This window comes from Diceros bicornis, chromosome 3 (assembly GCF_020826845.1).
Source record: "Diceros bicornis minor isolate mBicDic1 chromosome 3, mDicBic1.mat.cur, whole genome shotgun sequence".
NCBI classification, from domain to species: Eukaryota; Metazoa; Chordata; class Mammalia; order Perissodactyla; family Rhinocerotidae; genus Diceros; species Diceros bicornis.
Window position 1 is genome coordinate 46924426 of NC_080742.1, and position 72089 is coordinate 46996514.

At 38.6% G+C, this 72089-nt stretch overlaps 1 long non-coding RNA gene across 1 annotated transcript; it reads right to left on the reverse strand.

Moving 5' to 3' along the window:
* Positions 1-12777: 12777 nt before the first annotated feature.
* Positions 12778-51740, reverse strand: LOC131395164 (uncharacterized). Its single transcript, XR_009216282.1, has 4 exons — positions 51652-51740; positions 25845-25899; positions 24577-24655; positions 12778-12935 (listed from the first exon to the last, which is right to left on the reverse strand). It is a non-coding gene; the product is annotated as an uncharacterized LOC131395164 (long non-coding RNA).
* Between the last annotated feature and the right edge of the window lie 20349 nt (positions 51741-72089).

Here is a 72089-nt window from a genome sequence, read left to right on the forward strand (position 1 = left end):
GGTAGGTCCCTGAGGTGTCCTGGACCTCTCCTGACACTGGTACCGAGAAGGTTGCAGTTGCCTTGGGGCAGGAGGGTAAGGGCCTGGGCTAAGGTAGCAACAGTGTGGATGGGAGAAACTGGGGTCAAGGATGTCGGTGAGGTAGCATTCATAAGATCATCAGAGAGAGAAACAGAGAATTCAGGCACTGCTAGCTCAGGAGACTGGGTATTAGTGACGTTACAAACCAAGGTGGAGCATATAAGTCCACAGCAGGTTTTGGGAGAAAGTGATCGTTTCTGTCTGGAACATAGTTTGAGGTGCTCAAGGGAGAGATGAGCAATAGGAAGCGGAGGGCAGGATTTATGGAGAGGTTGTAGCGCTGGGACTCCTCAGCATGGTGAAGGCAGCAAGCACTTTAGATAACAAGGGAGAACGTGCAGAATGAGAAGAGAAGCGGCTCCAGAACAAAACTCATATAAGCAACTGGAAGAAAAGAAAAACAAAGTTTAAGGAGTTTATCCAAAGTTAAAATCCAAGTTAAGAAAGGAGTAATAAATGTGTGCTTAAAAAAAAATCAAAGGCATCTGGGAAGTTAGGGACTGAGAAGACCCAATAAATAGTGACCATTTTCATTCACTCATTTATTCCAGAAATATTTATTGAGCACTAAGTGCCAAGGGCTATTCAGGCCCTGGAAATAAAATAACGGGGGAAAAAGGAAAATACAAAAATCCCTGCCATCACAGAGCTTACATTACAGTGGGGAAAACAAATAATAAATAAAATAAAGAACTAAATTAAATGAGATTAGAGGGTAACATTTGAAGAAAAATAAGACAGAGGAGGAGAATGGCTTGAGCTAGAGGTGTTGGAGGGAAGTTTTCAGTTTTAGATAGGATGTTCCTCAACTACGAAGTCACCTCTGAAAAAAGATTTGAAGTAGGTGAGGGATTGAGTGATGCAATTATCTGGTCAGATCATTCTAGATAGCAAGGAAGTTCTCATTGCTGATGTTAGCTAGACCAACAAGAGAAGAACAGCCTTGCCTGATGCCTTTGAGTACTCAATATATATTCAGTAGGTACTCAATATATATTCAGTGACCTAATTAATACAATGGATATTCAAAGAAGTATCAAGTAATTGACTAGTTCTAGAAGCTCAATCAGTATATAGACATGACAATAGCCCGATTTGGAAAAAAAATAAAAAATATTTAGTAATACTTTCTTGATAAAATAAAATAAATATACTTTTACAGGTTGCAACTTAACAACTTAAAAAATCTCCTTTTGTTTCCTTTCTTTTTTCCGAGAGTAGGTATCACAGAAATAACTCTTGCAATACGTATTTGAAGGATTAGAATGGGGGTGCTTGGTTTGAATTTTTTGGGGGGGTTATTGGGGGGGTTGTTATCCCTTTGCTTCTGTCCATTGTTTCATCAAAAAAGAACTTCTTATGCGAACGTTATAGTCTTATTCTGATTAACAAACAGCGGCACACAATGATTTCTTATGTGTGAGGTCTCTAATATAAAACAGATCTGTATACACATATACACATACAATTTATAACAAGACTCTGTGTTAAAAGTTAAATATGTCTTGATTTTTGAGAACTGAAGTATTTGCTTTTCTGCCAGTGCCACAGAGAGTTCATAAATGATGGAAGTACTTGGGCTTTCAGAGTGATGCTATTTCTTTGCAATGCTACCTCTTTGGGGAACAAATATGAAAAATAAAACATGTCATTTTACATGATACACAGTCTTTTTATTGTCACCTTCCCGGCTTTAAAAGCAAATGGGACAAATCATGAAAAGACATATTGTATGTGCAGGTTCTGCCTTCAATTTAGATATTCTAATGGAGTGTACAATTCAGTGAGTCTTTTCTGTGTCACTTATTTCTCCCATTCCTTATCCATGGGCAGAGTGACCTGGTAATAAAGCACTGAACTGCGAATAGGATGATTTATTTTTGGCTGGCAGCCTTTCTCAGTTTATAGCTCTTGGAGATGATGATTTTCCTACCAACTTACTCCACAGGAATGTTGTTAAAATCTATCAGATTGAGCCCTGGGGATTTAATAGAAGTAGATATGTACACATATGGCTTTAAGGACTATTTTAAGGATCATCAGAGAGCACACTCATGATGATCAATTATATATATATATATATACATATATAGCATTGTATATATGTATATATTGTATATATATACATTGTAGCAGACTTAGAAACTGATACTTAAAAAATTAATGGAACCACACTGAGACTACTTCACATCCACTAGGATGGTATAATAAAAAAGACAAATAATAACAAGTGTTGGTGAGGATGTGGAGAAATTAGAGCCCTCGTACACTGCAGCTGAGAATGTAAAATGGTACACTGTGGAAAAGCCTGGCTGTTCCTCAAAAAGTTAAACATAGTGTTACCATATGACCCAGCAATCCCATGCCTACGTATATACCCAAAAGAATTGAGAACATATGTCCACAGAAAACTCATACACAAATGTTGATCAGCATTATTCATAATAGCCAAAAAGTAGAAACAACCCAAATGTCCATCAACTGACGAATGGATAAATAAAATGTGGTATATCCATACAATGGAATGATATCTAGCCACAAAAAGGAATGAAGTACTGATACATGCTGTAACATGGATGAGCCTTGAAAACATGCTGAGTGAAAGAAGCCAGACACAAAAGGCCAGATATTTCATGATTCCATTTATATGAAATGTCCAGAATAAGTAAATCCATAGAGACAAAAAAAAAAAAATAGATTAATGTTTGCCTAGGACTGGGGTTTTTATGGGAAAATGGAGAGTGACTGCTAATGGGTATGATATGTTTCTTTTAGGGGTAATGAAAATGTACTGAAATTAGATAGCGGTGATTAGGTAGGGCACAACTTTGCAAATATACTAAAAACATCATTGGATTGTACACATCAAAAGGATGAATTTTATGATACGTGAATTATATCTCAATAAAGTTATTTTAAAAATTTTAAATCAAAGAGTTGAAATTTGATTGAATATCAGATGATATAAAGGGATAATTGTTAATTTTTGGTATAAAAATATTGTGGTAATTTTTTAAAAGAAGTCTTATGGAGATGATCATTAAATACTTATGAATAAATTTTTTAAAAAATTAATTGCAAGCTCATACTGCTGAGATAATACCCATTGTTGGATTTCCAACACACGGACATGGTGGTTATGGACTCTGAATCTCAGATTAGTGCTGTGATCTTGAGAAAATGACTGAGCTGCTGCAAGACTTAGTTTCCTCTTCTATAAAACAGAGATTGTTATAAGGATTGAAAACTCTCAGAGCAGTTGTGAAAGCCAGTGGGCAATTGAGAAATAGCAGTTGTTGCTGATGCGGCAGGGGGTTGGAGGAGAGAGTGGTGAACTTTATTACATTGATTCTAACACACATTTTTTTCCATTTTAGCAACTCTGAAATTAGGATGCATCTACTAATCAATGGCGTATCATAACTTAACTGGAAATATTTTTCTTTCTTAGTGGTACATAAAATAAAGGAGCATCTTACACTCAATATCTACTTAGACTCCATGAAATAACGGTGTTGCTAGTACTATTACCACTACTCTTGATATTAAGACATAGGTGGTTTTCATTTTCTATTTTTTTTTAGCCAAATGCTCTTCCTGACACATTTGTCCTCAAAGAACATCAATTTATTTCTTTTGTCTTCTCCCCTTTCCTCATTTCTTGTCTCTTGTGGTCCCCATTTATTATTCCTTGATCTGACAATTACAGTCAGTGTGACCATAGGCCATCAATTTAAACTTCTTCAAAAAAGGTAAATATGTGAGGTTACGGATGTGGTAATTAACTCAATGGAGGGAATCCTTTTACAATGTATACATATACAAATCATCACGTTTTTCACTTTCCATATCTTACAATGTTATTTGTGAATTATGTCAATAAAGCTGAAAAAAACTTGCTTAAACCCACAGAAAATAAAGATAAATAAATAATTAAGTTAACTAAATGCCCCCCAAAAAGATGATTTTTTAGAAAAGAGGCTATAGCTTGAAAAATGATCTTGCTCAAAAATGACGTTTAGATAGGAAATTTTAAATGTGTAGGCTAGTCTTTATTCAAAGGGAAAAGAAATGACAATTATACATAATTCAAATAAAACCCCTTCCACTTAAAAAAAACAAAAAATGAACAGCAATGTCTTCCATCTCAGTTTCCTTAGTCACTAAAACGAGGATGATATAGCTCTATCAATCTTATATTCTAGGTAGCGTTCTAGGCACTGAGAATATAGCCATGAAGTGAGGAGATCGATATTTACTCATGGGGAGCTTACATTCTAGGGAGTGGGGAGAGACGGGCCAGAAATTAATAAACATTTACTCTGTCAAGTAGTTCTATGTGCTATAAAAATTACAAAGTTGAATGAAGGGGTTGGAATGTAATGAGTTGCTTTTTTATATGGAGTGTTCAGGGAAGCCTTCTCTGTTTAGGTGATATTTCAGTAAAAATAGGAAGATAATTAAAAAATCATTATGAGAATACTCTGTAAACTATAAAAGTGAGGAAGTATTTTCTCTCATTGTGCTATAAAATCTTTGTGTTCTGGGTTAGTCCCTAGAAAAAGACTCAGCCCAATCTCTCTGTCATGATGAAGTTCATGGGCTTGTCTGAGAGACAGACATGGAAGCAATAATCGCCATGCAGTATGATAACCACTAATACGGAAAAGTCTAACTGTTGTGGAAACGTGTGTGATACAAACCGTAATAGAAGACTTCACAGATGAGATACCATTTGAGTCGAATCTTTAAAAATATTTTTTTAATTAAAAATGTGTTCTTAAAGAAAAAATCTATTTTCTGTAACGTAGAAAAAAACACCAGAAACAAAATATCACCCCCATCATATAGTTTTGTTTTGTTTTGTCCTTTGACATGTAAAAATAAGAAATAAAAGTCTGTCCCTTCTTACCCCTAGAGTTGGCAAAATTTTTCTGTAAAGGGTTAGATAGTAATACTTTAGACATTGCAGGCCAGATGGTCCCTGTCACAGCCACTTAATAATGCCAAAAACAGCCACAAACAATACACAAATGAATGAGCATGGCTGTGGCCCACTAAATTTTTATTTACACAAACCGGCAGCCAGCTGGATTTAGCCATAGTTTGTCAAATCCTGCCTTACCCCAAACCCAAGAGATTTGTAATAAAATGTATGGTGCATGTCCAATGTTTTCTGTTTTAACTAAAACTTAAAGGATGTGTAAGAGTTTTTCAGGATACTAGACCAAAGGAGGAACAGCACAATCAAGACAGATTGAAAGTCGTATGCAAAGTTACAGTCATGAAAAAAGAAAAAAAGAAAAATTTCATGGACTGCTCAGAGAACTGAACTAACCATAGTTAATATGGTTAGACCCGGTATTTCATAAGCTAAGTCAAACTGTTCCTGTGTAATAATAAATTAATGACAATCTTCGGTTTTATAAGAGAAGGAGGGAGGGGGGTAATGAGAAGGAATGACTAGAGATATCTTAAATTTAACTTTTTCCTTCATTGTGCTTTTTGAGTCTAAGTTACCAATGGGAGGAGGAAGTGTTCATACTTCCAGGTACAGTCGTTTCCTAGTGTTCAAATGTGAATAAAATGGACACTCATAACGTTAACATCTTCATTTCCCCCTTGGCTCTAAGTACATTTCTAAGGATCTTCTCTGATCCTGCCATAAGTTTTTAATTCCCCCATAAGTTTACTCTCAAATCTTAACATCCATTAGCTTCTCTGACACTTGTTTTTTTAACACTTGAGCAAGATGATCTGGAACCTTCTGAGTGATTCCTGTAGCCCTGCATATCTCTGCTAAGACTTTCTTCCCAACCACACCTAAATTTCTCTTCTGCTACCAGTATGGCAAATTATGTAAACAAAACCAAGAAATGATATATATCACTTACCAAGAAAATCTCTCAATAGGAAAATGAAACCAAGAAGCTGAATGTTCAAAGGACATTCTAGAACTGCTCTGATGTCTTAGGGCAAAGGTGTGTACTATCTCTGGAAGATCTGCCCCTGATGAGATGATAGCAGTTCAGGCACCAGAGACAGATGTAGGTTTGAGTTCTAACTACTTATAACTATGGTAAATTGAGCAAATCACCTCACTTCTCTGCGCCTTGTTTATAAAATGGATATTTAATTACTTCCTAGGGTTGTGGTATCAAAAAACAAGTCAGGTGAAGGCTTAGACTGGTATCCAGCAGGTCACGGGTGCTTAAATCAGTACTAAGCTCCTTCATCTCCATTGATTAACATGTAGTCTGTTTACAAGTTTAAATATAGCTTCACAAATGAAAATATGGAAGATCAGGCTTCATCCACAAGTGTAGAATTATTTGATGCTGAAAGTAACCTAAATAGTCTGGGTTTTTAAAATTTAAAATAGCATTTAAATCATCTTAGAAAGAAAGAAGAAAAGGAAGAGGTGAAGGAGAAATTAAAATAACATTCCTACCCTAGCTTCTTTTGATTTAGTGTTTCATCTCAAGCCTTAACATGCTCATAATTTTTACTAATATATGATTTATTCCTAGCCCAACTTTGTCCTCGCTCTTGTTTTTCTCTCTTCCTTCACTCTGCCTTTAACTCATGTTCCTTGCTGTATTTTATGTTGATCTGTAAGCTCCCTGAAATCCATTTTGGAACACAGTGAGGTATAAATAAAATAAAATATTGTGTGTTAGAGATGGCAACTTCAGTAAGAGAACCCAAGAAAATCAATAATTCTTAACAATGCCTAAAACAGTATAGTCCCAGCCCTTAATCTGGGGCCTAATGGAACAAATCCAACAGTTTGCTTTTTTTAAAACCAGTTTTACTAATTTAAAAAATTAAAATAGCTAGCATTTATCAAGTAATTATTGTGTGCTGAATATTAGTCTAAGAACTTTTACCTGTGTTTATTCACTTAATTTTCCCAAAAATTCTAAGAGACAGTTACTTTTTATTATCCCCAATGTACAACTGAGGAAATAGGTGACAAAAAATTAAGTTTCTTAAGGTCCCCTACCCCTGTAAGTGGTAATCTAGGGTCCCACTGGAGGCAGCCCAACTCCAAACCCCTTGCCCTCAGCCACTACTTAGTGACTCTTAGATGATTTATACAGGACTTATAAAGGACTTAGATATCCTTTTACAATTCCTTTCTTTCTTTTTTTTTTTTTTTGTGAGGAAGATTGGCCCTGAGCTAACATCTGTGCCAATCTTCCTCTAATTTTTTTGTATGTGGGACGCCGCCACAGCATGGCTTGATGAGTAGTAGTAGGTCCATGCCCAGGATCCAAACCCATGAACCTGGGCTGCCAAAGTGGAGTGCACTGAACTTAACCACTATGCCACTGGGCCAGCCCCTATAATTCCTTCCGTTATTCAGTTGTAGTCTCATAGATATTTATAAATCATATAAAAGACCATTCTCTTGTAAATCAATTTTCTACTCTTAAAGTTGTTATTTCTTGGTCCTTTCTTCAAAATATTTTTCAAAAATATCAATACAGATTTTTCATGGCTAGGAAAAAGAGAGAACAAGTGAAAATAGCCTGCACTTTCAAACGGTCAAATCAAGTCAAAAAAATATTCATAGAAACATCAGGTATATCAGACAGAGGGCTAGATCCTGAGGGTTCACCGAGTTGGGTTCTTTGGCTTCATGGTGTCTACACCAGTGGGGAATCCAAATATGAAACAAGAAGTGATAATACTGTGACGAAAGATAGGATGGTAGTAACTCGTGGTGCTCTGAGAGCATGGGGGGTGGGTACCATATCCAGATGGGTCATTTAGGGGAGGCTTCCTACAGAAAAATTGCCTCCAATGAGGTCTTTGGAAAGAAGAGATGAGAGGAGAAGTGGTGGTGTTCAGAGTATGGTGTATCAGTCTGCTTGGGTTGCCATAATAAAATACCATAGACTGAGTGGCTTAAGCAACAGAAATCTATTTCTCACAGTTCTGGAGGCTAGAAGTTCAAGAACAAGGTGCCAGCCAAATTGGTTTCTAGTGAGAGCTTTCTTCCCGGCTGGCTTCTCACTGTGTCCTCACATGGGAGGCTGGGGAGGTGGAGGGAGAGAGAGAGTGAGTGAGCGTGAGCACTCTAGTGTCTCTTCTTATAAGGACACTAATCCTATCTGCTAAAAGCCCCATTTTTATGACCTCATTTAACCTTAATTACCCTCCCTAAAAGCCCTATCTCTAAATTGAGGCACGTTGGGGTTTGAGGCTTCAACATATGGATTTCGGGGAGGCACAAACATTCAGCCCATAATATATAAGTAGGGGGAGGGAGGAGAATAGGGTTTGAGCATGGAGAGTGTTTCAGTAAGACAGCACAGAACCGAGAGCTTGTTGCTTTCAAGGACCTGAGCATAATTCAATAATTAGGGTGTTTGGATACTAGATACAGGGAGAGTACCAAGGAAAGCTGGAGTTTAGACTTTATCCAAAGAGCACTTGCAATGAGAAACCATTGAAAGACTTTCCCCTCAGAATGGGCGTGATGGGACTGAATTCTTTAAAGATCCTTGTTGTAGGAAGGAGAGTAGATTGCAGAGGGGTGAGACAGAAGGCAGACAATCGAGGAGGTTGTAGTTTTAGGGTAGTGAAGATGAGGACAGAAAGAAGTGGACAGATTAGAGAGAGATGTTTAGGGGGTCAAAACAGCAGGATTTAGAGATAAATTGAACACTGTAGAAGAGGGAGAGAGAGGTGTCAAAGATGGCACCCAGGTTGTTGGCTTGGGCTTTCCCAGCACTTGGCACTGGGGAGACAGGAGCTACCTACAGAACACAAAGAGAATTGTCACTATGTCCCCAGCAGGACAGTGAGAAAACTCTCCCCTAGTTGCTAATTGCCCCAAACAGAGCGTTCTGTCACTGAGCCTGCCTTTTATAGCCACCATTAAACCTTAAAGTTTAAAGGCTAGTAACACCTCACTGGTGCTTGTTTATCAGCTTTTACCAATTTCCACATGGGCTTGTGTTCTGAATATTCCTTTTATCTTTGATTTATTTTCTCAAAGTACATGGGGACTCTAGAGCTATGAGAAACAGACGTATATTGATTGGCTGAGCAATCTTAAAGCCAAGAGATCTTAGATTTCTTTCCTGAAATATATCTAGATGAAGACATAGTTAAATATTGTAATAACAATAATAATGCTTAATGTTATTGAGTGTTACCAGGTAGCCAGTACTGAGCTAAGACATAAATATATATCAGATTTAATCCTGACAACCACCCTCAGATGTAAAGACACAGAGATTTGGGGTTTAAATGATTTGCTAGTAAATCACCCAGCTCCAAGATCAAACTCGGACAGATTTGCTCATGATGCAATCCCAATTTTTGTACCATTTTGTCTCTCCAGTTTTATATCTCTGATAGTTAACAATTGAGATGTAATTTTAAACATTTATTTATCTATTAAATTGTTAGTATTTGTACTGTGATTTAAAATAACTTTCTTGTTATTATAACAGAGGCTTATTGTGAGAAACTTGGAAAATATGAAGAAAATAAAAATAATCCATAATCTTACCACCTGGGGATAACCATTATTATAATTTTGATATATTTCATGCCAGTATTTTTCAGTACATATTTTTTATAGTTGAGATCAGTGTTTATACATTTTAATCATGCTTTTTTCATTTAAATTATAAATATAAGCCTGTCTCCAAGCTATTAAACATGATTTACAAACATTATTCTCAATGGCTACAAAATATTTCATTACATGGATATATTATAATTGATGTAACCATTCAAGCATTTTTGAACGTTTCGGTTTTTCCCATTTTTCACTACTGTAAATAATACATTTGGTATTTCAAGTAATTTCCTGTAAAAAAATCACCAGAACTGTAATTATTGCTTCAAAAAGGGTAGGCACAGTAAGGTTCTTGTTACTTTTGAAAAGCAATGAAACAATAGACACTCCCATCAGCAGGAAATGAGAATCCTTACCTCATCATACCCTCACCAGCACTGTGTATTATCACTTTTAAAATTTTATTAATAATTTAAATCTTGGGCCGGCCCCATGGCTTAGCAGTTAAGTGCACACGCTCTGCTACTGGCGGCCCGGGTTCGGATCCCGGGTGCGCACCAAAGCACCGCTTGTCCGGCCATGCTGAGGCCGCGTCCCACATACAGCAACTAGAAGGACGTGCAACTATGACATACAACTATCTACTGGGGCTTTGGAGGGAAAAAAAGGAGGAGGATTGGCAATAGATGTTAGCTCAGAGCTGGTCTTCCTCAGCAAAAAGAGGAGGATTAGCATGGATGTTAGCTCAGGGCTGATCTTCCTCACAAAAAATTTAAAAAAAAAAAATTTAATAATTTAAATCTTTTTAATAATTTCATTTTAACATCTTTTTCTTTGGCTAAAAACAACATTTAACATTGTTATACACCTTTAGGGTTGTTTTTATCATAAAAATATTCAATTTTTCTTTTCCTGTCTCTTATCCATTCACCTGTTCATTCAACTAACAAATATTTGTTGAGCTACTATTACATGCCAGGCCCTATTTGAAACTCTAAAATATAGCAGTAAACAGGTAAAGTCTCTATTCTCATGATGCTAATGGTCTAGGGAAAAGGCATATAGTAAATGTGTTAAAAAAATAAGAAAACATCTGATGGTAAAGGGCTGCACAGACTACTTATTTAAAAGGGGTAATATGATGAAGCAATAGAGCAGAATTCTTAAAGTTTTTGGTCTCGGGAACACTTGATATTCTTAAAAATTACTGAGGACCCCAATGTGGGTTATATCTATCAATATTTACTGTGTTAGAAATAAAAACTGAAAAAATTTTTAAACATTTAAGCACACATTCCATTAGTAGCCATCAAAGAGATGTAATCACCCATCATGTAGCCTCGGGAAAACTCCACTGTACACTCAGAACGGAATGAGAATGAAAAGATAGAGAATGGCTTAGGTATTATTATGAAACCAGTTTTGACCTCATGGACCCCTGGCAAAGATCTCGAGGACCCTCAGAATCCCCAGACCATACTTCGAGAACCACACTGATGGAAAATGACTTGATACTTTGGATTCAGTGGTTAGAGAAGGTCTCTCTGAGGATATGACATTTAACTCAGGATCCAAGAGATAAGAAAGAACAGTAGTGCAAATGTCAAAGGAAAGAGCATTCAGTTTGTGAAAATTCATTAAATCATGTATATATGTGTGTGTGTACATATATACATATATGTGTGTATACATATACACACATTAGACTTGATGAAGCATAGTATATATACACATGCATATACATATACATGTATACACAGATACCTCTATAAATATACTATGCTTCAATAAAAAGATTTTTATGAAAGATTTAAAAGTGGAGATATTATAGAGGTTAATTGAAAAATAGGAAAAATATACACGCCAAGAGTGGCTCTACTACATTCAGCACTTTTATCAATATTAAAGACACACAACCCAAATATATGTGAATTTCAGGGTGTGTGTCCTGCCACTGGAAAAATAAAAATAAACTTGCTCTAAACCCTGAGAGTCGCTGTCTTTGGAGGGTAAGGTCTTCCTGAGACTTGAGTTCTATATTAAGTTTTGCATTGTTTTGAGTATAGAAAAAATAAATATTCACAAATTTTCACCCAGAAACAAAATTTCTACCCCTGAATTTAGGGCACCAGATGGCTAAACAACAACTTCTTATTTATTTTCAGTCTCTCATAAAAAATTGGTGCCCAACACTGAATAGACTACTTTTCTTTATTCTTTTCAAGAATCTAAATTTATATTTAAATTACCAAATTAAAATAATGTCAATAAAATTTGGAATACATTGAAAAGACATAAAACTTTAAACCCTAATATAATTACTAAGATTTTGCCTGTTTCCTTTTCTTTTTTTTTTTTTTAACAGGCATGATTTTTACCTAGTATGATTAAATCTAATAATATTGTATCCTTCTTTTCTTTTTAACTTAACATATAATATAATTGACTAATTAACTTATTTAATTACATTTACGATTTATTTTCTGCCCCCCTGCTCATACTAGAATATAAGTGCTACAAAAACAGGGCAGGGGGTATGCTTATTTTGTTCACTGGTATCTTTTAAGTGCTTAGAACAATACCTGGTATATCATAGGTGCTCAATAAGTATCTTTTGTTGGTTCAATGTTGAACATATCATATACATCTTTTCATGTTGGTATAGTCTTCTGTTTCTTCAAATAGATTCTATTCTTCACTCTTAAGAAGAGTAATCAGGGGCCGGCCCCGTGGCTAGTGGTTGAGTTCAGCGTGCTCCACTTCAGCAGCCCAGGTTCGCAGGTTTCGATCCTCAGCACGGACCTACACCACTCGTCAGCCATGCTGTGGCAATGACCCACATACAAAATACAGGAAGATTGGCACAGATGTTAGCATAAGGTGAATCTTCCTCACCAAAAGAAAAAAAGAAAAAGAAGAGTAATCAGAATAAAAGCCTCCTACTCAATGTTCTATATTTTACATTGTAAGATATCATCTTATCTTTAATACTCTTCAGCTCAGAAATTGGTTGCAAACTCAAATACCTATAAGCTTAGGCAGTTAAATAAGTTAGCATGAGGGTGTAATGGGGGGTTGCAATAAGGAGTGGTGAGGTCTGTGGAAAATTTGAGAGTGCATTTCCTGCCATATCCAGAGGATGCAGCAGCCATTCGACTCTAGCCAATGACAGTCATTCAAGAATTAAAGCCCAGTGCTGCCAGGTCATCTGATTTTTCATGGGAAGGTTGAAATTTGAAGTTTTATCTCTATGCTCCTGATCTTCAATGTTGCCAACTAAATCAAACTTTTATAAAGCACTGTGAAGTTCTACCTACATAGCCAAAGAAAATGAATCCAATGACACAATAATATAACACATCACACACAGTAGGATGGCTATTATCAACAAACAAACAGAAAATAAACAACTGTTGGCAAGGAGGTGGAGAAACTGGAACTTTTACATTGCTGGTAGGAATGTAAAATGGCACAACCACTGTGGAAAATGGTGTGGTGGTTCCTCAAAAAATTAAACTTAGAATTACCATATGATCCAGCAATTCCACTGCTGGGTATATACCCAAAAGAATTGAAAGCAAGGTCTTGAAGAGATATTTATACACCCATACCCATTGCAGCATTATTCACAATAGCCAAAAGGTGGAAGCAACCCAAGTGTCCATTGACAGATGAACGGATAAACAAAATGTGATAGATACATACAATGAAATATTATTTAGCCTTAAAAAGGAATCAAATTCTGACACATGCTACCACATGGATAAACTTTGAAGACATTATACTAAGTGAAATAAGCCAGACACAAAAGTACAAATATTGTATGATTCCATTTATATGAGGTACCTAGAATAGAACGGTGGTTGCGAGGGGCTGGATGGAAGGAGGAAATGAGGAATTAGCGTTTAATTGGTCCAGAGTTTTCATTTGGGAAGATAAAAAATTTCTGGAAATGGATGGTGGTGCACAACATTGTGAATGTAATTAACACCACTGAACTGAACACTTAAAGGTGATCAAAATGGTAAATTTCATGGTATGTGCCTTTTGCCAAAATAAATGAGTCCAAGAAATCCACTTCCAATTTGGGACCTCTTGTCCAGCTCTCTACATAGACTGTGTATCAGCAAACTGGTTTGTACAATCACTTGTGCAGTTACTTGCATATGTGTCTGCAATGCTTTGATCTTTTGTTTTGTGATTCGCTACGTAGAATAGGCTGCCCCAGAAGCAAAAGTATCAGTAGAGATAAGACAAACACTAAACCAGGATGTTATAGAAGAAATTAAACGCTGACTCAATCCGGGCTTTTAACCACACAACATTTAAGAGCCTTTGAATCCTATTATTTTATGAGTATATTTGATGGCGTACAGTCTTTTAGAACACTTTGCCTTACAAATTCCATGTTTGTAGCTATTAATGATTCTACTTGAAACCCTAGGAGAGATGCCTAACTTCTCTGTGCTTTTCTATCTTCATTAAAATAAAGACACTAGTACTTACAAACGAAACTAGCTAGAATATGCATTAAGATCCTTGAACTAATATTATATAAGTAGAGAAAAATAACTATTACTATTACTAATATCTCCTCTCCTTTACATGGCTAAATCATACTTAACACATCTCATGCTGTAAAAGACTCTCAACAGGGTACAAACCAAAAATAAAAACCCATGAAGAAGGCAATAAAATAATGAATAAGATTTTTTCTAATTACATGGAAGGTAAAGGTACTAAACCCAGTTAAAATTTCGGTTTTATTTTTCTAACGCTTTAACTGAACATTCCAAAGATAGTATTCCCATAAACAGGGTCTCCATTTTGGCAAGAAGAGACAAATGGAAATTAGTTCAAAATGATACTATATAAAAATTCCTGACTCTAAGTCCAGTTAATTTTAAAAGAAAGACAGAAAAAGTAAAAGAAAAAAAAATCTGATTACAGCAAATTGGAACAAGTTCCGAAAGGGTATCTGAAATTTCATCTCCTCTTGCTCTCCTGTTTGCTTCCCCTCACTCCCTCAGAAAGTCCTAATTTTAGCTGTTAGCAAGAAAATGCTACACAGCTTTAGCAAATCAAATACTTTTTATTGGAGACAGTCCCTGGGGAGGTTGTAGCTAACTAAAAGATTGGGTGGAATTTGGGGGCCGGCCCGGTGGCGCAAGCGGTTAAGTGCGCGCGCTCCGCTGCGGCGGCCCGGGCTTCGCTGGTTCGGAGCCTGGGCGCGCACCGACGCACTGCTTGGTAAGCCATGCTGTGGCGGCGTCCCATATAAAGTGGAGGAAGATAGGCACAGATGTTAGCCCAGGGCCGTCTTCCTCAGCAAAAAAAGAGGAGGATTGGCGGATGTTAGCTCAGGGCTGATCTCCTCACAAAAAAAAAAAAAAAAGATTGGGTGGAATTTAATTTTTAATCCAGAAATGTATCCTTAACAGGAGTCCTTTAAATAGCAGATACCATTTTTTATTATTAATGTGGGTGTTCAAGAACCCAACGCCTGTCACCTCTGGGAAGAGCTCTGCAATTCCTTTAGCAAGACGACGCGAAGGGAAGTCAGCCCCCTTTTTCAGAGCTGACCCACAGGGCATTTGCTGAGTTAAAAGAAATGAGAAAGATATAAATTTCTATATTCAGTAGTGGCAGAGGGGCTATAGAGAGGAAAGAAAAACACAAATTAACTGGCTGTTCTTTACTTTTAATCTGTGATTGATTTAAATAGTTTAATATGTAGATGAAAGTAGAGTATTTTTTTTCAGACATATTTGTACCTTCTTTTAGTGGATTCGGAACCCCAAAAACAAGAAGTAAAGATGACCAAAAGATGACCTGGCTGATAAACCAGGATGAAGTTGATCAAATTCTTTCATTGAGGTAGAGATAGTCAACACCTTCATGTTTAGAATCAACAATGTGATTCTGAACCAAACTGAACATTTTATTCAATTTGCTTACATGTTTGTAAAGAAAAGGAAAAAAAAAAAAGAGAATCAGCAAATGAACTCTCCTCTCTCCCTCTCTTTCTACTCCTAACCTTTGAACAGTATTAGGTTGAATCATACATATTACCATATGTACCATAATACATAATACCATATGTATTACCATACATATACCTTACACCATGATATAGAGGTATATCAAGATACAAGACCATCCTCTACATTTCTTTTCAAATGCCTTTCTAAACCTTCAGGCTTGCTGTGTGGCAGGCTAGGAGCAATAGACCTACCAGGGCTCAGCCTTGTCCTTTCTCACTTGTCTCAGTGAATCTTGGAGAATGTGCTTTCGCTCGTAGCATATCAAAGGGAAGGATCAAGCCCTTGGTATTAGTGTGAAATGGAATTTGCACACCACTTTATATGTTAGGGGAATGCAACACTGTGAAGTTCAACAAATTGAGTCTTCTATGAGAAATGCTCTCAATAAGATTCCAGGCTTGCGCTTACACACAGATGTTTTCAGTTGTTAGTGATTTATTTTGCTGAGCCTTTCAATTTGTCAACCATTTGAGAATAGACTCTTCAGTCTTCAGGATTCTAATACCAATTGCATGGCTAAAATTAGAACTCCTAAACATGCACTAAATGCCTTTAATTTCTGTGACTCTAGAAAATAAAAGAAATCTGGGAGAATTAGGAGGGTGGATAGAGACCTCCTTACTGATTAGTCTCCATCTAATCATTTATGGTTCCTGCTTCTAGAAATTAGAATAGCTTGGTCACTTATTTATTCCTCCTCTAATTCTGCCACTTGGGTGGAAATCCAAGTCACTCTTAATTTGTCTTATTTTAGCAACATATAATCTAGCTAATTTGTTCCTTGAGAATTAAGTTCCAAGTCAAACATCTCCCTTTAAGCTAGGTCCATGTTATGTCCAAACATCCAAATAAGTTGCGAGAGGGGAAGGAAATCTATCAAATATCTGGATGATGCATCTCAGAGAGCACAATATCTAAGGAAGTGGAAACACTCTACATGAATCAGACGCACTAATCTGTGTACTAATGGACAATTTATTTGCATTTCATTTTCCTTGGGAAAAAAAGTCCTATGTCAATCTTTCTAATTTTGAGTGCAATATGCATATCTGTTGATATTTAAAGAAAAGAGCTGCACACATACAGGTATTCACATCCCTAAGCTGCATAATTGGTTTCTGTTTCAAAATAGAAATGTACCAGCTAAATGACTCACACAGGTATTTCCAAACACTCGTTTGATGAAGTGATTAATACACTGCAAATATCTATTCAAAGCTTTTAACGAAATTATGGATTTACTAAACATTAAATGAAAAGAGGAGTCCAAAAGTTCAAATTTCATAAAATTCAGAGTTGCATTATTCCAAGGGAATAAGTGGGCAAACCTGCCCACATAGCCAGTCCAGAGTTGTAGGGATCCAATAACATGAATCAACACTCTTCCTGTCCCAGCTATGATTTTGTGTCACTAACCTAGTGGCAATTGTCTAATCTGGCTTAAATATAAATGAGAACCATTCTGGCTCCTGTAGCTGACTGGGTCTTCCAAGATTCAAGCATCACTCCAAGAATCTCCCCATTGGCTGGTGCCCAGTTCATTTGTATGAGTGGGGAGACTGGGCAAGAAAAATATGGGAGTTGCAAGATTCTCCTTTTTCCTGCCATTTCCCAACACTGAGTTGCCTGCTTTATCCATCCCAATTTGAGGATGCAACCTGGGCAGAGAATGAAAACCAATCACCAATTGCATAATATCCTAGTTCACATGATCACAGGATTTTACTCTATTATTATTACTAATATTGTTTTAACAGCTTTTAAGGCCTTTGGGCATCAGGCTTGTACTCAGAAGTATATTCTAACCTTCATGTCAGTTTTTTTGTAGGCCAACAACCACTAAACATCCAGTTTTAGAAAAATAGCTAACATATTTGGTTGTTCACGTGGGTTACTTCAACCCTATGAGGTGGGTAGACTTATTCCTTTTTTAAGGGTGAGAAAACCGAGGCACAGAGAGAAAACTAAATCAATCAAAGTCACTGTATCAGTTTCCTAGGGCTGCTGTACCAAGGTCCATGAACTTGGTGACATAAGGAAACAGAAATTTATTGTCTCACAGTTCTGGAGGCTGAAAATCTGAAATCAAGGTGTCAGCAGGGCCATGCTTCATCCGAAACCTGTAGGGGAATCCTTCGCCATCTCTTCCTATCTCCTAGTAACCCCAGGAGTTCCTTGGCTTGTAGATGCATCACTCCAATCCTCCTTCTTTCAATTCAACATCATCATATAGCGTTCTCCCTGTGTGTCTCTGTGTCTTCACATGGCTGTCTTCTTATAAGGACACCAGTCATATTGGACCAGGAGCCCAGCCTACTCCAGTATGACCTCATCTTAACCAATTACATATGCAATGACTATATTTCCAAATTAGGTCACATTCTGAGGAACTGAAGATTAGGACTTCAGCATATCTTTTTCAGGGGACACAATTCAACCCATAATAGTTACATAACTAGAAAGTGGTATAGCGAGGATTAGAATGCTTGCACCCTTAACAATAATGCTGCCTGAAATTTCGGGGTATGGAGCGGGTTAGGTATGGCAGGATGTTAAATCACAGTAACTGCAATATCTAAAAGATTTTGGATGGTGCTTTTCTCAATCAAAAGACATCTTTTGAACACCCTTCCCCTCCCTTAACCTCCTCTGGAAGCAAATACTATATTATTGGGGCAATACTTCAGGTCAGTCCCATAACATTCCAATCTATTCCTTTGCATACCTTTGAGAATAAGAAGGGACAATTAACACAAAAATTGCATAAGACAAATGAAAAAGCCATACAAATTAACACATATGGTGATACTTACGACCCTCCAAACATTTACTAATACATACTTTTGTTTTCTTACTTTAATGATAATAACTAATCTTTATCTAGCACTAACTACGTATGTAGGCATTTTACCAAATACTCTAAAAGCCTTAGACCATTTGGTCATCACAACAATCTCATGAGGTAAGGAACATTATTGCCCTCCTTTTGCTGATGTAGATGCTGAGGTTTAGAGAAACCAGTTGACTTGCCCAAGGTCATACAACTGGGTTCCAGGCAACCTCCAGAGCCCAGGTTCTTAACCATTCTGATCCTTGCCTCTCTCTTCCCAAGGTTAAAAACATTATTAATCAGCATGCCCTAAACAGTTTAAATAAAATAAAAGAAAAGAAAGACAGGACCCTGAAATCCAATTCTCCAATATTTCATTGGGGCTGAAGTGAAATCTCATTTCATTGAGATGATAAAGATGTTGCTCTGACTCACCCTAACAAAGTTACTCCCAATTAGAGAAGAAATTCTGTATGCTGTCTTGTCTAAGCTCTGTCCAATCACAAAAGAGTGATGAACCCTAGGTATTTGAAGGTTTACTTTTATACATGCCCTTAAAGGTCTAATAAAATAATTAATAAGAACTAAAACAACACCTTGAATGAAGTATACACAGTGATGCTACAGGCATGTGTAATATGGCAGGATAGTGAGGGTAGATTTGACTCCCTCCCCAACACATTGGTATATCATGCAGCTGGAACTGAGTTTCAATTGGTATAGGTAGCTCAGTTCAGTAGTCGGTATAAGTCTTAGTCTTCTCCCTTTTCTTATTGAGCTGTCTTCCTTTATATCATAATATGGTCTTCTCCTGATACTTTGATAATTTTCTTCTGTATCGGTGCTAAAATGCTAACTGCAACAAATCTTCATTCTCTCTGCAGCTTCTGAAATTCTACTAGTGAAATGTATGGACATTCTGCCTTCATTATGAGTTCATCCACAGCTAGTGATCTTTCTTACCTATTTACATCACTGCTGCTGTTGTAATTGCATCGATGTTATACATTCTCCTCTTGCCCTCTGTGCATTAGAATATACTCCAGGGATGCTCTTTTTGGTCATTACCAATGAAAGAAAACTCTAATTTGGCCACATCACCACCTTGGCCAAATCCTACTCTTCTAAATGTCTTAGTCTTTCAATTCTCACTAGTTTGTATGTGGTATAAAAATTATATATAAAAATGTATATAAAATTACTTTCACTGGCTCTTTGATCAATGTTTGATTAACTCAAATTGAACAGATCAAAATCCAATTATATAATCAGCCTCATATATAAACTTAATTAATTAAATTAGTTAAATATTGTAAACTAGTTTGAACATTTTCTTTTTAGATACTGCAAATATCTGACAAGACAACCTTAAAATTTAACAAGCGGGCCCCGGGGCATAGCGGTTAAATGCGCGTGCTCCACCGTTGGCGGCCCGGGTTCGGATCCAGGGAGCACATCGATGCACCGCTTGTCAGGCGGTGCTGTGGCAGCATCCCATATAAAGTAGAGGAAGATGGGCACGGATGTTAGCCCAGGGCCAGTCTTCCCCAGCAAAAAGAGGAGGAGTGGCAGATGTTAGCTCAGGGCTGATCTTCCTCACAGAAAAAAAAAAAAAAAACTTAAGCAAATCTTCCTCTTCTAAATATAATGAATTAAATTTACAAACAAAAATTTCAAATTGTCTCAAACATTCTGATACTATTTATATGCTTAATAAAATTCTCTTCCACCTTTTTGCTTCAAATGGATGTCTTTTAAAATGTCTTCAAATTATAACTACCCAAATTCTTTTGACTTTAATACAAAGGTGTCACACTATATTCTATTATCTCTACACTTATTTCTTTATCTTCCCTGTATGGAAGGTCATTTAATTAAGGAAACAGATTTGCCGTAGAACATGAAGTTCAGTTATGGTTACTCATCAGTGAGAGCTTTAGTACTGAAACATGGGATCAAGGTTTAAGTTTAGGATGCTTTTATCTGAGCCACATGAATACAATGAACTTGTTTTAAAGGTCATTGTGTCAGCAGGAGACTTCAAATACCATGCAGCTGGAATTGAGTTTCATAACCTACACCTCCTGAGTTTTTATACCATTCATAACTCATTCATTCTTTCATTCATTCATAGTCTCTTTTAATTTTAGTATCTGATATCTGTTAACAGAATTCTATACTTCTATTCAGTTTGCAGATAATTTCCTACAGCCCTTTTCTGGATTCTGCAAATTTCTTCACTGCTTGATTGGAATCTGTATTCTGATCATGTTGTTTTTGTCTCATACAGCTCTTGGCCTCAACTCTATGTTCATCCTTTTTATTTTTAACATCTTTATTGAGATATAATTTATATACCATAGAATTTATACATTTAAAGTGAACAATTTAATGATTTTTAAGATGTTCACAGATATGTGAAGCCATCACAATTTTTGAATATTTTAATCACCTCAAAAAACAAACCCTGTACCTTTTAGCTATCACCTCCCCACCACCTGTCCATACTCCAGCCCCCTCACAGCCCTAAGCAACCACTAATCTACTTTATATCTATATATGTTTCCATAATCTGGACTTTCATATGAATGAAATCATATAGTGTGTCATCTTTTGTAATTGGCTTGGTTGACAAGAATGCAACATTACCATCCTGAAGCAGGCTGAGAAAACCAGAAGCTTTGCTGCCATGAGAACTGGACTTGATTTAGAGTGGAAGACAAAAATATCATGGTTTTTCCAGCTAAACATGGTGATATGGGATAGAACTGTACAGGTAAAAACCCCCAGTTTTGCTAGACCAAGGTTACAGTCCTAGTTGGGGTAAGTGGTTGACTAGCCAGAAAACATAAAGAGATTCTGGAAAAAGAGAGCCATAGATAGCCTTTGATAAGCTCTCCACATATCCCTGGATCACTGGATACTATCAATGCATAGAGAGACTTAAGAGAGGCTGGCAAGAAGTGCAAGCAAAGGAGGAATTGAGAACCAATTGCAAATTTAAAAGTATTCCCCAGTCCACACAAAGATCACTTCAGTACAGGATAGAAGCCTTACGGTTTTGAGATGTTTGAGCAAAACTCTGCCCAAATCAGTGGCTGACCACTAAATGATATTGACACAGTGGTGCCTTCTAGGAAGTCAAGCTTTTTAAGAAAGAATAGAAACACTAAGGTGACATAAGCAGATGAACAATATGGGTGAGACACATTCTGCAGTTTAAGTTCAGGCACATTACTAAAACTAACCAACAATCCCCTACCTTACCCCACACCCCAAAAAAAAAAACAAAGCTCAGAGTAGTAGACATTATCTAAAATGCCCACTTTTTAATCAAAAATTGCTAGACATGAAAAGAAATAGGAAAATGTAACTTATACCTGGGCAGAGGGGGGAAATCAATACAAATTGACTCTTGAGTGGGCCCAGATTCTGGAATTATCAGACATATAGTATATACTCAATGCAGCTATTGCAAATATGTTGAAAGAAGTAAAGGAAAATATGATGGCAATAAACCAATGAATGGGGAATCTCAATAAGCAGAAAGCACAAAAAAGAACCACATGCTCCCTACAACAAGAAAGATGCTGCAGGAGCTGGCAGTACATTCACAGCCTAGTAGGAAAAAAATAAAGGAAGAGGATTAGGTGATGGAATATGTTAATTGGATCACGTCATTATCCTGCCTAAAGTTCTTCAGTGGTTTCCCATTGACCTTGGACTAAAAATTCAAAATAAAATTTTAAAGAAAATATATTTAAAAGAACCATATAAAAATTCAAGAGTCGAAAAATACAATAAACTGAAATAAAAAATTCACTAGATGAGTTTGATAGCAGATTTGAGATGGTAGTAGAAAGAACAAGTGACCTTGAAGATAAGTCAATAGGAATCATCCAATCTAAAGAAGCAAGAAAAATATACAGAATCTCAGAGATCTTTGGGACATTATCAAGCAACTCAATGTACATATAACAAGAGTCCAAGAAAGAGAAGAGAGAAAAAAGTTTTGAAAATATATTTGAAGAAATAATGACAGAGAACTCTCCAATTTGATTAAAAAAAAAAAAATTAACCTACAGTTCCCAGAAGCCCAATGAATCTCAGAAGAATAAACACAAAGAGACCTAAAAGCAGACATATTATGTCAAACTGCTTAAAGACAAAGAGAAAATATTGAAAGCAGCAAGAGAAAAATGATGCATCACATGCAGGAAACAATACAATTAACCTCTGACTTCTCATCAGAAACAATGAAAGTCAGAAGACAGTTAAATAGCTAATTCAAAGTGCTGAAAGAAAATACAAGTGTCGAACCAGCCCTGATGGCCTAGCAGTTCAAGTTTGGCACTCTCACCACTTCACCAGCCCAGGTTCATTTCCCAGTTGTGGAACCACACCACCTATCTGTCAGTTGCCATGCTGTGGCAGTGGCTCACAGAGAACTAGGAGGACTTACAACCAGGATATACAACCATGCACTGGGGTTTTGGTGAGGGGGAAAAAAAAGGAAGATTGGCAACAGATGTTAGCTCAGGGCGAAGCTTTCCCTGCCAAAAAACAAAAACATAAGCGTCAACCAAGAATTCTATATGAAGTGAAATTATCTTTCAGAAATGAAGATGAGGGGCCAGCCTGGCGGCACAAGCAGTTAAGTGCGCGTGCTCTGCTGTGGTGGCCCAGGGTTCACCAGTTCGGATCCCGGGCATGCACTGACGCACTGCTTGGCAAGCCATACTATGGCGGCATCCCATATAAGGTGGAGGAAGATAGGCATGGATGTTAGCCCAGGGCCAGTCTTCCTCAGCAAAAAAAGAAGATTGGAAGATGTTAGCACAGGGCTGACCTCCTTACAAAAAAAACAAAAGAAATGAAGGTGAAATAAAGACATCCTCAGATAGACAAAATCTGAGAGAATTTATTGATAATTGATCTTCTCTACAAGAAATACTAAAGAAAGACCTTCAGGCTGAAAGGAAATGACACCAGATGGTAACTCAGAAGAGTACCAGCAACGGTAAATATGCGGATCAATAATGTTTTTAAACTGTGTACATACATACAATCATGTGTCACAACGACGAGCATACGTTCTGAGAAATGTGTCATTAGGCAATTTTGTCACTGTGCGAACATCATAGAGTGTGTTTACACAAACCTAGATGGTATAGCCTACTACACACCTGGGCTGTATGGTACTAATCTTATGCGATCCCCGTCATATTACAGTCTATCATTGACCAAAACATCATTATGTGGCACATGACTGTATTCTCTTTTCTTCTCCTAATGCTTTTTAAAAACCATAAGGTTGTATAAAGCAATAACTATAAGATTATATTGTTCAGCTTATATCATATACACATGTAATATAAATAACAATAGTAACACAAAGGTGAGAAAAGTTAATGGAACTGTATTGGGATAAATTTACTATATTTACTGAAGTAAGTATATTTACTAAGTATATTTATTGGAACTAACTTAAATAGATTGCGATAAGATAAAGTCACATATGTTAATACCTAGAATAACCATACACACACACAAATAGCACAAAAATTACAGCTAAAAAAATCACAACAGAAGTAAAATAGTCCAATAAAAAATATTTGGTTAACATAAGGAAGGCAGTAAAGAAAGAACAGAGAAACAAAAAGACATGAGATATATAGAAAAGAGTAGTAAAATTGCAGGTATACATCCAGCCATATTAAATAATTATGTTAAATTTTAATAGGCTAAACACTCCAATCAAATGGCAGAGATTGTCAGACTGGATTAAAAAGAGAGTTCTAACTATATGCTATTTACAAGAGACATTTTAGTAGATCTAAAAATACAATAGGTTGAAAGTAAAGGGATGAAAAAAGTTATACTGTCAAACAGTAACCATAAAAGAACAGAAGTAGCTATAATGTCATAAAAAACAGACTTCAAGTCAAGGAATATGACTAGAGACAAAGAGGGACATTTCACAATGATAAACAGTTAATACCACCTCAGAAAGATATAAAAATTATAAATGTATATGTATCTAACAACAGAGCCCCAAAATACATAAAACAAAAACTTACAGAATTCAAAGGAGAAGTAGACAATTCAACAATTCTAGTTCGATATTTCTAAACTCATCTCCAGTAATTGAGAAACCAACTAGAAATAAAACAGTAAGGATATAAAAGACTTACATAACATTATCAAACAACTTGACTTTACCGATATGTATAGAACACACCATACAACAATAGAATACACATTCTTTTCAAGCACATATGGAACATTCTCTGGGATAGACCATGTGCTAAGCTGTAAAAAAAGTCTCAATAAATTTAAAACAATTCAAATCATACAAAGTAGGCTCTCCAACCACAATGGAATTAAATTAGAACACGAAAACACAAAATATCAAATTTAAGAGATACAGCATTGGCAGTGGCTAATGGTTCAGATGAAGTCAGAGAAAACACAGTTGGAGAATTGGTGACAGGAATCACGGACATAATGTAAGAATATTTGTATCACATGTGATTATAGCTACAAGAAAGGCAGCAATAATCAAATAATTAGATAGATAACGACTCACCAAAGAAATAATGTCAACTTCTTTTCCAAGCCACCTCTTCTTACAAAGAGGAGTTGATAAAATAAATTGACAAGGTGGCATCAATGGAGGTCATCATGAGTTCATGTTTATATATTCTTTTTTATCCCCCAATTAGTCATTTTTCTTTAAGTACACTTATGGTATCTTTTGACATGTAAGAGACGTAAGATTCTATGTTACCAAATCATTAGTATTTTCCTTTGGTTTTCTTCCTTTGCATTTATGTATATATAGCCTTCTCCACCCTCAAGGTCATAAAAATAATCAAATATTTGCTTAATTTTCCTTCAAGTTTTATTATGGCTTCATCAAAATATTGCTTTATGCTTAATTTAAACTTTAGATATTATATCCTGTGGTACTATTGGGTAAAATACAGTTTATTTTTCAAAATACAGTTTATTATTTCATGGACTCAAATAAGAATCAAATTTTATTACCCTGAAACAGTTATACATTTTTTTTTTACTTTTTTAAATACATATTTTTAAAGCTTAAAGTAGAACAATTTGTCATGCCTTCTAATGTCAAAATCATAAATAGCTTGTAATTTACCACACCACATTGGGTCACAATTTTTTCACATTGCACTTTCTTCACCTTTTCTTCATATACTTGTCATATGACAGATTAACCCCAAAATAGTGTTTCTTCTGTATTTAATCTTTACCCCTTGTCATTGCTGATTTAGATAAGTACAAATAATTCAAAAGGCTGAAGATTTAGTCTACAACTCACATGTGCTTGAGAAGTCTGTTCCTGAATGAATTTTGTGATCATATTTCCACACTCCCTAGAAATAAGCAAAATGAAACTGGTTAGTAAAATATTTGGACTCCTTCTGCCTACAGCTCTGTTCCTACAATTTTTTAAAAAATTATCATCTCAGACAATAATTTAATAGTTGCTCTTTTCTCTGGGAACAGTGCTTTCTCCCCACATTTTTTTTTTTCTGGAAGCTTCCAAAACATTTATCTAGTGCTTCTCAGATCTCAGAAAAAAACAAAAAAGCTTCCACAGGCACTTTGACACCTTTTGGAATTTCTAACAGCTTGGAAATCATACTTATTCAATTCCACATCCAGGTGCTATTAAGTATCTACAAGTTAAAAATTGTGAAAAAAAAATAGAAGTAAATGAGAATGTTTTTTATCACTTGAGATTATACCTCGAGGAACTAAGAAAACAGAAAATAGCTCCCAAAGTGCCACTTAATTGTCATGCAGATGGCTATTTTCAGAAACTACAATTATATATATCATAAATATATACCATATATTCTACCATATATAGTACATATATAGAGAGAGAGTAATAATGATGAAACTGTAGGGCTTTTCTTTGTCAGATCCACAAGATATATATATCTATCTAATACACTGTTATTCTTTCAAAAAAACTTAGCCTTATAGGGCCAGCCCGGTGGCGCAAGAGGTTAAATGTGCCCTCTCTGCTGCGGCGGCCCGGGGTTCACCAGTTCGGATCCCGAGCGCGCACCAACGCACCACTTGGCAAGCCATGCTGTGGCGGCATCCCATATAAAGTGGAGGAAGATGGGCACAGCTGTTAGTCCAGGGCCAGTCTTCCTCAGCAAAAAAAGAGGAAGATTGGCAGATGTTAGCACAGGGCTGATCTCCTCGCACATAGACACAAAAAACTTAGCCTTATGGAAGAATGAAATAAAAGAAGAAATGTGCATAAATATTGCCAGAATGGATATTTTCCTTTGCAGAAGCTTTCGTCTTACTCAATTTTCAGAGACGAAAAATATTTACTTCTTGTTTTGGAAAATGGCAATTGTCGTGGTCCTCCTCCTCCTCACTGACCACAGACTTGCCTTTCTTGTAACCCTTCTATCATTAGAAAGGCTTCCTTAAGATCCTTTACTAGCCAACAGGAAAGTGTGACAGTACCACCACTGACACAGAGAAGAGAAAATCATTTAAAATTTGGTTTCTCGGCCCACATGCAATCAGGCTTAAATCACCCGATTTATGATAGAATTATCATTGTCTATACAATCCTTCATTTCCTCCAGTTTCTTTAATACTCTTTCCAAAACCAATTTTTTAATTTCTTAATTTTCATCAACTGTGAATAGTTTTCATTCTAAATTTGTGATATATAAAGCAAGAACATTATTAGACCATTATTCCCAAATTCCTAACAATTTCCATAATTTTACATTATGTTTTGCTTTTTCCAAAAGTTAAAATGGTGTCTTTTGAGTTAGCTCTACACATTGAAAATTGAAGTCTTCTCCTGATAAACACCTTCAAGATTTGTGCTATAGGGAATGCTTTCTCAGAAACCAGACCAGTCAATGACATATTTCTATGATCCTTAATTGCATGTCTGACAATGTCTGCCAATAAGACTTTATTGTAGTCTTGGCTTGATGTATTTTCCTATCCTACCTATCTCGGGAGCACACTGAGAGACTGCATGTGTGAACAGTGAAATTTGAATCAAAGTAATTACATTTTAAAGATTTGGGATCTTTATTATAATTATAATTACAAAAAGCCAATAATATAGTTTATTATTCTCCTATTTCAAGTCTTTGACTTGTAATCTTATAGATTGCTGTACTGATTTATTCTGCAGATTATTTTAAAAAGGGCAGCATCAGTAGTATTCATTTACAAATTAGTGCATCTTGTTGTCAGTATCTTCTAAAATATTATTCTCAGCATATGTGATTCATGAAGACAGGCAGATGGTAAATTTCCCTTTGGCAAAATACATTACAACTCGTTCATTCTGTCGTCCTTTTGCAAGTTCTTACTGTTATAAGCTCTCACTGTTAACAAATTGGGTGAGATAATGCTTTTAGGAGTATGATACTTTGAAGAGGGAAGATAAATTATTTTCTCTTGGTTATAGTTCAGTTATGTTCACAGCAACCATATATCACTTTAAAATGTTAAAGGTCATGTGAAAACCAGCTTGTAGCATATGTTCTCTTCATCTGTGTTACGCAGCTATGGTTATGCGTTTAGCTGGCAAGTTAAATCACGTCCTTTTCTGTTAGGTCACTAATAGCATTCAGAGGAAGGAAGCCCTTCCGAGTTAGAAGCCCTTCCGAATTAGAAACCATTTCACAGACAATAGAATCAGAGACCAAAATCAAACGGGAGTCAAAACTAAATGATGGGAAGGTAGTACAGGCACCATGTGAAAAGTTTCAAGAAATAAGCAGTATAAACCTTAACAATCAAAAGAAGCCTGAAAGCCCCACATTTCTCTTTAGAAACGTACTTGGGAATCAATGTTTACTTGTCACTTTCCTGATTTTGTGTTGGTTAATGATATAAAGGTTAAGAACGTACATGCATATGAATTTCTATCACTCAGTCTATCTCGGGACCAAGAAGCTTCCTCTGGTGACTCCCTAGACTTTATTCAAGCTTCAACAAACCAAAACGGAAGTCTCAATGGCTTTCCAACAAAAGAAAACACAAACCCCAACAATCTTTGTTACTATTTCTGCTTGGTTCTAGATCAATTTCTAAAAGCTATTAACAAATGACTGATTCACCAATATTAGGTTTGCAGAATCTTTACAAATAACAATTTATTAGTGAAAAATAGATTCACAAGGATCCCTCATATTCATGTAAGCCCCTCTGTCTTCCCTCACTCTGTCCTGTCTCCCTTATCATTTCCCCTCAGTTTCCAGCTGCAATAAGAAGCTGGGGCAGGACAAACTGAACATCCCTCAAAATTCTGAGTTTTGTACAGAAACAACTACAGTTGTTATAACAATGAAAAGCAGTCAGTCAAAAATAAATAATTAATGAAAACAAGCAAATTATCTAAATTAGCTTTCTCAGATGGACTGCTTTCTTTGTGTTCTTATCAGTCCTCATAGGATGCAGCTATGTGTCCAGGGACAGAACTGGGTGAAATCTGTACTGATAGCATCTTTCAGTCACAACAAGGAGATGGAAGCTCCCCGTAGACAGTACAGTCAGCAAACAACCAGCAGCGTCAGACGTTGACGAGGCTTTGTGGTGTGAGTAAAACACAGTGAATCAGACAGCCTGGGAAATAGAATCTTACGGCCCGGGAACCCTGGGGACAGATGTGCTACCAAATGTGTAGCTCTAGCTCCTGTTGGGAAACTCCTCCTTGGGTCTAATCCTTCATTTTGTTTCCCTCCTCTTGTTCTCATGGTTTTGGCATCTGTATTGTACTTTTTGGTGTGCAGAGTGCTCACCCATGCGCTGTGTCTTCTAAGCCTCAGAAAACTCCTGAGCGTTAGGTGTTATGTTATCCCAAGAGGAGGAAGTGAAGCTCAGTCAAGTTTGAGGACTTGCTCAGTTTCAAACACCCAGGGATTGAAGGGCCAGGGACTTGAACCTAGATTTTTGAATCTACATCTTATGCTAGGTCGACCATATGACACCACCTATTATTTACATTAGTGGAGACACAAACAGATTAACCATCATCCTCCATACAATATCTACTGTAGAGGAAGAGGGAGAATCCCTCCCTGCCCTTTACCTTAAGGTTCTTATGGCTGGCCAAATAACTAAAAAGGCAGGTTAGCAGGAGAAAATCAAACAAAGTTTAATAACATATATACATGGGAGAAACTCAGAAAATAGAAACTGAGCAACTCGTCATTCTGACTAAGCTGATCGCTTAAGTGTTTTCAGCTAAAGGCAAAGAGGGTGTTGGGGAGGGTAGTGGTTTGGGATTTCAGGGGGAAGAAGATAATTTACATGGAGATGGAAATGCAAATGTTTGTCAGATAACTCTTTACAGGGTCACCTATAGAGAATGTGGTTGGAGAGAGGGAATTTTTGATAAGATGGGCCTGTTGGTGCCTTTCTTATCACAGCATCTATTTTACATTATACTACAGCCATCATATGGTAGTGGCTCCTTTCTGGAATAGGGCTTCAATGTTAAATTCTTTGGGCAGTTTGGGAGGGGAAACTCAAATGTTCTTCCTTAGTCTTCTGAGCCTTTATTGTCTTCAGCTCGAAATAATACACATACCAGAGTGGCACATCTTGGGGCAGCCTGCCCTGAACACCATCACTACAAAGCATCAAGGAAACATCTAGTCAAATAAAAGGTGGGAAATGCTTCATACTGTCTTCCTTTAGGAGGCTTACTACATGTAGCAGCTGATTAAATGTTCTGAGTAGTCCTGAAGGAAAGGAATTCTGTTTCACCTTGCTTTTTTCAGCTTTTCTCTAATTTTTTAGTCCACTGAAAAATTTTCCATTTAATATGCATCAGCATTTTATAAAAGACATCTCAGGTAGCTCTGCCAGGTAAAATACAGGTCTTCCAGTTAAATTTGAATTTCAGATTTAAAAAAATGTTTTAAGAGTGTAATATAGGGGATCAGAATTGGCCACTCCAAAATGTGTCTCTTTGACATAGGATTATTTGGGGCTGATTACTTTTAAACACTGCAAACATGGGAGAAGCTCTGAAAAGTAAAATTTACCCCTTTGTAAGAGACATTTACATTTGTAAGGGAAATCTCCATCTGCAAATGTATCTCCCTTTCTGTACCAGGAAAAAGGGGGGATGACCTCATCTCTAGAAACTTATCAATGTGAAGGGCAAGCACTTAAATCTGCATAATAACCTTACTCTTGTTTACTGTGCTTTTCTGGTAATCTCCCATAAATGACTCCCCCCACCCCCAACATCCTCCTTTGTCCTTAGCTGAAGATGGTATTTAAGATAAGAGCCCCCACCATTTTGGTGAGTTACCCAATTTTTCCTGGGTCTCTCCCATGTATACATGTTATAAAGCTTTGTTTGATATTCTCCTGTTATTCTGTCTCATGTCAATTTAATTCGTAGCCCGGCCAGAAGGACCTAGAGTGGGTAGAGGAATTCTCTTCCTCCCAGACAATAAGTATATCCCAAATATTGTATGAGGCACACTTAAACATAACAATTATTATTTGTTTGTTTTTTAATCTGAAACTCAAATTTAACTGGTGTCCTGCATTTTTATTTGCTAAATCTGGAACCTTAACCTTGGTCTTTACTGGTTACTGTCTTTCCTTTTCTGTAGGTACTCAATGAATGATAAAATGTAAGAAGAGAAGTTCTAAAGCATACCTATAATTTTATTTATTTTATTGTACCATATAACTATTAGAACAAGAAATATGATGATGATTAGTGTTACAAAGTAATGAGGAAAATGAATTAGCCGTAGCATCAGAACCATAGAACAAATTAACTCTGTACTTTCATAATATAAGTTGGAGTTATAACAATGACTTCTTTTCCCACAAATGTCCTTTGAGCATTTTGAATCCTAGAAGAAACTCATGGAGCAGGCACAGAGCAAAATCAAGCAAGCTAGCTGAAAAATGGGAAACTGTGTGCCTTGGGGCTATAATGTGTCCATGGCACTGTCTTCAATGCCTCTTGATCATTTCCAGATGAATGACCTGCCAGCACCTCAATCCTGCAGCACTACCTTCTCAGTATCATGATTTAGAAACTGCTATTGTCTTTGGTTCAGTTCTTTCCTTAACCCCACACATCTAATCAATTTCTAAGTCCCCTTCAATCCTACCTCCAAGATAACTTGTATCTCTCCCCTCAGTGGTGATGGCATTGACACTGTCTGTTTGCAGATCCTCCTCATCTTCTACCTACACCTCCAATATCTCCGGATGGGTCTCCCTCCTCCAGTCTCTCCCCTCCATAATCCCTCCTTTATGTCACTGTCAGAGTTGCCTTAAAAATCACAGTTCAAACATCTCTATTCTGCTCAAAACCTACACTGATTCCCACTGCCCATATTTGTCTGCTTAATGTTTGCTAATGGCTTATTGGCCAAAGCAAGTCATGTGACAAAGCACAAATTCAACTGTCAGAAAAATAGGCTCCATCTCTAATGGAAGGAGCTGTAAAAGTACGTTGCAAAGAAGTGCGTACATAGAGAGAGAAAGAATTAGTGCCCATATGTGCTATCTACCGCATACTGTAGACACTTAACTAAAAGATACAGCTAGGACTTTGTCTTTCAACTTTCACACTTTTTCCATCACACTATGCTGCCACTTCCAGATGAAGCACCCAAAAATATGAATTAGCTGAACTAACTCTTTTATGAGGCCACAAGAATACCAATAAGCTGGCTTTTGACATGGGCCTTCATTCCTCATACCTTTATTTCTTTGGTCTGTGCTGCTGCTCTGACTTTCATTTTCATTGGCACATATGTCTCTGGCTGGTACTTGGACTGTGGGATCTGCCTTTCTCAACTGCCTGTGACCTTTTGTAAGACCACAGATTGAAATTTCATCTCCATAAAAATTGTTGTTTTTTTTAAAAAAGAAAAAAAAGGACCACAGAGACGCCAATTAATAATTGAATAGAGTATAATTTGTGAAAGAGAAGCTTCAACTAGTTAACAAATATATGAAAAAGTGTTCAGTTTTACTAGTAATTACAAAATTCAAATTAAATCAATGAAATACAATTGCCCCTCCACAAACATATCTCACTCCCAGTGGTTTGGTTTGTTCCTTGGGGTTTTTCATCAAAAGACCTGGTACTTCAAGTGGGGTGTAATTTGGAATACTCATTTTAGAAAGCTTTTAGCTAATTTTAATCAAGAGATTTCACTAATTGCTACTCTGTGAATCTTTCTTAAGGAAAGAATCCTAAATATGAAAAATAGCTCAATGCACAAAGATGTTTGTTATGCAGTTATTTATATTACCATAAAACTGACAACAACCCAGAGTTTGGTAATAGTTAATAGGGGAATAACTTAAACCATTGGATGCTAACTTGGAATATTATATACTCATAAAATTATATGAACTATGTAAAAATAAAAACAATATGCTTGTAAAATTAAGTGAAAGAAACAGCTCATAGAATTCTCATGTACTTATTACTATATACAAAAACAAAATAAACAACTAAAAACTATCTATAGAATAAATACTGGAATTAAACATACCACAGAGTTAACTGTAGCTGTCTCTGTACTTTTCATATTATCATTATTAATCATGTATTTCTTTAAAAAAATGAAATTATCTAAGTTTTTATTTATCCTATATAGTAAATTTTTCTACTTATCTGTGCCTTTTTGTTTTTAATACTAATACTCATACCTAATCTTTATCAACTTTAGAAATTGGTTATTAAATGTTGACCACATATTCTGTTTTTCTGTGTTTACTCTGCTTTTCAAATTCAATCAGAAACTAGAAATCTAGACAGCTCAAATTTTATAATGAGCTACTGACACCAGTATATTTGGGATTTAGGGTCTTTAGAATGTTGTCTCAATATTGACTCCATAGTATACATCCCAATTTACATATGAATTCCCTTGTGGGCAGTGCCATGGAATGAGATTTGTGATAAGCAAAATAAATAACATTATTTAAAAGAGAATGTATTTTGTGAGAACAGATTAAAAAATCATGTAAAAATTTTGGAACCTAGAGAATCTGTTTGGATGTTTTTAATTTTTCTTTTCATATAAGCACTTTCTTACCTTTTAGAGTTGGAGGGCTTCACTATTCTATCTCCAATTTGCACTGAAGTAATTTCTGCTTTTCTAGACATCTTTAACCATCAGTTCCCTGAATTATGCCCCTAATAATCTATTTCAGTACAAAATAATATCACAATTTTGTACAAAAGTACAAAAATAATATCAAAAACTATGCACTTTACTCTAGAATAGAGAAACACTGACACTTCGCTATACTTGATGCCCAGATGTATATTAAGCTTATTGCCTTGACAAGCTTGGTTATATGATTTCCAATAATATTTGCCAAGGTTATAAATGAATAACAGATTAGATCCAGCTGACAAACTGAGAAATGGCAAGTGTAATGAGCTGGGTTCTCGGTTGTAGATAACAGAATCCCTTCCCTTTGAGTATCAATAAAGGGATTTATTGTGGAATATGGGTAGCCTATAAAGTCACTGGAGGAGCTCTAGGAAGAGACTAGAGACTCATGTTCCAGGAATGATATCCAGAGCCACATCCCACAACAAGCCCCCCTGAAGAGTCACTGTGCCTGTTGCACTCTGCTGAATCCAAATAATGAGCCACCCTGGATGCCAGCTCCGAGTCATGTTGCCTCTGCCACAGCATGTGCCAACAAAATGGATGTTTTGCCCTGTGCTACTTTCCCCACAGAAGACTGGTTCTGAATCAAAGTGTTATGTGAGGCCACGAGAATCTAAATTACAAGGCTATTGTGGCACCTATGATTGCATTTCTTCATAGAAACACTCAGCTAAATTAGGAGTAAAGGGCTGAAACATCCTCTTTGGTAGGGAAGGTAATGACTTCACATCTCCCTTGCTGTTTTTGAGTCTCCTCTCTGCCCGGAGATACAAAGCAGAGTCCTTTGGGCTCCTTGAATGTTCATTAAGACAGATTCCATCTCTACTAAGAGTTATTTCTCTGCCTACCATAATAGTGCCTTTCTTTCTTGGCAATCATCTCATTAAGTAAGTATCCTTTATTTACTACCATTTCTCTAGATTTTTGTAAATGAGAGATGAACCTCAGTATTTCAGTTGACGTACCTCTGGAGCTAGCTTGGATTGATTTTGTCCCTAAGACAGTGACAGCTTTGTGCAGACTATCCTATGGTTGAATCATTTTTAATGCATCTCTAGTGCAGCCATATTCCAAGACTGGTGTGAAGAGTTGTGATTCTGTGCCCCCCCCAAGGACTCTCATAAACATTTGGGGATGCATCTGTACTTCTTGATAATCTACAGAAAAGGGCCACTGATTATTGTTATGTAAGTCTTAAAGGGAAGAATGAACTCTGAAGTCTGGAGAACTTCAGGACGCTTGGGGTTTTAATTTACAAAACAATCCAGGAGACATACACCACAATTAACACAACTGTTTGGTCATTATTAGCATCCATATAACTAACTTGGCTTTACGTATATCTTGTGCTGCATCCAGTGACAGTAACTTCCAAAAGTGAATTCATTATCTCTGGGTGGAATGGGTCATGGAGTTAGTATTTTTCCGGTAGTTTCAAACGTACTTCAAATAGATGATACCCAGATGTTTAGTGCAGTAAGTTGATTATGAAATATTTCTGTACAATGCTAGCTTTAAAATCTGCAAATTAAAAAACTCTAAAGCAGTAGCAGTGTTGGAATTCTGTGGTTTAAGATGGTTGTGGATTGGCATGTTGGGAAATAATACTCAAATGATGCAGAAGAGTTCTTCTTATTATAGAAGCATTCTCTCTCGACTGCTATAATCTGTATTCCTGGCCAGTTCATTCAGAGCATTCAGCCATGAATGACTAGTTCTATTAGTCTATTGAAAGCTGTTTGCTAAGGCTCGGTCAATTTCTATACAAATAGAAAATATCATTTCAAGAAACCAAGAGATTCCAAAAAGAATGGTATACCTTATACTCTTGTTGTGATAGTCAGAAATAGTCCAACTCTTAAAAAGGAGAGATACTCCCTATGAAGGAAGACATCGTTTTATATTCTAAAACCTAACGATCTAAAAACTAATTATCTTTAATGGAGATAGCACAAAACATAGCAAATAGTAGACTTTCCTGATAAGCTCCACATTGAAATTCTTGTGTTAAAGTAGGCATTCTTATAAGGCCTATAGTGTCAGGCTCCAATATACTTTATTTTTTTTTTTTTGTGAGGAAGATCAGCCCTGAGCTAACATCCATGATAATCCTCCTCTTTTTGCTGAGGAAGACCGGCTCTGAGCTAACATCTATTGCCAATCTTCCTCCTTTTTGTTCACCCCAAAGCCCCAGTAGATAGTTGTACGTCATAGTTGCACATCCTTCTAGTTGCTGTATGTGGGACGCCGCCTCAACAAGGCCGGAGAAGTGGTGTGTCGGTGCGCGCCCAGGATCCAAACCAAGGCCGCCAGTAGCGGAGTGCACGCACTTAACCGCTAAGCCACGGGGCCGGCCCTCCAATGTACTTTTGAAGGTCGGCGTTAATGCTGAGATATCTCTAAATAACAGAAAATGCTTCATCCTATGAATCCTTTTGTGCAATGCCAGAATGTGTTGGTTTGTGTTTGTCTGTTTGTAAATAAAAGTAAAAGATGACCTGTTTTTCATGCAGAGAACAAATTTAGAGCACCCTGGTAGACATATTTTAAAAAATTCACCAACTCACTAGTAGTGGTGGACTTCCAGGAGTGGTGGTTGTGGAAACTATCCCATATTAAAAGAAAATTTAAACTGGATTTTTAAAAAATGTAAGATACTGGAAAGCAGCCAAAAGCAGATAGAAGTCATTGGATAATTTATTTTTGAAAAACTGCACTTGGGAAAGATAACAATTCTCAGTTTGTGGCTTTCTGGCCTGCAGGCACTGGCCAATCCCCAGAGCTATGACTGTGGGAAACAGAAGGAGTGGAAATTACAGTCTACCAGCTCAAGTGTCAGAGATCCAAGTTGAGGGCTAGAAAAACAGGTGGAATTTTAAAGGAGAAAGCCAAGCAGCAAGAGAACTGCAAAAGGAGGAAGACCTAAATTCTGAGCATGAACTGCCAAAATCCCTGGCTGACGTCTTCATTATGCATCAAGAGCGTGTCTGCAGTGGCCCAGGAAAAAAAAACAAAAACAAACAGAGACCAGAGAGGAATTGACTCTTGCAAAATAGATCCACACAGGGCTTGCTGCTTTTTTTTTTTTAACTGAGAGCATAGCTCACATAGTAGACAGCTGAAGCCTTACATATTTGAAGTATAGCCCCCAGACTTGAAGTGTCAGAGAACAAAACACAAGACCAGCAGAACAGCTTGGAATTCCTTGCGTAGAAGCAAGGAAACCACAATGAGAGTGAGCCTGTCTCTGCCTCACCCTTGCCTGACTACCAAATTATGTAGACACAGGGGAGATTCCATGAAGCCAAGGTGAAAAGACAGTGGTGGGAGACCAAAAGGACAGGGCAGAGACATCACTTACTATACACCCCAGGGGAGATAAAGTTCGCAATTTGTGTCTAGGCAAGTTAACTGCTTACTAAAACAAAAAATCAATAGTCTTCAGAAAAATGCAAGAGAATTAAGAGTTGCTACAACATATCATCTACAATGTCTAGTTTTCAACCAAAGAATACTAGTCATGCAGATAGCAATATGAGACCTATCGTGAAGAAAAGAACAAGTCAATAGAAAGTGACCTCAAGTGGGCCCAGATGTTGGATCTAGCAGTTAAAGGCTAAAAGCAGTGTCTACATACATATTTTTTTTTCAAAGAATTAATGTAAAATATGTTCAAAGAATTAAAGAGAAGATAATATCAATGAACAAACAGATAGAAATCTCAACAGAAAACTGAAATTCTACAGCTGAACATTATAACACACGAAAAAAATTCATTACCTAGGATCAATAGTATCCCAAACAATTTTTAAAAAATAGATTAACAGAAGAAAGAATCCATTATCTGAAGTTAATAAATTATCCAATTTGAAGAAGAGAGAGAATAGATTGAAGAAAAATGAACAATAGCAAGTGCCACAACATACGAGTAAATTGGAATCCCACAGGGAGAGGAGAGAGAAAATATTTGAAGAAATAATGGCTCAACACTTCTCAAATTTGATAGAAAATACTAGCTTGGTCAAACAAGCTCAACCAAAACATAAACACAGAACCACTCCTAAAAACATTATACTCAAACTTCCAAAAGCCAAGCATAAAAGAAAATCTTGAGAGCAGTCAGAGTAAAACAATGCATTCCATCAAGGAAATAATGATAGACTAATGGCTCACATATCATCTAATGCCATTTCAGCCAGAAGGCAGTGAAATGTCATATGCAAAGTGCTGAAGGAAAAGACTTCCCACCAAGAATTCTACATCCAGAAAAAATATCCTTCTGCAATGAAGATAAAATATTGTCAGAAAAACAAAAAACTAAATTCTTCACCAGCAGATCTGCACTAAAAAAACACTAAAGCAAATTTTCATGCTAAAGGGAAATGACACAGAATGGCTCCCCATTAGGGAGGGCAATCTGCTCAGTCTACTGATTTAAATGTTAATCTCAACCAAAAATACCCTCACAGAAACATCCAGAATAATGTTTGACCAAATATCTGGGCACCCCATGGCCCAGTCAAGTTGACACATAAAATTAATCATCACGAGTCCACCCCTTGTCAATTTGGCACCCATATGCATCTCCTTAACTATGCTTAATCTCTAAATGAAGACAATGAGAAGATCATAATTCTGCCTAACATGATACAGCTATCCTGCATCCAACCAAAAACACGCTAACCACTTCCCAAGAACAGGAGGTAAAGTCCTTGAGTGATGTTGACTCTTCTCCATGATATCATGCAACTTAAATACTATGATGTAAAGTTAATCATACTTAAATACTATCATATAAAGTCAATACATCTTATGTTACATCTTATATATATATGTATGTATGTACACACACACAAATATATTCATAACAAGGAGGAAATATTCATGATAATTACAGTCCTCGTTTCTATAATTGGTCATGTGGTCATAGCTGGTATTTATAACTACCTTCTTTTACTACCCGCTGTGTAATTACCTTTGCCTTCAGCAAGCATTTCAGCTGTTTGTGGTTCTTTACATGGTGGGGTGACCCAAACCTTCATTCATGAAGGGTTGGGGCCATTATTAGTGCTGTCTGGATTGGGTTGTTGTATTTTTCCTGTGACTATTAGTCACAGGCATGATAATACTAAGAGATGCCCTAAAAGATCTCCTGTATTCCAGACGTAATTTTTCTACCTCCATTGTGGAGTAGTAGTCCAATTTCCTTTGGTAGTCAGGATCAATCACCCCAGCTGGCACAGTAATTCCATTATTTGCATTGATTCAGAGGTAAAAGGAGCCCAAAGGGCAGTAGTCTTAACTTCCAGTTCAATGTAATCATTATATGTCTCCTGGTGGAAGCTTTTTCCCTTTGGAATTAAGACCTCTAGGCCAGTAAAGCATAAGATCACAGGGACAGGAAGCAAAAATTTTGCTTCTGGGTCACCAGAGGTAACAGCCCACGAATCAGTATATAATCACATATCTGGTCATTTGGAGCAAAGTGAACAACCAGGTGCAGTGCTTGAAGCTCTGCCCAATGGGAGGATTTCCTTTCACCACTGCCCTTCAAGGATGTCCCAAAAAGGGACTACAGTGCTACAGCTGCCACTTCCAGATGGTGCCTACATATTGTGCAGAACCATCTGTAAACCAAGCCTGAGTTTTCTCTTCATCTGTAAACTGATCATAGAAAACTCCTCATGAGGCCATAGGTGCAGGCTGGGAGAGAGAAGGTAATATAGCAGGAGAGGAGACCAGGGGCATTTGGACCACTTCTTCATGTGACTTACTTGTGCCTGCAGGGTCTGCATGGGCCTGATCACATATACATCACTTCCATTTGATGACGGAATGTTGCTGTGCACACCCAACTGTATGGCTTACACAGTCAGATAATACCCAGTTCATGAAGGACAGCTCAATTTGCATGGTAACTTGATGGTCCATAGTTAAGTGTTCAGTCTCTACTAAGGCCCAGTAGCAGGCCAAGAGCTGTTTCTCAAAACGAGGGAAGTTATTTGCAAAGAGTGGCAGGCCTTTACTCCAAAATCCTAGGAGTCTGCTTTGTGACTCACCTATAGGACCTGCCTGCCAAAGGCTCAAAACGAGATCCCCATCTGCCACTGATGCTTCAAGCACCATTGGATCTGCTGGATCATGTGGCCCAAGTGGCAGAGCAGCTTGCACAGCAGGCTGGACCTGTTGCAGAGCCTTCTCTTCTTCTGGGTCCCACTCAAAATGAGGAGATTTTCAGGTCACACAGTAAGTGGGCCAGAGCAACACCCAAATAAGGAATATGTCCCAAAGAATTCTACTAGGCTTTGTGCCTCTTTCTTGGTTGTAGGAGGGGCCAGAGGTAATAGCTTATCCTTCACATTAGATGAGATGTCTCCACATGCTCCACACCACTGGATTCTTACAAATTTCACTAAGGTAGAAGGTTCCTGAATTTTAGTCGAATTTACTTCCCACTCTCTGGTATGCAGATGTCTTACCAATAAATCTAGAGTAGTTGTTACTTCTTGCTGACTAGGTCCTATCAGCATAATGCCATCAATGCAATGGATCACTGTGATATTTCATGGAAGGGAAAGGAAATCAATATCTCTGTGAACTAAATTATTACATAGAGCTGAAGAGTTGATATATTACTAAGTTAGGACAGTAAAGGTGTATTGCTGGCCTTGCCCACTGAAAGCAAACTGCTTCTGGTGATCTTTATTAACAGGTATGGAGAAAAAAGGGATTTGCCAGATCAATAGCTATATACCATTTACCATGGGATGTTAATTAGCTCAAGCAGTGAAACCACATCTGGTACAGCATCTGGAGTCACCAGCTTGTTAAGCTTATGAGAATCCACTGTCATTCTGCGAGATTCGTCTGTCTTCTACCATAACAGCTCTCACTCCACAGGCCAGGGAACCAATGAGGGGATTCTGCCATTTGCTAAGGATGTCTGTTCCAATTATGCATCCCACTGGAGAAAAAACACAGGATGGTTTCAGAGACCCACTGTGAGATGGACCTGAGCTAAAATTCCATTGATCATCTGATCTCCATAAGCCCCTACTCTGACTAGTGGACCAGTGATCTTTTGAGTTTCCTAGGATTAGTGTCAGTTCAGAGCTAGTATCCAGGAGTTCCTGAAAGCTCTGGTTATTTCTTTTTCCTCAAGGCACAATTATCCTAGCAAAAGGCCATAGATCCCTTTGGGGAAGGCTGGGAGAAAGATTAACAGTATAAACTTTTGGCAGTGTACCATGGTCCTTCCTCAAGGAGACTACCCTCTCTTTCATTCAAGTGGTTCCAGATCTGTAAACTGGCTCAAGTTGGGAATTGACTGAGGAGCCATGACTCTCTGCTTTTATGACTCAGTTTAGATTTTTGTTCACTTGACCTAGAACTTTTCTGCTTATACAGATCAGGTAAGAATTTAGTAAGTTTCCTGTGTATTTTGCTGTATATTTGATCAGGAACTGTTCCTGTATATTTGATCAGGAACACCATGATCAACTAGCCAACACCATAGGTCTATGGGAGTCAGACTATCCTGATTGCTGCTTTGATTCTGCTGTCTATTATGGTAATCATGTCCACCTTGCCTTTGGTGATTAAATGCTGCCACCTGGTCCCTGCCTCCCAGGATCCAATTATCCATTGAATTTAGGTTTCCCAACTGAGTGACTACAGTTCCCACTGTAAGGTCTGGCCTACAGAGAAAAGCAATCAAGGAGCACTTTAAGGATGCTGGGGCTCCCCTCACAAACTTATTTCTCACAGTCACGGTGAAAGGTATGTCTTCTGGACCTTCCCAGAGTGCATGAGTAGGTCTTAAATGACAAATCCACTCTAACATTCCAATCCCTCTAAGCCTTCGAATCTCTTCCTCTTCATTAAATCAAGCAGGGCAGTCATTTCCAATTCACTCACTGTGGGCTGTCTTTTGGTCCATGTTTCAGCCAAACAACCAACCAAATTTAGAGTTCTTTCTAACTCTTTGAACTGCAACATTAAATGCAGCATCTCTACTTAGTGAGCCCATATCAATAACTTTCTGTCCAGCAGCATTCACACCCTGGGTGTCCCAAACCATTCCCTTCACCATGTTTTTAATGTGTCCTAGGCCACTGAAAGGAGTGGCCCCCCAGAGTGGTAGAACAGGGACTAAGCAAGGTGTGAGGACCAGATATCCAGTATGGGAGACCGATGAGAGCTGGACCGCTCTTGTCAATGGAAGGTGCTCTTTCTTGCTAACCAGCAGGAAGGTTATCAAAGGACCCTTCTCAGGCCTGTGAGCTGAATGGATGCCAGGTGGTCCGGGTCACGAATGCGTTTCCTTTGGCTTCCTCACACAGGCTCCCAGTGGGGCTTTTTGGAGTGGAGGCTGGAAAGTCTCTGGATGTCGACTCCACTCAGTCCAGGTGATCCTTTCAAATTCTGGCTCCACCCCAAGGTAAATTCACCTTATCACCTGTCACTCCTCTCCTCCCTACTCTTACCATCTGACAAATTTATGTTGTCTTCATGTAGCAAGGACCATAAAATAAGCACTCTACCTGTCATGTAAATTTTCAAACCCTTTTTTTCCGTTAATTTCACACCTTAACCTTGGCTTTTGAAATTCAATAACCAAGGATTTGATTACTTTTTTCTCTGGTTCCTCTGTGACAACACAGCACGAAACAATAGGTACCTCAAGTATAGCTCTCAACGGGGATGGTCACTCACTAAATACCAGAAAAACCACATATGTTCGTATACCAAAATAGTATCCTACTAAAATAAGAGAACAAGACCAAGGATAGAGCCTGGGAAACATCAACATTTAAAGGTCTGGTAGAGAAGGAGTAGAGAATGAAGAGAGTGGACTCATAGAACACCAGAGAGGTAGTCTTTTCAGGAGCAAGGTCAGCAGTGTCTGAGCCATCAAGACAAAGATTTAAAAATGTCCATTGGCCTTGGTTATCAGGTCCCTTTCAAGCTTTGTATCTGGGGAGGCAGCATGGAATATGGAATCAGAGAGACATGAGTTTCAATCTTAGCTCCACTCCCTACTCAGCACATGTGTGGCCTTGGACAAGTTACTCAGCCTCTCATCCACCAATTCACCTTTAAAAAGACATTTAGGAGAAGTCAAGATGGCGGCATAAGCAGACTGAACTCACCTCCTCCCGTGGACACAGCCAATTTACAACTACTCATGGAAAAATTACCCCTGAAGGAGAGCTGAAAACTGGATAAGAGGAACTTCTGCAACAAAGGACAATCCTAATTGAGGTGGAAGAGGCAGAAACTCCCTTCTGGAGAGAAAAGACGCCACCTTCAGGAGCCACATCACTTCACGGCTGCCTGGGAGCGGCCCAGAGGTCTGCAGCCCTCCCTGTAGGAGTGGGGCACTGAGCCAGGGAGCGCCCCCGCGGTGGGCATTTTGTGGACCCAGCACAATCGAGACAAGTGGCATAATATCTGACTTTGCATGTTACTAAAACTTTGGGGAGTACCCCCAGAAAAGCTGGTTCACAAAGAAATTAAAACCGTCTCTTAAAGGGCCCACATGCAAACTCACCCGTTTCAGAAAGCAACCTAAAATCACCAGAAAGAAAGGTGCACAGTGCTTTGGTGAAAAGAGACTCACCTGATAGGGTCTGAGTGCATTGCAGTGAGAGGGGAGACCTCTCCAGGAACTGGGACATTGGCGGCAGCCATTGTTGTGGCCTTGTGTGGACGTGCTGACATAGACACCATTGGAGTTCTCCCTGGGGCCTGCTAGCCCAGGGTCTGCCCCACCCACTAGAGCACCAATTTAATCCAGCTCAGCCAGGGCAGGCAGCCCACCTTAGGGATGGACCCCACCCAACAACAAGCCCTCAGGCAATTTGTGGGTCTGCATAGATTGGTGACTGGATTCTCTGCAGCCTGGCAACTGAGCCCACTTCAGTGGGGCAGAGTGTGCACAAGGAGCGGATGGAGAGCGTGGGGCGGTGGTGGAGTGTGTGGGGATCCCGCCGTGGGGATACTGGGGCCAGTTCAGGAGATTGGGGAATGTGCATGGGGCAGGACAGTGTTGACTGTTTGTGTGGACCTGTGGACGGCAAGGCTTGTCAGCTGCAGAAGACTTGTGCTTCTCAAAGACCCACATAGGGAGTTTGCCCCACCTTCCAAAGCCTGAAACAATTGGGTGCTCCTGTGCCTGAGGCCAGCCCCACCCATCTGCAATCCTCAGAGAGCTGACAAGAGACCTAAAGGCTGGAGGCTTATAGCAATTGTAAGCCCCTGAGCCTAACAACCTGCCATGCTGGGGGCCTACTCACTTAAAAGAAATACTGCAACACAAAGGTGGTATTAGAACTTGCAGCCAACTGTGCTGGGGCTTCCCACATCTGATAAAGAGGCTGAAGGGCCCACAACAACTAAAGCAGCTGAGCATTACAACAGCTGGACAGGAGCATAACTCAGCCTTCCTGGACGCCTACAGGGAGAGCAACCATGCCACAACAAAAGGACACATGTAGCCTACATAGGGGTCACTCCTGGAACATTGAGAACTGAGGGAAGCACGCTGCAGGCCTCCTAAGGCATCACTTATATAAGGTCACCTATCCAAGAGCAAGAGACGTAGCCCACCTACCTAATACAGAGACACAAGCACAGGGAAAGAGGCAAAATGAGGAGGCAAAGGAATACATTCCAAGTAAGGGAACAGGACAAAACCCCAGAGAAGGAACTAAGTGAAACAGAAATGAGCAACCTACCCGACAGAGGGTTCAAACTAAGAGTGTTAAGGATGCTCACTGATCCAGGGAGAAGAATAGATGAACTCAGTGAGAATGTCAAAAAAGAACTGGAAGATATAAAAAAGAACCAATCAGAAATGAATAATGCAATACTGGAAATGAAAAATTCACTAGAGGGACTCAAAAGCAGAGTAGAGGATACAGAAGAATGGATCTGCGAGCTGGATGAAAGACTAGAAGAAATTACCCAAGCTGAACAGGTAAAAGAGAAAAACATTAAAAAGAGTGAGGACAATCTAAGGGACATCTGGGACAACATCAAGTGCACTAACATCCGTGTTATAGGTGTCCCAGAAGGAGAAGAGTGAGACAAAGGGGCAGAGCATCTATTTGATGAAATAGTAGATGAAAACTTCGCTAACCTGAGGAAGGAAACAGACATCCCGGTACAGGAAGCACAGAGAACCCCAAACAAGATAAACCCAAAGAGGCCCACACCAAGACACATCATAATCAAAATGTCCGGAATTAAAGATAAAGAGAGAATCCTAAAAGCCGCAAGAGAAAGTCAAGTTACATACAAAGGAAACCCCATGAGGCTATCAGCTGACTTCTCAGCAGAAACCTTACAGGCTAGAAGAGAGTGGCACGATATATTTAAACTGCTAAAAGGAAAAAACTTACAGCCAAGAATACTCTACCTGGCAAGGTTATCATTCAAAATGGAAGGAGAGATAAAAAGTTTCCAAGACAAGCAAAAATTAAAGGAGTTTGTCACCAAGAAACCAGTGCTACAAGAAATGTTAAAGGGACTGATTTAAAGGGAAATGTGGAGACCACAACTAGGAAAAATTATCTATCTCCATGATAAGAGGGTAATGGATACAAATGCACAAAAAAGAGGTTAGATATGATATCCAAAACATAAAATGAGGGAGAAAGGGAGTTAAAGAGTAGAGCTTTCAGACAGAGGTCAAAGTAAAGAGACCATCAAATCTGTATAGAGGACTACTAAAACACTGAGAAAAAAAAAAGTTAAAAAATGGCACTAAGTACATACTTATCAATAGCTACTTTAAACGTCAATGGACTAAATGCTCCAATTAAAAGGCATAGGGCGGCTGATTGGATAAAAAACAAGACCCATATATATGCTGCATACAAGAGACACACTTCAGACCTAAAGACACTCACAAACTGAAAGTGAAGGGATGGAAAAAGATACTCCACGCAAATGGCAATGAAAAGAAAGCTGGGGTAGCAATACTCATATCAGACAAAATACACTTTAAAACAAAAACTTTAGAAAGAGATAAAGCAGGGCATTACATAATGATGAAGGGAACAATCCAACAAGAGGATATAACACTTGTAAATATCTACGCACCCAACATAAGAGCACCTGAACTTATAAAGCAATTATTAACAGACATAAAAAGAGAAATAGACAGTAACACAATAATAGTAGGGGACTTTAACACTCCACTTACACCAACAGATAGATCATCCAAACAGAAGATCAATAAGGAAACATTGGCCTTAAATGACACACTTGAACAGATGGACCTAGTAGATATATACAGAGCATTCCATCCAAAAACCGAAGAATACACGTTCTTTTCAAATGCACATGGAACATTCTCCAGGATTGATCACATATTAGGCCACAAAACAAGTCTCCATAAATTTTAAAAGACTGAAATAATACCAAGTATCTTTTCTGACCACAACGGTATGAAACTAGAAATCAACTATAGGAAGAAAATCAGAAAAGCCAGAAACACGTGGAGATTAAACAAAATGGTACTGAACTATGACTGGGTCAATGAAGAAATCAAAGGAGAAATCAAAAAATACCTGGAGACAAATGAAAATGAAAATACGACATGCCAGAATTTATGGGATACAGCAAAAGCGGTTCTGAGAGGGAAGTTTACAGCAATACAGGCCTATCTCAACAAACAAGAAAAATCTCAAATAAACAAGCTAACAATGCACCTAAAGGAAGTGGAAAAAGAAGAACAAACAAAGCCCAAAATCAGTAGAAGAAGGGAAATAATAAAAATCAGAGCAGAAATAAATGAAATAGAGACTAAAAGAACAACAGAAAAAATTAATAAAACCAAGAGCTGGTTCTTTGAAAAGATCAACAAAATTGACAAACCTTTAGCTAGACTCACCAAGAAAAAAAGAGAGAAGGCACAAATAAGTAAAATCAGAAATGAAAGAGGAGAAATTACAATAGACACCTCAGAAATACAAAAGATTATAAGAGAATACTATGAAAAGCTATATGCCAACCAATTCGACAATCTGGAAGAAATGGATAAATTCTTAGAATCCTACAATCTTCCAAAACTGGATCAAGAAGATATAGAGAATTTGAATAGACCAATCACCAGTAAGGAGATCAAAACAGTAATCAAAAACCTCCACAAAAATAAAAGTCCAGGACCAGACGGCTTCCCTGGTGAATTCTACCAAACATTCAAACAGGACTTAATACCTATCCTTCTCAAATTCTTCCAAAAAATTGAGGAGGAGGGGAAGCTCCCTAACTCATTCCATGAAGACAACATTACCCTGATACCAAAACCAGACAAGGACAACACGAAAAAAGAAAATTACAGACCAATATCACGGATGAACCTCGATGCAAAAATCCTCAACAAAATACTAGGAAATCGCATACAACAATATGTTAAAAAGATTATACACCATGATCAACTGGGATTTATTCCAGGTATGCAGGCATGGTTCAACATTCGCAAATCAATCAACGTAATAAACCACGTCAATAAAATGAAGAGTAAAAATCACATGGTCATCTCCATAGATGCAGAGAAAGCATTTGACAAGATACAGCATCCATTTATGATAAAAACTCTGAATAAAATGGGGATAGAAGGAAAGTACCTCAACATGATAAAGGCCATATATGACAAACTCACAGCTAATATCATCCTCAATGGTGAAAAACTGAAAGCTATCCCTCTAAGAACAGGAACCAGACAAGGATGTCCACTGTCACCACTCCTATTTAACATAGTACTGGAAGTCCTAGCCAGAGCAATCAGGCAAGAGAAAGAAATAAAAGGGATCCAAACTGGAAAGGAAGAAGTAAAACTGTCACTATTTGCAGATGACATGATTTTATATATAGAAAACCCTAAAGAATCCACCAGAAAACTATTAGAAGTAATAAACGAATATGGTTAAGTTGCAGGATACAAAATCAACATACAGAAATCAGTTGCATTTCTGTACACTAACAACGAAGTAGCTGAAAGAGAAATCAAGAATACCATCCCATTTACAATTGCAACAAAAAGAATAAAATACCTAGGAATAAACTTAACCAAAGAGGTGAAAGATCTGTACACCGAAAACTATAAAACATTGCTGAAGAAATTGAAGACACAAAGAAATGGAAAGATATTCTGTGCACTTGGATTGGAAGAATTAACAGAGTTAAGATGTCCATACTTCCTAAAGCAATCTATAGATTCAATTCAATCCCTATCAAAGTTCCAACAACATTTTTCACAGAAATAGAACACAGAATCCTAAAATTTATATGAAACAACAAAAGACCCCAAATAGATACAGGAGTCCTGAGAAAAAAGAACAAAGCTGGAGGCATCACACTCCCTGATTTCAAAATATACTACAAAGCTATAGTAACCAGCACGGTACTGGCACAAAAACAGACACACAGATCAATGGAATAGAATTGAAAGCCAAGAAATAAACCCACACATCTATGGACAGCTAATCTTCGACAAAGGAGCCAAGAACATACAATGGAGAAAAGAAAGTCTCTTCAACAAATGGTGTTGGGAAAACTGGACAGCCACATGAAAAAAAATGAAAGTAGACCCTTACCTTACACCATACACAAAAACTAACTCCAAATGGATTAAAGACTTGAATGTAAGACCTGAAACTATGAAACTTCTAGAAGAAAACATAGGCAATACGCTCCTCGACATCGGTCTTAGCAACATGTTTTCAAGCACCATGTCTGATGGGCAAGAGAAACAATGGAAAAAATAAACAAATGGGACTACATCAAAATAAAAACCTTCTGCACATCAAAGGAAACGATGAACAAAATGAAAAGACAACCTAACAATTGGGAGAAGATATTTGCAAACGATACATGTGATAAGGGCTTAATCTCCAAAATATATAAAGAACTCATGCATCTCAACAACAAAAAAACTAACAACCCAATTGAAAAATGGGCAAAAGATCTGAACAGACATTTCTCCAAAGAAGATATACAGATGGCCAACAGACACATGAAAAGATGTTCAACATCATTAACTATCAGGGAAATGCAAATCAAAACTACAATGAGATATCACCTCACACCCATCAGAATGGCTATAATTAACAAGACAGGAAACAACAAGTGTTGGAGAGGATGTGGAGAGAAGGGAACTCTCATACACTGCTGGTGGGAATGCAAACTGGTGCAGCCACTATGGAAAACAGTATGGAGATTCCTCAAAAAATCAAGGATAGAATTACCATATGATCCAGCTATTCCACTGCTGGGTATTTATCCAAAGAACTTGAAAACACCAATGCGTAAAGATACACACACCCCTGTGTTCATTGCAGCATTCTTAACAATAGCCAAGACTTGGAAACAACCTAAGTGCCCATCAAGGGACGAATGGATAAAGAAGATGTGGTATATATACACAATGGAATACTACTCAGCCATAAGAAACGATGAAATCCAGCCATTTGTGACAACATGGATGGACATTGAGGGTATGATGCAAAGTGAAATAAGTCAGAAGGAGAAGGTCAAATACCGTATGATTTCCCTCATTAAGTAGTAGATAATAACAACAACAAACAAACACATAGAGACAGAGATTGTATTGGTGGTTACCTGAGGGGAGGGGGGAGGGAGGATGGCGAAAAGGATAATTCGGCACATGTCTGTGGTGATGGGTTGTAATTAGTATTTGGATGGTGAACATGATGTAATCTATGAAGAAATAGAAGTATAATGATGTACACCTGCGGTTTAGACAATGTTGTGGACCAATGTTACTGCAATAAACAAAAAATTTAAAAATTAAAAAATAAAAAAATAAAAATAAAAAGACATTTAAAATGCTTTAGTGGTTGTCAAAGCATTTTCAAAGAACAGCAGTACCAGCATCACCTGGAAACCTATTAGAGATGCAAATTCTTGAGCCCTACCCCAGACCAATGGAATTAGAAACTCTGGAGGTGGACTCAGTAATCTGTGCTTTACCACACCTCCCAGATGGCTGTGATATGCACTAAGGCTTGAGAACCTTGACTCTTTGGAATCAGTGCACTGAGGAAAAGAGATACAAATATAAAGAATGGAGGCTAGTACTGCTAACACGTGGTTGATGTTGAATAGACTCTCTCTGTCACCTATTTATCTCTGTATTCCTCCCCTCACTCTGGTCTTCCTCAGCTAACCTGCTAATCCGTTCCCTTGTTTCTCAGCAATCTCCTCCCTCCTCCTCTTCCCCATTCCACCACAAAGAAACACTCCAACATACTTAACTCTCCTAGGCCAATTACTGATAATGTGGTCCACATGGTGATGAAAGACCAATTAGTCCAAATGCATTTTCCTTTTACTGAACAAAACAGAGCTAACTGGCTATTTAAAGTCATGTAGGAACCTCCACACACAAAGCCCAATTATTTGGCTGAATTTTTCACTTTCCAATTGCTCATGTTGGTGCTGTGTAGACAAAACCTAAACTAATTACTCTGTAGGTTTCTGGCTCCAACAGTATCAACAGAATGTGGAAGTCACATATTTGAAGATGCAGCCAAATGGGGTTCCCGGGAAGAGGAAATAAGCAATGGCTTTTCCCTAAATTTGAGTCCGTATTTATTTCTAGTAAAAGCTCATAATGAAAATTGCTATGTGCACTTGCTGACAAACACATTGAAATGAACAGAGCATCATTACTTGGCACGATGCAGTTTTTGCTCTATAGCTCTTATTTGTATAGCATTTTCATCATTTACCAGAACTTTGTTTTTCTAATCAGTAGATTGATAGAAGTAAATGTGGAGTATCAGGAAAAAAGAAAAAGCTTGAAAACAAATAGCCAAGTGCTGCCTTTTTATCAATCCCATTGCTTAATTGATAATCAGTGCATTTCCATTCAGTTTAAAACCAATTATTGTGATTTAGCTGTACAAAGAAAACTCTCCTTTTAAGCTACTTAAGGTACTAGAAATAACTTTTAAAATGTCACAATTTAAATAGATTTTATTAGGCAGAATATATACAATCAAGTGTCAATTCTCTTTGGGCAATTGTCAAGGAGCCTCAAAAATATTGTCAGGAGAGTTTTGTGCTATGTTATATGGGGTCGTTCTATTCCTGACAATGTCTCTCTGGTGTAAAATGTCTTTAGCACTGATGGACTTATCAACCTTCATCTCATTTCTCTTAAGTCCGTTTTCCAACTCCCCTCAGCAGTGCTGACTTCCCTTCCTGAAGGGTCAGCCCACCGCATTTCCTCTGTCATTCTTGACACAAGGCAAAGAGGATTTAAACAGCCTTGCATCCCAGTACTGATTTCTGGGCTCCTGTGGCTCTCCTGAATTAAAATTCCAGCTTTGGGGAAATAGGGGAGGCCTTTTCCCTAAATTTGGACCCATATTTATAAACTCAGTCCTAAGCTTCTGATGAATTTGCTTTTTCTCTTCCTTTTTCCTTTTACTGATATTATCATTACCATGTACGTTTAATAAAGGTTTGCAATGTTTCGGGCACTGTTGAGTAAATCCCTACCATAAGTTATAAGTGGGGGCCCCAAAAGTTCAACCATATAAAACGCAAGTTTCTTTTTTGAGAGGTTGACGAAATGATCTGAGTCAGCCCGCATCAAAACCAGGCAGCTGGAGACAATTGCCAACTGCATTACATCTGAAATTTGCATTATGGGGCTTTCTTATATTTTTAAATACATTATTATCTCACTTAATTTTCACAAAACCCTATGAGAAAGATATGACTATTTCCATTCGACAGCTGCGACTGTTGCAATTTAAAGAGGTCAGGTATCTTGCCCACAGACACAGACCACTATCATTTTCATCTCCAGCCCTAATGTGGCTCACTCAAGGGCCCTAGCTTTTGTCCACCATGCTATGGTTTCCTGTCTTTGTCAATCTCTGCGAAGGATAAAAGCCTTACCTTGACCCCCAGCCCAGTACAAACTGAAGACAGACTTTCCTGATAACACCAGCAGCCCAAAAGACTCCAGAACACCACCTGCTCCTCCACCGTCAAGATTTGTCTGCCTGGCTGAGACCACACAACCTCTTCCAGGAACCACCCGCCTCCCATGCAAAATGCAGCTTGAGTCACACTGGGTGGTGCTGGCAGTTAAACCAGTGACATTAGCAGAGTAACTTGACCTCTCTGACCTCAACTTCCTCTTCTGCAAAACGAATTTAATAGTAATGGTCTTGCACTTTTGTCATGTGGATGACAGAATATATACGTAAAGCCCCTGCCCTAGTGCCTAGGTACCTAGGTGCTCAATCGATGAGTGGTACCATCCTTATTTTTGCCCATGAGCTAACCCCCACTCGTCCACAGTTCACTAGGCTTATCTCCCAGCTCTCAGTTGCTGAGTATCATGCCAGTCTCAAGCTTTCTCCTTGATCGTGTTTATTCTCTGCTACTAGGAAAAAGCATCACTCAGGTTCTGAAACTCTGAGATATAACAGGCAGTAATTGTTAAGACTAGTTTCTGTTGTCTAAATATCATAACATTAACAGTTTTTTATATTCCTTTTATTGGGGGGGAGGGGAGGAGTAGGAGAGCCAATATTCTATGAAATACTTTTTGACAGGTTTAATGTAGATCACCTAAAATTTAGCAAAGTCTTCAAGTGTTTAACTGTCAAAAAAGTCTTCTCTCCTTCCCTCTCCCTCTCCATACCTCTCTGGTTTTCTCTTTCTTTTTGTTCTGGTACATCTGCCTCAGCTGGGACCTCCCAGACTCAAACGGAGTAGAAAAATTCCAAGATGCCAGGAAATTAATTCTCCCCGAAGGCTGGAAAGATCCATTTGATCCCCCATGGATCAAAATTGTGACTCTTTTTATTTCAAAGAAATGTAGTGTTAGAGTTGTTTTATGGGTGCTGTTCTTAGAGAGACGCTGGTATAGTGATATGAATAAACAGGTGTTTCTCCACAGTTCTGATGTGCGCAGGAAAGCCTTCAGCTTCCAGAGCACCATTCTCCAAGCTCAGAAACAGACAACTGACTCTGTAGAGAGCTGGGCTCTGATCATGTGAAGGACAGAACTTAGACTAGGAGTTAGGGGACTTGGGGTCCAATCTCAGCTCATTACCTACCTATGTTCCCCAGATTGAGCCTCATTTTTCTCCCTTGCACTGTGAGAGATTTGGAACAGAATTTTTAATTTTTTTTTTTTCCCTCAGGAAAATTCACTCTGAGCTAACATCTGTTGCCAATCCTCCTCATTTTTTGCTTGAGGGAGACTAGCCCTGAGCTAACATCTGTGCCAATCTTCCTCTACTTTTTTTTTATATGTAGGTCGCCGCCACAGCATGGCTGACAAGTGGTGTAGGTCCGTGCCCAGGATCCAAACCTGCGAACCTGGGCTACCAAAGCAGAACACACTGAACTTAACCACCACGCTATGGGGCAGGCTCCCTGGAACAGAATTTTTCTAAGATCTCTAGAGCCCTCATAGTTGGTGATTCTATGACTTCAGTCTTTCTGTGGGAAGAAGAAAAAGAGGCAGGGAAAAGGGAGACGGGAGTCCAGAATTGGGCAAATTAATATGGAGATAGTGTGTATACTAAGCATTAAGTTACTGGAACATTGCCCCAAGGCAAGGCCTGGGTCCTCAAAGCAAGGCAGTGTGGTATATCAGAAACAGGCTCTGAAGTTAGACAAACTGAGGTGTAAATCCTATTTGTACCTCACAATTGCTTTGTGGCCTTGGGCAAGCTGCTTAGTCTGAGTGTTAGACCTATAATCCGTGCAGACTGGGGATACTAACGCTTACCTCATAGGGGTGTTGTGAGAGTTACATGAGAAACTCATGGAAAGTGCTTATCAGATGGACTTCTAGTGTTCAAAACACACGTGGCCCCCTTGCTTTCCTTCACTCTTAGTCACAAGAAGTGAAGAATAAGACAACCTGAAAGAGCCTCCCATGGCCAAAGCTGGAACAGTTTGAGAAACAAAATAAATAACTAGTGTTGGATCATAACCCATAGAATAAAACAAATACCCACAAGTCCATACTAATACGAATAAGTATTTGAACATATAAATAAATTAAGAGGGGCAGTTCTGCTTTACAGAAGCATTCCAATCAATAATACATAATAATAGTTGTGGACAAGATCCTCCACGGATGCCAAAATTGGTAAGCAAAATTTGAGGAGCAACATGATATTTGTGTAGTCTTAAAATATCTCCCCCAAAATATTTATCAATTATATGGAAAAAAATAGTGACTTGATAGCGAAGAAGCCCAGCAGACACTACTTTAACCAAGTAATTAAGGATCACATCACCAGAATTAAGACAAATTGACATCATGTGCCCCCTAATGTGCACTGAGAAGGGAAACCTTCTGTTGCATCCTTCTTCAAACTACATAACCCCAATCTCATCGTGAGAAAACATCAAGTAAATCCAAACTGAGGGGCATTCTACAAAATCACTGACCAGGACTCTTCAAAAGTATTCGGATCGTGAAAGATAAGGAAAGACTGAGGAACTGTCACAGATTGAAGGGGGCATGACAGTAAAATGCAACATGGGATCCTCAACTGGATCTGGGGCAGAAAAGGACTTGGATGAAAAACTGGGAAAATCCAAATAAAGTCTGTGGTTTACTTAATAGTATTATATCAATGTTAATTTCTTAGTTTTGATCATTGTACTATGCTTATGTAAGACATTAAGATTGGAGAAAGCTGGGTGAAAGATATATGAAAAATTTGTACTATTTTTGCAACGTTTGGGCACTTAAAATTCTTTCAAAGTAAATGCATTTTTTAAAATGAGAGGACAATGCTTTTCATCAGTAGTACTCAAAGTACATAAGAGTAAACAGTAGAAACTGTTTTAGGGGTAATTTTAGGTCTATTGGATTTAAAATTTTTTTTAATTGTGGCTTCATGTTTTAAAAGGACAACTATAGAAGTGATGGGAAGGGCTCTGCTGTGTCTTCCTGGGAAGATTTAATTTTATTTCATCCTTCCTAAGGACAGCCTGCCCTCTCTCCACTTACATATTCCTACTCAACGCTGGGAGTGTACCGAACACATTCCTCAACAAGTCCACAAGAAGCACTTCCAAGTGGAAAATGATAAGACTCAATCCAATCTTCTTCTGCATTAGAAACATTATAATGCTAATCTTGTGTATGTAGAGGTCTTTGATATTCATGAATCCTATAAATGGTCACTAATATTTACATATTTTTTATTTGAAAAAAGATTAAGCAACAAAGACCTCTTAAAGAGTTGGAGTCAGACTCCAACTTAGAACTCTCCATTCTGTTTTAAAAATCTTATTCCAGCACTTAATTCTTGACAAGACATAACTATCTTTTAACTCTAAGAATACAGTAGTCAAGTTGGAATTTGGAACTTTAATTTCATCAAAACAATGCATGTTTCTAGTTTTGAAAATATTTTTTCATGATTGGAAGGGCAGTGATTCACCTGTTGTATTCTTAGAAGAGATAACAATAAAATTTCAGCATTGCTTTCCCCCTCCCCCTCCCCATTCTCCTCTTCCACCTCTGCTGTAGAGGTGTTGAAAGCATATAACATCAATGTGAAATAGAAACTTTGCTCTCTGCTGTAAAATAATGAAGCCAAGTGTTGATTAATACCACCACTCCAAATAGCCCCCAGAAATTAGACCGTGGAAGCTGAGATTTATCTGCAAACAACATTTCCCTTTCCCCTCTTCTTCTGGTAAGAGAACCTCTCTCTCATATGGAGAACAGAGAACAAATCTCTCTGTTCAGGGATAGGAAAGTCATGAAACCTTGGCCAGTTAGGGTCATTCCCAGTACTTGTGCTGCAGCCTTTCTCTCTGAAATTATAGGCTATAAAGCAGAATATATCCCTGGAGCGCTGTAGGATACCATCTATTTTACCAGGGGAAAGAAATTTCCAGAGAATGAAGCCAACACGGTGAAAAGTAGATCTGAAAAATGGAGGGAGAGAGAGGGGAGATTGGAGGGGCTGGGGAGTGGAGAAAGAGTGAAAGAAGAGAGGAAGTTAGAGACAGTGAGGAAGAAAGAGAGCAAGACTGAGAGGGCGAGGTTTCTATGAACATTTGACACAAGACCCACCAGCTCTGTTTGAATTCTGCACTCTTGTGGACTCTTCAGTTACATGCCTGAAGATATTCCTATTTTCCTTCAGCTAGATGAGGTTGTCACTCTGTCACTGTGAAAAATAAACATCTTATTTGTTAATTATACCTCAATAAAGCTGGGGGAAAATATGATTTACAATTTTTAATAAGGAAATAAAGGAATGGCATTGAAGGTGATGGGGTTCAGGGCAGGCCGCCCCAAGATGTGCTACTCTGACATGCAGATTATTTCGAGCTGAAGACAATAAAGGCTCAGAAGAATCATGAAGGACATTTGACCTTCCCCCAAATTGCCTAAAAGAATTTAAGATAAGAGGCCTGTCTCGAGGACAGGCCATCACCATAGATAACTCTGGGTATCAATAGACTGGGAGGGTCCTTGCTAAGCCCATTCTTATCAAAGTTCTGTTTACCAAACATTTACATTTGTAAAGGAAATCTCCATCTGTAAAGGTATCTCCCTCTCTGTATGGGGATGAAGAGGGAATGACCTCATCTCTAGAAACTTATCTATGAGTAAGGCAAAGCCTTAAATCTTCGTAATAACCTTACTCTTGTTTACTGTGTTTTTCTGGTAATCTCCCATAACTGACTGCCCCCACCCCCAACATGCCCCTTTGTCTGTAGCTGAAGAGGGTATTTGAGAGGAGAACCTCTGCCATTTTGTTGAGAGACTCAGTTTCCCTGGGTCTCTTCTATGTATATGTGTTATAAAGCTTTGTTCAATTTTTTTCCTGCTATTCGGTCTCATGTCAATTTAATTGGTAGCCCAGCCAGAAAGGACCCAGAGTGGGTAGAGGATAGTCTTCCTCCCTACAATGGAAAAGAAATTTTTTAAATAAACATCTTGATGAGCATGATCACTTTCTGTGTCTAATCAGATAAAGGAAGCAGCTAAGCTCTCTAGCAACCTTCCTTACCTTGACATTTGAACATGCCTGTGACCATGCAGGAGATCAGGCTGTGAAATCTAACTTGGAACTCAATTACAATCTTCCCCTCTGGGGCTTGTGCTACAGAGAATTCCAAAAAAGTAAGATTGACTTTGATGCTGAAATGAGGGGCCAACTTGCTTTAATATACTCAGTTGTCTGTTGGCAAAAGTAGTTAGATAATGTATTACTAAAGCCCATCCTTGAGAACATCTCTGATGCTTGGGTCACCATGGTAATGAGTGGGGTGCTCAAGTTTTTCAGGAAGTGAGAGTCCCCTCCTTGTCCAGTTCAGGCCAGTTGAGCCCACCAGCTCATCAACTGGGCCATTTTTTGAAGATGTGTCCTATGAAGAGCCATGAAGCTTGACTATGCTTGAATGCAGATCATCAATTACCTCACTTCTCCTTACCTCCAATCATCTATCCCCACAAGTCAGACCACCTTGCCCCCTACCCTGTAAATATCCCTGAGTATCCATTTTTGGAGAGGCAGATTTTAGATTGGTTCTCCTGCTTCCTTGCTTGGCTGCCTTGTGATTAAATCGTTTCTCTTTGCAATCTTATCATCTTGGTGATTGGCATAATCATGTGGCAGGCAAAACAAACCTGGTTTGGTAACAACGCTAGTTTCTCTTCAGTGTTCCCCCATAGAAACAGTTTCTCATTGCTCATGTGCAAGGGAGAGAAAAATCATCTGCTATATTTTATTAATATTTAAAGGTTAATGAACTTACCCTTTACTCCTTCTAGTAATATTACTGTATTTCATAAGGGTTAACATCAATGTTTAACAGAAAGAAATGATTATCTAATGGTGAAATTACAAGGACTGTAGTATGTGGATGAGGAAGATATTTTTGGCAAGGAAGTTATCCTCCTATTTACATAAGGAGCTTTAAAAGTGACATTTTAGATATCAGAAGCTTGTACATCTTTTTACATTATTCAAAATCCAGATATGGGGTCATGCAGGGGATCAACTCATTCTTTGTTTCTTAGAGTAGAACAAGGCATACAATTTCACAAAAATAATTTAAATTATTTCTGCAAGTTCCTTCAAAATCCAGACACATTAATGTCCCAATTCCCCTTGACTTACCACCCTTCAGGACTTTTTACCAGCAGGCCATTCTTTACTCTCTGGGCACATAAGAGATCAGAAAATGAAAGTACAAGCCTTAAATCTGAACTGTTCTTAATTAAAATAAAATCATTTTTGTGATTTCTGTCCATTCAAGTCACAAGGTGTGCCAACAGGACACTAAACAAATGGCTGATTTACACAATTAAATAATCAAAACATCTAGTAAAAATAAAAAGAGCGTCAACAAGCCTGAACTTCTGGAGAAGGGGAAGGATAATCCAGATATTTTTGGACACATTTCCATCATGCCCTTTTCAGTGAAGACCCTCTTTCAAATGCTCTCCCCTTCTCTTGATTTCTCTTTTTTTCTTCATCCTCCTCTGTTTTCTGTTCTTTTTTCATTTTTCCGTCCTTTTCTCTTCCTTCTATCATCCCCTCTTCCCATCTCCTCTTTCAATCAATTATTTGGTTAGTATTTCCTGGGAAGCTAATTGGTTCTAGGCACTGGGCTAAACACTGGGGATTAAACAAGAGAAAGCAGAGTGCCTGCTATCGTAGTTTTCTTTTCTTTTTTTTTTTTTTTGGCTCTTTTCAGTTTATTGCATGAAGGAGTTACACTAGTGCAAGTTAAAAGCAGACCCCAAATGGTTACATTATACAAGCTGTGAGGTTTTTAAACTTGTGACAAGCGACAGAAAGGAAATTCTACTCATTGCAAGGAAATCCTCGCTTAAGCTTCAATGAGCCAAAAGCACTTAAAACCCATGGACCTTCAGCTGCTCATCCTTAGCCAATCCAATCTCTACCAGGAACTGGCATATGTTCTTGTGCTGGTCACCCTGTAGTTGAATTACTTCTCCATATTCTGGATGCTCAATTATAGTACCATTGCTGGCAAATTTCTTCTTAAACGCCTTCACTAGTTTCTTTTCATCATAATCATCATGGGGCCGGCCCGGTGGCTTAGTGGTTAAGTGCACACGCTCCGCTGCTGGTGGCCCGGGTTCGGATCCTGGGCGTGCACTGACACACCGCTTCTCCAGCCATGCTGAGGCAGCGTCCCACATACAGCAACTAGAAGGATGTGCAACTATGACATACAACTATCTACTGGGGCTTTAGGGGAAAAATAAATAAATAAATAACATTATATCGTAATCATCAGCGATCCCTTGGACAGAAGCAAGAGTCTTCCTGCCGTTTCTCTGTTGAATTCTTATATAGATATAATCCTCAGTGCCAGCAGGAAGCAGATCATCAGCCTTACTTGCAACAGCAAAGGGGTCGAAAGAGTTGAGGTTCTGGATAGTGGACATACGATAGGATTCCTTCTCCTCGGTGGAAACTGCCTGCGGAAGGCGGCGGCGGGAGAAGGCAGTGCGGGGGACAGAGCGTCGGGAAGCGAGGGGGCTCAAGGGGGAGGCTGCTGAGTCCTCGGCAGCAGCTCAGTGACTGGGGCCCGTAGTTTTCTATTGCTCAGTAAATTACCACAAATTTAGTGGCTTGACCCAACACCCATTTATTAGCTCCCAACATGTCATAAGTCCAGCATGTTAACGGCAGGAATCTCTGCTAAGGGTCTCACAGGGCCAAAATCAAGGTGTCAGCCAGGCTGAGATCTCAGGTATAGGTTCTGAGGACAGATCCATTTTCAAGTTCATTCATATTGTTGGCAGAATTCAGTTCCTTGCAGTTATAGGACTGAGGTCTCAGTCCCTTTGCTGTCTGTCATCCAGTGCCTCCCTCGGCCATTAAAGCCAACTGCATTCGTTTTCACATGGCCCCTCCATCTTCAAGCGAGGAACCATGTGTCAAATACCCCTCATGTTTTGTATCTCTCTGCCTTCCTCTTCAGCCACCAGCCAGAGAAAACTCTCTGCTTTTAAAGGTTTATGTGGGCCTCCCTGGCTAATCCAGATTAATCTTGCTATACAACAAAATATAATCTCAGGAGTGATAACTCATCATATTCACAGATCCCAGGGACTCAGGCAGGACATTTGTGGGGGTCCATTGTAGAAACCTGCTATATCTGCCATCAAGGGGTTCACAATGCAGTGGGGGCAGGCAAACAATAGCATTACAGTAAGATAACTGTTGGTGGTCTAGTGGTTAAGGTTTGGTGTTCTCACTGCTGCGGCCTGGGTGCACTTCCTGGTCAGGGAATCACCTTACCTGCCTGTCGGTTGTCATACTGTGGTGGCTGCGTGTTGCTGCAATGCTGAAAGCTATGCCACGGGTATTTCAATTACCAGTAGTGTCACCCATGGTGGACAGGTTTCAGCAGAGTCTTCCAGACTAAGACAGACTAGGAAAAAGGACCTCGCCACCCACTTCCGAAGAAATTGGCCATCAAAACCCTATGAATAACAGTGGAGCATTGTCTGATATAGAGTCAGAAGGTGAGAGGATGGTGCCAAAAGTCTGGGCAAGCTTCCACTCTGTTGTACACAGGGTCATTAGGAGTCAGAGCAACTCGTCTTAACAACAACGATAACTGTACAAAAGCGAGTGGGGTAAACAAAATGTGGTATGTACATACAGTAGAATATTATCCAGTTATAAAAACGAAGGAAATTCCAACGCATGCTACAATATGGGTGAACCTTGAGGACATTACGTAAGTGAAATAAGCCAGATACAAAAGAACAAATATTGTATGATTCCACTCATATGAGGTACTTAGAATAGGCAAATTCATAGAGACAGAAGGTAGAATAGAGGTTACGAGAGGCTGAGGGAGGGGAGAAAGGGGGAATTATTATTTAATGGGTACAGAATTTCTATTTGGGGTGATGGAAACATTCTGGAAATGCATGGTGGTGATGGCTGCACCGCATTGTGAATGCGCTTAATAGTACTGAATTGTGTACTTAAAAATGGTTTAAGAGATAAGTTTCATGTTACATATATTTTACCACAATGAAAGAAAATTGAAATGTTGACAAAGATAGAGTGGGGGCGTAAGAAAAGGACAGCACAAGAGCCTCCTGAAAGATCAAAGTGTCAGATCAGGCAGCAGATAAGATCAGAGGAGTGCTGGGAGGAGAAGGGTGTGGACTGTGTGGTAGGGAGGGGTGGCGTCATAATTTCAGTTCTGTTTTTGGTCATCTCAAGCCTAGAGTAACTTGTTCATTTTGTCCAGATATGTCTTTCCTTTCTCACAGAGGCTTCCCGGAAAGCAAGCCTTATTTAACAATCATTGGTAGTCCTAGAACCTCGAGTGTTGGTGGCAGACGTGTGAATTAAATAGCTGCTTTTTATTATACGTCACCTTGGTGACCCCAAGTTCACCTTGTTTTTAGGAAATAAAAGAAAGAAGGAAACACAGAGACTGAACCCACTCTACTCTGGGCACTGTGCTTCCTCGAAGAGCTGAGATGCCTCACAACAACTCTGCTGGTTAAGCACTATTATCACCAGTCTTACCAGTAAAACAATTGAAGTTTTGAGAGTTTAGATAGTTTCCCCCATATCGGGTGGCTAGGAGGGTGAAGCTCTTCCCCATCTCAGGGTCTTGTTTTATGCTGTTACCTTTATCTCGAATGTCTGTTTTCTTTCTCAACACTATCACCACCACCACCCCCACAGACAACTACTTACCATTATTCACCTAACTCCTACCCATTATTAAGCAGGGCTACCATGTTCAGCTTTATAGACTGTGCTCTGGAAAAGACACCAGAGCACCATTCGCATAGATTACAACATAAAAGATGCCCCCTGGGGCTGTACAGTGCCCAACCTGTGCAAACACACATGGCAAACCTCTTCACTTTTTGACTTAGATGTTCCTCAGGGGGACGTGGTTAGATCTCCACTCGTATTGCACCTATATTCTCCTTCAAAGCATCTATAACAAGCCCACTTAAATAGTTATTTGCATAATTAATGTTTGATATCTGACTTCCCTGCTAAACTGTACGTTCAATAAAGGGAGGAATCTCATCTGCCTTAAATCTTTTTGAACAAATTAATGACATAGAGCTACATTTATGTGAGTTCAAAGCAAGGCTTTTTCGATTGTAATTTACTGATGACTGTGACTGAAGCACAGAAGGATGTGGAACTCAAGGAATAGCATACTCGCTCTCTAAACCTTAACTCTTGCTTCATTCATTTTTTTCTATAGCGTGTTAAATTAATAACATTTTTTGCAATTTTACTAAATCTATTGATCATAATTCTGAACATGCCTATATTATCTGCTAAAGAGGCACCCTATGGAGCCACATTTTTTACTAGATGACCATGCTGGATTGAATAGTGTCCCCCCAAAATCTACCTGGAACCTAAGAATGTGACCTTATTTGGGAATGGGGTCTTTGGAGCTGTAGTTAGTTAAGATGAGGTCATACTGGATTAAGGTAGGCCCCAAAATTCAATGACTGGTGATTTTATAGGAGAAAGAAGAGAGAGAGTCAGAGACAGAGTAGACACAGGAGGAAAGAAGGCCGTGTGACAACAGAGGCGGGGACGGGAGTGATGAAGTTACAAGCCAAGGAACACCAAGGATTGCTGGCAATTACCAGAAGCTATGGAGAGGCAAGGAAGAATACTTTCCTAGAGCCTTCAGAAGCAGAATGGCCCTGCAGACACCTTTGATTTCAGACTTCTAGACTCCACAACTATGAGCGAATAAATTTCTATTGTTTTAAACCCAAGTACCCAGTTTCTGGTACTTTGCTACGGCTCTCTTAGGAAACTAATATAATAACCTTTCCTATAACTACTTAGGGTCAAGACAATGCTGAGTGCTGCGACAAATACACCTCAAATTTTCAGTAGCTTATTAATAGAAATTTGAGACTCAGTAGTGATAGTTTACTGTATATGTTCCAGGTGTATTGGAGACTGTCTTCCACATGCTGATTCAGTGATCTAGGCTCTTTTTATCTTGTGTATCCACTATTGTCTGTGGAAAAAGAAAGAAACCATTTAGAACACATACCCACTTTTAATTCCCTTAAGTGACACAAATTTCTGCTCACATTCCATTGGCAAGAACTGGTTATATGGCTCCACTAGATAAAAGAGTAAATACAGGTGCTTTTGAAAGACAATTCTATGTTGTGGAAAGGGAACACAAATTTTGCTGGACAGTTTGCCATATCTGCTGTATTGACCTCTCAACCTCAGCTGATGTGGCCATTCTGAGCAGTGACCTCATACTTGGCATAAAACAATGAGCTTGATTAATCAGATTCTTTTGTGTGTGTGTGTGTGTGTGTGTGTGTGTGTGTGTGTGTGAGGAAGATCAGCCCTGAGCTAACTATGCCAATCTTCCTCCTTTTTTTTTTTTTTTTTTGCTGAGGAAGATTGGCCCTGAGCTAACATCCATGCCCATCTTTCTCCACTTTATAGGGGACGCCGCCACAGCATGGCTTGACAAGCAGTGTGTCGGAACCTGTGCATCTGCGAACCCAACCTGCAAACCCTGGGCCGCCAAAGCGGAGCATGCGCACTTAATCGCTTGCGCCACCAGGCTGGCCCCAATCAGATTCTTATTTTTAGAAATTTTGTTTTAGAACCTCAGAGAGAAGGCAGCACTTAGAAGAGGAGCTAAAGCTGAAAGGATATACTCAAAGAGTCATAGGTAGAGTCAAGGCCGTGAACAATCATGAGAAGCCCAAGTTAGGAGGAAGCAGAAACTATGAATAATCAAGAACTTTAATGAGTATGCAATTGAACAGGAAGAGGATAACCAACTAGCTGATAACCAAGAGTCACTAGGTCGTGTTAATAGCAGAGCACCAGAGTGAAACTCCTCAAAATCCTTCTGCTACGGCTCCTAAAGCATCTGTGGATAAAGTGTCAACTCTTCTAAGACTCAAACTGACTATATTTCCTGTTTCTGGAATCTTCTGACATGCCAGCTGCCAATGTTACACATGTATGCTTACAATATCCTCCCTTATGCCATCCACCTCTTGTGACTTGCATAATTTGAATAGTTGTTTCTTGCAATCCAAAGAATATTAGGAAAACAATCATCCTGTACTTATTCCTTATCGTCTGAGTATTAGAGAGAAAGAAAGCAAATTAACTTATGGAAGATCTACAGCAAGTACACCACACAGCTCTGACTCAGCAGCCCATTCCTTGGATTGCTGGGCCATTCTGCTCCCACAGAAAAACTCCATGGGCAGCTAAAGTTCACACTGTATCATTCAAGTTCTTCATTGCACTCAACAGGATTCACTCTAGCCACTTTAAGCAAAAAAAAATTGATTACAGGGTGTTAGGTAGTGAATAAAATTTGTAGGAGGAAAACCAAGTTTGAATGGAGCCAGGAGAAGTGATCAACCATTCAATGAGGCTGTTCTAGCAAAACCCATTGATGCTTAGCACCTATGATGCTGGGAACTGGAGAGAAAACGCTTCCCAGCAGTTATCGCAGAAGAACCAAATTCCTCTGCCGTTGTGCTTGTCTGAAGGTCCGATTCCCCCATATGTAGCTGCCTCCTCGTGTTGCTGTCTTCTGCTTTTAAGTTTTTTCTCAGCAGAACCTAGATCACAAACAGAAACCTAGTGCAAGAGAGCGTGGAAATGTAGTTTTTTAGCCTTCCAGTCTTTATAGTACAGGAGGGCAAGTGAAAGGGGTTTAAAACGGTATTGAATATGCCAATCTCTAATAGTTGCAATCCATATCATCTCCTAGAAACTGACCTACCAAGGAGAACTCTTACTATACACCCGACCACAGCATGTGGTAGAAGTGCTACTCCACAGGGTAATGAGTGACAGCACTCTGTGTGCTTCCTCTGTGAAGATAGTGACTGAGTGAAAGGATGGACCAGGTTCTGAGCTTAGTGTAGCCACTGATCTGAAGGACTTTGACAGTAATGTCACTTTACTCACCATCCTGTAGGGTTGGACAGAGAGCAATGATCACCAGCACTGATTATCCGGTCTCTAGACGTTATTGTAAAAGTTTTTAAATAACTTGATATTTAATTCCAGATCTCCTTTGAGTGTCAGGAGGCAGTATACGAAATCAAAGAATAGTAAGGTACTCAAATGAAAACATTTTGAGAATCACTGATATTCTCACAATAAGAAAGGAGGAAAGACAGACACTAAAAATGAAAGAAAATCTTATTAAATCTCTAAGAATGAAAAATATGGATGATAAATGTGAATTGCTATTTATGAATAGTATAGTCAACTCTGATTTTTCAAACTAAAGGGAAGAGCATTAGATTGGAAAATAAAAACAATAGCAGAGAATTACCTCAGGGCCTTCTTCAAGCATGTTCATCTCAAAGATGGAGATGGGTAATCCACCCTATACGCCGCCACCAAATTAATTGTTCTAATACATTTCTTTTTTCTCATGAGGTAGATTGGCCCTGAGCTAACATCTGTTGCCAATCCTCCTCTTTTTGCTGAGGAAGATTGGCCCTGGGCTAACATCCGTGCCCATCCTCCTCTACTTTATGTGTAGGATGCCACCACAGCATGGCTTGACAAGTGGTGCGTTGGTCTATGTGCGGGATCCGAACCTGGAAACTCCAGGCTGCCGAAGCAGAGCAAATTTAACCACTATGCCACCAGGCTGGCCCCCTAACACATTTCTTTAATTATGGCACTCTCCAGCTCAGAAACCTAAGCAGTTTTCCGTTGTTTAAAAAATAACAAATTTCTAACAGTTGGGGCCCTCCACATTCTGGGACCAAGCGAGCTTTCAGTTTACATAGAGTTTACATTTTGTGGTCAAGCTGGTCTCTTGCTTGTCCCCAAAAATGCAAGGCAGTTGCCCACCTCTGTATGTTCGTTCACGTTACTTTCTCTGCTGAAATCATCTCTGAATCTCAAAGTTACACTTTTCCTACAGGTCCACACCCCTACCACCAGCTTCTTCTATAAGCTTTCCTGGACCATCCTAGCCAGGAGCAACCTCTTCATCCCTGATGACCTCAGAAGCTCTATTACAGCACTTACCACACGCTCTCTTCTGTTACAGTTTTTGGTATATATGTTTTTTAGCTCTTGCCTTAATCTCTTCCCAAGCTCTTGGGGTCAGGGGCTATATCTGATTCATATTTATATCCTACAAAATTCCTTGTCCAATGATTTACACAAAGTAGGGATTTAATACATATTAGTTGTGTGCATGACCATATGTATGAATGAATTAGGAAGCATTAAGAGTAAAAAGTCATGGTACCTATAAATTGAAAGTAGGTCATCAAACTGACGATACTCAACTGTAGTTTTATATATGTATATATGTATAATGGAGTTTGTACAGTGACATTTCTACATTTGTAAAGAAATCAATCACCCGATCCTAATTTTCAGTGTTTTACCATGCTTTGCATTCACCAGTGCAGGCGGAATATGTGTCAGAGGAAGTGATGGCTCTCTAGTTACATGCAACATACTCAGGATTTTGCACAATGGTTTGCCGTTTGTCAATGTTAACATGCTCCACAGCAAAAAAAAAAAAAAAAAAGCCACATCAGATGAATTATGGTTTCCTTCTCGCTCTCAGAGCAGCAGTAACCCATAGCCACGTCTAGTTAGCGCATAGAGTCGTTAACCACCGTTACAAGAGGCTCAGCCTTCACACGGAAACACGTCAGCAGCTCTTTGGCGGAAGGCTAAAATATCTGGGTTACTCAGTGTCAAATCCATTTCGTGCACCTCTGTGGGACTACCTGAAACAAAGTGAAGTTACTGAGACCTGCAAGGTACAGTAAATTGACTCCTAGAAAAACTCCTTCAATGTCAGGTAAATGCATATGTGTACTATGAAATTTTAAAAATGTATGTATGGTTATAAATCAAGGTGTATTCTTGAAGTCTGCTCACGCATCTGCTCTTTTTCCCACAAAAGAAGTTGAGCTTTGTTTTTCTCCCCTGAGGAGCAGCACCTTATAATGCCGCATAATTCCAAGAGATATCAGAAAGCAATCTCCTCTGTTCCCTCATGAGTTTCAAGAACCAATCTCTCGGGGAAAGGGAAGAATTTTGTGATTTATCAGCTGCCTTGTTTAAACACTTCACAAGTGAATTATTGCAATCTGCATGAGGCACTCAAAAGAACAACTTTCTCTAAACACTAACCATCATTCAATCACAGAAGAAGAGGACAGGGAAATATGACCAGCGTGAAATGGTAGTCCTTTTCTTGAAGCCAAGAAAAGATTCATAAAATCATTAACTTCTCCTACAAGTCACTATATTAAAAGTGAAAAACTTGATCAAAGAAGGGACATAGTTAAATGGAAGCTATTGACAAATATTATTTTGACCAGTAGGATTGACAAATTTTAATAAAATTAGATGGTTGAGATTTATTATAGTCAGGAGATCTCTTTGAACAGGGAAGAGAAAATTTTCAGTTATCATTCTTAGATACTTTTTGTCACTGCCTTTATACTTTATATCCAAGATGAACCTGAAGGACAATTTAAAATAGTACTTAGTGGAACAATACTATTGTTCTCTTCCAGGTAGAGAGAGTAAAATTCGCTCGTACCTGCCCAGAAGAAATAAGCTCAAAATGAAAATGAGAAAATCCAGCCTGCTTCAGTGCCACCAGAGGAAGGAAAAAGAAAAAAAAAAAAATACCATAAAAACAGTAAAATGTACTCATGATAAGTTGTCTTGGAAATATCACCCTGTACTCAGTGAAGAAAGAAATGTGAAGAATGACAGAATTTTTTTCCCACTGATTTCTAGGAGGAGAGAAAACAGTATATTCAAATAAGACAATAATGAGTTTCGTAGTAATAATGGAAGTCTTTAGACACTTCAAAGACAGCATTGCTTATTGATATTATGTGTGTATCAGGCCCTACCCTAGACACTTTCTATAAATTGTCACTAATTATCACCACCGACTGATAATAAATAAGTATTACTATATTGCTATTTTCATTTTACAGAAGAGGAAACTATTGCTCACTGAAGATCAGAAATGTATCTAAAGCATGACAGCTAGTAATTTGCAGTGCTGTCTTCAAATCCAGATCTGTGATACTAAAACCTGTGCTCTCTCCATCACATTACAGTGGTTCCCAATACACTGGCCCCAGATCAGAAAAACAATGAAGGATATATCTTAGCTATACTGCACAGAACTAGATGGTATATGAAGGAAATTTCTAGACATGGTCTCCAGTTTTGTATGGGGTTCAGAGTTTAAGAACCACCCTGATATGAGCAAACTATATTTGGCTAATTGACTTATATGTAAATTAAATTAATAAATAGGCTTGTATCCCCAGTCAGAAGACTTCCTATAATTATACCACCCCCATGGAAATACAAACCTTTCCTTTCCAGGCTGTCCTTTATTTCTGTGTTAGCATTTGTCTATCGGTTCTCAGCATATCACAGATTCTCTCATTGCTGGAGTCCAGCTATATGGGGCATAAACTATATGTAGTCAACTGACAAAGGTGCAATCTCAGTTTGCTGCGCCCCTTGGGGCAGCTTTACACCTCTCTCGTTCTTTTACAGTGTGCTCCTTTTCCTCTTCCTCTTGTCCACTGGTGACTCTGCCAACCCTGGAACTTGAGTATCCTTGGGAAATTCTCATGGGGCCCTGGACCCATTCTATCATCCAAGCCAAAATGGTTTTCTTCTAAAATGTAGACGCTCCACATTTGAAGTCTTTCTCCCTTCCTGGATTCATCATTTTTTTAGACCATGTTCTCTTTTCTAGCTGACTTGATCTTTGTTGACAGATGAACATGTTTTTGGCCACATCCTGTCTCTTTACCCTCACTCATATGACAATGCATTCTGCTCCCCTGATCTTGAAAATTCTTATTGCACACCTACCTCCACCACCTTGGTTTCTCTCTTATATAGACGGTCTATCAAACTAGCCCATTATCTACTTGCCTATATGTGCTCTTACCTCTATCAGACAAAAGTACCCTCAAACCTGCATGTAATTTGAGAAAACGATTTTTGCCACATTAATATCACCACGAAGAAGTTCCCAAGCAGCCCAGTGAAAAACGCACAAACTTCTTTTTTTTTAATCCATAGACTTTGGTATTGCCCAAAGCCTTTGCTGGAAGAATCCCTGATGTTGAATCTGATCACATGTCAGGCCTCCATTGGCATCCTGGCTGGGCAGCGTTCTGTGTACCTGTCAGCTGAAGCATCCTCTTCCAACTGCCCCTAATCAGGTTGGCTTGTTTCAATAAAGGGCCCCTGGTGGCCGACCCCGTGGCTTAGCTGTTAAGTGCTCGCACTCCGCTGCTGGTGGCCCGGGTTCGGATCCCGGGGGCGCACCGACGCACTGGTTCTCTGGCCATGCTGAGGCCACGTCCCAGGTACAGCAACTAGAAGGACATGCAACTATGGCATACAACTATCTACTGGGGCCTTCTGGAAAAAAAGGAGGAAGATTGGCAATAGATGTTAGCTCAGAGCCTGTCTTCCTCAGCAAAACGAGGAGGATTAGCATGGATGTTAGCTCAGGGCTGATCTTCCTCACACACAAAAAAAAAAAAACCCTAAAGAGATTTTTAAAAAAATAAAATAAAGGGCCCCTGGTAAGAATAAAATCTAAATGGTTCTTCCTCTCTCTCTCTTGCCATTCTTTCCTCCTCCCTCTTTTGCTTACTTTATACACAATCTGTATGATCCACGAAACCTAACATTTACTCTGTTGCATTATGTCTCTTTTTATGTGTAAGTTTTATATCCCAACTAGACTGAAGACTCCTTTAGAGCAGGAAGCTCATCCTGTAATCTTTAAGTCTCCAACAATATCTAGCATGATAAGCAACAGATATTCAAAAACTGTTCTTTAATTTTAATTTGCTCTGCAGGTAGAGCTGAACAATTTATAGCATCATTAGGTACTTTTGATAATTTGAAGATGAAGAGATTCTGCAGAATCCTAAAGCCTTTCTTCATAGAATGGATTTTATTTTAAGGAAACAAAAAACAAAAATATGTCTGGGAACTTTGGCTGAGGGGAAATAGCATTTAAGCTTCATCTACTGGCCCCAATATTGGCACCAAGTTAACATTTAGTTTCTGGAACTCTTAATTTCTCTCGGGTTCCAATTATTCTTGCTCGCTCATCAAAAATGTAAATTCCCTTGTAGGATCATGCGGAACAGACACTTAATATTTACTCATCATTCTCCTAATTGGTTTCCCAAGCAATAGTTACCATAGTTGAAAATCGTCATTGCTATGTCTTAGAAAACAAAGATCATATGGAACCTAAACTATAAAAACACCAAAGTGATCATAAAATTCACGTTTTAAGTACATGCAACAAATTTAACAAATATTAAGGGCTTTGGTCTGAATGTTTGTGTCCTTCTAAAGTTCACACGTTGGAATCCTTACACCCAATGTTATGGCGTTAAAAGGTGCAGCCTTTGAGAGGTGATTGGGTAATAAGGGTGGAGCCCTCCCGAATGGGATTAGTGCTCCTATAAAAGAGATACCAGCAAGCTCCCTAGCCCCACTTCCACCATGTGAGGAGACCAGAAGTCTGCAACCCTGGAGAGGGCCCCCACCCGCCCATGCTGGCACCTCAATCTCAGACTTCCAGCCTCCAGAACCATGAGAAATAATTTCTGTTGTTTATAAGCTACCCAGTCTGTGGTATTTTGTTATAGCAGCCTGAGCAGACTAAGAACAGACTTTGTTGTCATTTTCTTCTGTAATGACCAGATTTCAAGCTATTCACCAAATAATTCAGGCACCTCGACAATATAATTTCAAGGTAGCTAAAATCTATAAAATTAAATAGCTAGATTTTGTTTTGTATTTACTTTATTAAAAATTTAAATGTGTTCTCTTTAATAACTGTTATTTTCAGCAGCTGTTCCATTCTCTATTATTGAGTCAATATTATTGTAAACTTTCCATATTTCATACCATACACCATTTGCCCCTACCTACCTAATAGAAGGTAATGTTCTTTACATGACTTTAAAAAAACTGTTTTCAATAACAAAAAACTTTCTTTCTCCCCTCCTCATCGTCGTACTTTCTCCCTTAACTCAACCAAGCATAATGATCATAACATGGAAGTATCTTTGAAGTTTTCCTATTCTCAGAAGTTTTCCATATTTAATGTCTCAACAGCCCCTTTAAAATAGGTATATGATGGGCTTATTTTCTGGATGTACATAATCTGCATCAAGTGTTCAGTTTGCTATCAATTTTTTTCTGACTTTTCCCTCACAAATGGACCTTGCAATCAATATTTAAAGCACATTATATCTAGCCTCTCTTAATGTATTAATTTGGTATTTAGAATTTTATTTCTTAAATTCTGGTAAGTCTTCATTTAAAATTCTTTAATATCTTGAGTTCACGGTGTTGAGCAAATTTCTCCCAGCAGGTTTAATCCCAACATTATACCCTGAGAATACCAGTTGCTCATGGATGAATGAATCCCCCATACTACACCATCGTACTAATTGATTAACATTCATCGCATTTATTTATTCAACTAATAATAATTGAGCACCTACTATGGACCAGGTACTGTGCTAGATACTGAGCACACAAAGTGCAAAAAGACAAGAGACGGGCAGCAATCTGTCGAGTGCCAGAAAAGCGATAAACTCAGGAAGTGAATAGGAGGAGCATCTAACTTAACCTTGGGGGGAGGATGACGGGGTGGGGGGGTAGGGGTGCTTGGGGCGAGTGGGTAGGAGTGTGTTGGTTAAGAGAATACTCTTAGAAGAAAAAAACCAAAGCTGAAATCTGGAAGTTGAGGAGGAATTATCCTGGGAAGTGGAAGGAGGAGGTAACAACAGTTACTACTTACCACGCCTCCTCTGGGGCCAGTTACTGTTCTTTACTTATAGTTACTCACTTAATCTTCAAAACAACCGGGCAGTGCAGGTACTATTAGAACATAACACAGGGAAACGGCAGCACACCGAGGTCAAATAACTTGCTTGAGGTCACACAGCCGGTAAATGCAGAGTCAGATATGAAGTCCAAGCATCTGAGCCCTGCTTGTACTGTCTTCTCCAGCAGAGATAACACAGCCCCAGAGGCAACAGTAAGAAGAATAGACCTTACATTTGCTGAGCACTTTGTCAAGTCCCTGGCATGCATGACTTGACTTCATTTATCCCTTATATTATCCTATGAATTAAGTGCTGTTATTTGCCTGATCGTTACAGATGTAGATTCAAAGGCTTAAAAAGGTTGAGTAACCACAATGAGATACTACTTCACACTCACTAAAAAGGAAGAAAAAAAAAAAACAGAAAA